Source organism: Nicotiana sylvestris, chromosome 2 (assembly GCF_000393655.2).
Source record: "Nicotiana sylvestris chromosome 2, ASM39365v2, whole genome shotgun sequence".
In the NCBI taxonomy this organism is placed as follows: domain Eukaryota; kingdom Viridiplantae; phylum Streptophyta; class Magnoliopsida; order Solanales; family Solanaceae; genus Nicotiana; species Nicotiana sylvestris.
In genome coordinates this window covers 59,534,172-59,595,119 of record NC_091058.1, presented here as the reverse complement: position 1 = coordinate 59,595,119, position 60,948 = coordinate 59,534,172, and the positions used below count along the sequence as shown (strand labels likewise).

Sequence of the window (60,948 nt, the reverse complement as noted above, 5' to 3'; positions counted from 1 at the left end):
ATTTGAAATTAATAAACATAAAATTCAAATGAAATACTAACTAATCTAATGTTCTATCAATAAAATATATAGTTATTTAAAATGTGATAGTTGTTGGTGGTGATGGCTAACTGGTGAATGCCAACTAGAGGCGGTGGTTGGTGGTAGTTTTGGTTGATGATGGTGGTTCATACTAATAGCTAGTAGTGATTGGTAGTGGTGGCAATTATGATTGAGGATGGTGGTGGTGAGTGGTGATAGTTAATAATGGCGGGTGATAGTAGTAGTTATGACTGAGGAAGGTGGTGGGTGGGTGGATGGTGGGAGGTTATAATGATGGGTAGTGTCGGTTGTGGTTATTGATGGTGATGGGATGGTCATTTGTGGTAGTTGAGGTGGATGAGTGTTGATTGTGGGTGAGAATAATGGTGGTCGGAATGGTGGGGATAGTGGGTGGTGATGGTTGATAATAGTGGCGGCTATGATCGAGGATGATGGTGGCATAGTGGTGGTGGAGGTGGTGGTGGTAGGGGTGGTGATGGTGGTTGAGTATGGTGGTGGTGGTGGCAGTTGATAATGGTAGGCGGTGGCAGCAGTTAATAATGAATATGTGATAACATCTTAATGAAATTAAGTCTCTGTTATAGATCTTAATCATACAGACGTATTCAGACCCATTAAGTGGTTGTGAAGTAAAAAAAACAAACACACTTAATGATTAAGATCTGAATAATTAAGATTCAGACTTTAAAAACAAACGCACTTAATATCTGAGATCTGAATGATTAAGATTCAGACCTCCATTAAGTGCAAACAAATGAGGCCTAAGTCCTCTATTAAATACTAACGTATAGCTCTAATTTGAACTCCTTTCCAACCAATATTGAAATCCCTGAGATTTCCATAGTAACAAACTGTCCACTTGGTTCAATACTTTTCTTCATTCTTGTGTTTCCTTGCTTGTCTGATCCCATGCAGCCAACAAGCTCATAGCCCTTCAATCCTCTCACATTTTTCAATCCCAGTGTCACCTTTTCAAGGACCAATCCTTGATCGAGCGCGTATCCTCCATTCACAACCTCTGATTTAATCACAATTTTATTGCCAGTGATGTTGCTGTTAAACCTGACTATTGTCCACCTTCCTCCGTCTCTTCCCATCTGCACCTCATCATCGTCGTCCACAAATAGTTCTCCGGTGCTGTTTCCGCTGCTGCTCAGCACGACAAGGAGCTTGAATGCAGTCCTCCTAGCACCTTGTGTTGTCATTGCTTCCCCTTGCATGGCCAATATGTTCCCTTCACGAACGTGTACATTTATATGATCTGGTGGTGCATCAAGTGTCATATATTTTCCTTGATTCAAACTCGCGAAACGAGAGTAATTGAAGAGGTCAAACCAGTTTCCAGCAAGGAAATATGCATCAACTGAGGTGCTCCTTGCTTAAGTACAGGTGAGATCATGATACCTTTACCAAGAAGAAACTGCGTGCTGATATCATATGTGTTGGTGTCTTGAGGGAAAGAGAAGAAAAGTGATCGTGCAATGGGAGTCCCTTTTGTATGTGCCTCATACATCAGCATGTAAAAGTATGGAAGTAACTGATATCGGAGCCCAAGGACTTTCTTGGATGCTTCAGCAACTGACTCCCAAATATAGAGCTCCTGGCGGGTAGTGTCATTAGCAGAGTGGTCTCTTGCAAATGGATAAAATGCTCCAAGCTGCACAAAACTAATCTTTCTCAATCTACTTGGAATTAAAGGCAAAAGGGGCACAGAATGTTATGATCATGTTCTGCTTCTAAGGCATCAAATACTACTTTTATATACTCAAAATTCTAAAGTAAACTATTTGAGAATGGATTTTCTTTGGTTCATTAAAGTTTATCATGCAATGCAATAGCAGTTCAACCAAATTAGCGAAATCTTTTTATACAATTCCAAGATTTTACCATGTTGCCAATCTCATGCTCTTAACCCCCCCCCCCTCTCCCATTGATCTAAAATCCTAGCTTGCGAGAGAGGCAAAGTTTGCAGACAAAGTTCCAAACATGAATGTACCTGAATCCAGCGGTGACAAAGCTCTTCAGTAGTGTTCACTGAAAAACCACATATATCTGCTCCAACCATTGGAATTCCAAATAGTCCAAAACTAAAGACAGTAGGAATGGAGTATGCTAAATCATTCCAGGTTGCAGCATTATCTCCAGTCCAGTGGGACGTATATCTGCCAGAGCCAAGAAAAGTTGATCTTGCAAGAATGAATGGTCTTTTACCAGTGGCATTAACCAAAGCATTATAAGTAGCTCTGGATTCTAGTAATCCATAAAGGTTATGGACATTATACTCCATAGTATTTCTAAAATGTGTGGAAGTGGCTGGAACTGTTCTATAATTGATGGACAAGTGATCGCCAGAGTTGTTTATCTTATAGGGAGGGTCATCATTGGTTGCTGATGGTGTAGGAGGGGAAGTTATGAAATTAGATAGTTCATTCATGTCAAGCCACAGACCATCAAAAGGTACGAGATTGTGGAACTTCTCAATTTCTTTTCTCCAAAATATTCCACTAGCTGGATTTAGAAAATCAGGATAGTAAACATTCCCTGGCCAAACAACCCCTTGATCGGGCATATTACCGCATTTTATGAAGACATCTTCTTCCATGCCTCTCCTATAGGTGTCATATGTATTATTGATACTAATACCTGCAGTAGAAAGAAAGAAAAATAAAATAACACGACTTATTTCGTGATGATGAGGAGTCTTACTCTAATCTAATTTAGCTAGATAAATAAGAGAATTAATATAATAAAGCAATAGGAAACTGTTAGACTTGATGACAGCGAGAAGTTACCTGGATCTAATATAAGTACGTATTTCTGACCACTATGATGGAGCTTCCTGAGAAAAAATTTCATCCGATCCAATGGGAAGTTAACTGGATCAAGCGTGAAGTCCTTAAAACCATCCATGTAATCAATATCACTCCACATAACCTCCAGGGGGATCCCAGCCTTTGCATAACTATCCACTACCAGTTCAACATCATCAATGTTCTTGTAACCCCACCGGCATTGGTGAAAACCTATATCCACATACAAAAAACTACTCTGAAACACGTGAGAGCATTTGCAAGTGTAATAGCTGTTTCCTAAAGAACGAAGCTTGAAGCTGAGTATCTAACAGAAAGAGATTGTAAGTGAGCAAATGTTTATTAGCGGGTCACAAACTTTAACTTCGATCAGTATAGGAATGATAGAGTTTGAGGAATATTCTTAAATTTCTTCTTGATGCCCTTTTCACATGCGAACGTTCAGCACAATTTTCAGAGCAAGGTCATCTTTTAGAATGAGACAATTTATAGTGAACAATATCACTTTAACTAAATTTGTAACTTATGTTCATATTTCTCTTTCACAAGAAAATGATCCTTTGTCATCCTCGCTAAGAGCTAGTGGCAGGTTACCTAGACTGAGTAATGCAATCTACATAAATTAAGCTCACAGGCCATAGTTGAAGCTTTATTTAATGTCTTTTTCCACATGTGTGTCTTAGGTTCATCTCAAGGTAGGATGTAAGTAGTAAGTACTGACCAGGGTATATTCACTCATTTCTTAATGCTGGTTTAAAATCAAATTAAGATATTTACTTTTAACATATATAAAATCAGATTGAATATTTTTTACACTACTGGATCATTTTAAAGCCAGTTTTTATAGTAAATGTGGATTGTTAATCTAGAAAATATGGTTACTAACATATTACAACGGGTTAAACTAGTCTGAAAGTGTAAAATATCTTTACACTGTCATCATAAAAGAAAATGACTGAGCAGAAAAAGAAAAAAGAAAAGAAAGTTATAGGCGAGTTGTTACCAAAAGACCAATATGGTATAGCAGCAGGGCGACCAATAAGCTGCGTATACTGATCCACCACCATTTCCGGCGAAGGTCCGGCAAAGAAATACAAATCAATCAACCCTCCGATCATTTTATAGCTGATCCTATCACCCGTATACACAACATCCATGCCATTGCTATTCAGAAGTAAAACCCCATGACTAACTCCAGCGTCCGATTCATTCGCCGACGACTGGACGTCCATGTAAAAAGGATGGGACCCATAGAGATTAAGGTCAATGTTGGAACTCCCGATGTCAGCATTCCACAGAGTCAAAGTCTGGTTGTGCGTGAGCTTAAACGAGCTTTTTGTGTGTTCTCCGAGGCCGTAAAGGTTGGCTCTAGTGGGTGGTAATGAGGAGGAGATTTGTATGTACTGGTCTTTGAATATGAGGAATGTACTGGTGGGGTTTTGGGACTACGGCGATGTGTCAAAGAGAGTATCGCCGGTGGAGCGCCGGCGGACAGTGAAGCTGAAAGGGGTGGTGTTGTGGAGGGTGAATTCTAGGTCCGAGTTTTGATTTGAGAGGGTGGATGAGGATTGGCTTTCTGACAAGAAATGAGTGGTTGACGGCGGAGACGGCGGTGGTGGACGTTGGAGGATTTCTTCCGGCACTTCCCACCGTTGGTGGTTAACGTCCGTTATTCGTATTCGGAGACGGTCGTTTGTTTCCAAACTGTAATAGATGGAGAAAAGAGAAAACAAATTAATAATTCGATGTATCTATTACAATAATTATTAATACATGCAGTAAGTAAGATATAAAGGCAATAAGAAATACTACTAATTTATAAGTAACTTGAAAAATTATATCTGGTTTAAAAAAGTTAAAATAACATAAATCTTTTTAGAGGAAGATAATGTATCTTTACAATTTAACATAAGCTCAATTTTGTTTTATATTATTCTATTTTGTTTTTTTTCTAAATAGACAAAAAAATTCATTTTCAGTTTACTTGATTATTCCTTCAAGTTTATGCAATAATATGACTAATTCATCAATATAAGTTTTTTTTTTTGACACACAAAGGGGTAACTAAGCAAATTATGGTTTGACATCCATAAAATTTGGAGTTATCAGAGATTGAGTATATAATAATTATTTTTTTGGTCCTTTTTTTGGTTTTCCACCCGGTGTCCGGTACTCGTATTGGAGCCCGACTATATTCGGATTCGCATCGCGTAGGGCCCCATTCGGGGGAAGCGCTCCCTACCAAGGATTTTTTATACCTAGGGCTCGAACCCGAGACTCTGATTAAGAGTAGAACAGTCGCATCCACTGCATCACATCTTTGGTGGTGAGTATATATAATTATTAAAACTGCACTTAGAGTTGAAATAAAATACTTTAGTTGTATCATCTAGTAACTTATAAGACTGAATTGAGTAATATTTATATCATTGATGTTAACTTTGAATTCAAGTACATTTATTAATGATGACATGATAAGTTAATCATGTATGTGGAACAACTGAAACTTAAAAACAGTAAATTAAATAATTATTTTTGTAAAATTCCACTTAGTAATTTTAATGTTAAGGGAAGAATGATCCCAAGAAGATTCGGCTCCTCAATTCCTATTTCTTTTTCTTTTTTTTCCTTTCACTCTTTTTTTTGTGGGTTTAATCCCACTCTTTTTTTAACACACTCACTGTCACAGTGTTTGTCTTGCTAGTGAACAATACTCATAATAACAAGAATTTGCCTTCTAATTTAAGTAGTCATTTTCCTTTCTCGGAAAAAAGAGAAGATAAACATTAATGTTCTTAAATCTTAACCAAAAGTAGAAAAATCACCTGGCGATGAGGATAAGATTCTGAATATCAGGCCCAAAAACTGAAGAGTTGTTGATGAGTTGAAGATGAGCAAAAAGTGAATTTCCAGAGGAATCTAAGGCCGCAGATGTGATTGAGTAACCATAGCCAACTTGTTGTTGAGCTTCTTGCTCTTTAATGGATGTTGCAGAATGGGGCGAAAAGATTGATAACTGTAGCAAAAGGAAGACTAAAAAGAAGGTGTTTCCGAGTAAAGATGGAAATTGTGTTGGTTTCATTTTCTCAACCGAGGAAGAAGAGTACAATCTCTTCTGCCTTTGGGAAAGTGGTCATGTTATGTTTGGTTTGGTGGAAAAAACTAAACGTCACTTTCCAGTTTTGACAGATTTTAATTCGATATTTTGGTTTTCAATTTTTAAAAAATGTTAGCTAAGAAATATATAGAAAGAAATAATGAAGATCAATGTCTAATACTAACTAATAAAATATTAAAAATAAAAAATATTAGTGATCTTTCTTCGCAGTGAAATTGTCACGATCCGGATTTTCCACAATCGGAAGTCGTGATGGCGCCTACTCGTGAAAGCTAGGCAAATCCCGTATTATAGAATCACTAACTCTTTTATTGTCACGACCCGGATTTCTCACCCTCGGGAGTCGTGATGACGCCTACTAATGTGAGTTAGGCAAGTCAATCCTTTAACTACTTACTTCTTTATCCAACTATTTCTTTTTAACAAATACTAGTATTAGTACTCGTGCGATGCGCAGACACAAATATCAAATTATAATTTGAGTTATTGAAATTACCTTAAAATTTAAAATTTCGAGATAACATGTTTCTTTTTATTTTATATCTGTAACAATCCAACTCCTTGATTTAGTACTTGTATTTTATTTTGTGGTCAATATTAAATAATACTAAACATATCACGTTTGTGATATGTCTTGTTTGAGCATATTGTTTAACAAAATTCTTACTACCACTTTGCGTTTCACCGCAAATTCGAATAAGTCTTATCCTTCTACATTTTTACCTAAAACAACTCATTCTTTAATCTTTGCTTCTAGTTATTGCAGTATCTATTACTTAGTAATGTTATATTCATGTAATCTTTTATTAGCTTACCAATTGACTTGATATCTTGCTTATTGCCCTTTTGATAAACATATATAAATATAATTTTTTTATTCCTAAAAGTTAATTTATTTTTATACTTTTATCCTCTTACTTGGAACTCTTTTTTCATTTAAAACTTTCAATAATATTTTTGAGTATTATTTAATTATTTAATTTTCTTATACTTAATTAATTCAAAGTATAAATATTCTCACACTATCTCTATTTCCCTTTTTATACATCATCTTCCCTGCTATGAATTTTTAATTAGTTTTTTACATTAATATTTTACTAATAAACAAAATATATAATATCATGTTTCATTTCTAGACTTTAAATTAGTTTAAAATATTAATAGATAAGTTTTTTCTTGTTATATTTTAAATATATTAAATTTTCTTATAATTGTTTTTTGTATCACGTGTAATTAAATTTTCTTTCTCTTTAAACGTTAGGATACAAATTAGACTTTAATTTTCATTCATAATATTATGAGATATTTATTTTGTATTTCCTTAGTTTTAATTTGTTATCCAATTTTTAGTTTCTTATCTAGTAAAATTTTAATTTTGTAGTCCTATCCATAGGTTGAGCGTTTTCACCATAATTTTAATCTAAATCTTAAGTTAAAATCGTCTTTCCCTTCTATTTCTAATACTAAATATTTTTAAATTTTTTATTATTGCTATTAAGTTACCTAATATGTACAGTAGTATTTTATTTTCTTATGTGGCTTTTATTAACATGCCTCTTTATTTAATATCATAATCTATTTATATCTTTTAACATTACTAGTCTTAGAGTACGCGCTTTGTGTGTGTACCCCGTCTTAATGAATAAAAACTTTTAAAAATTCCATGAACATCATATTAAAATTGTGTTTCAATTATAAAATAAAGGTTAATTTTGTTGTTGTTATTGTTGTAAATTTATGAAATGATGAGTATTTATCCTATTTAACTATCTTAATAAAGGAAGAAACTCTATCCCATATAAGCCCTAAATCATCATTAACCTTAAAATATATTCCAGTTTTATAATTTTACTACTTCAAATTTACAATTGAACTTACTTGTTAGTTACAGTAAGAGCACGTAACCCTTGCATATTTTAGAGATTTCTTTTTTACAATACATATATTCTAAAGTTCATTCTAACATGACAGAAACATAGTCATCTAACTTACACAAAACATTTATTTCCTCATGAGCAAAATGCAAAATATTCGATTACTTTAATCAATAAAAAATAATATATAAGACTTATTTTCAATATATTAGAAAAGATAAATTATTATTGCAAAAGTAGAATAATTAACTAACTAAATTATGATTAATCTATAATTTTTTTTACTTTTAGTCGGAGCTTTCTTTCTTTGTCCAAATGCATAATTATGCATCCCAGATGTTAGCCTTATGCATCAGAAAATTATTTTTCTATAAAAATAAAAATATATGACTGTATTTAGATTTCTTGATAGATTATATTAAAAGAGTTCGAATATAAAATTTATGTTAAGATCAAAATTAAAATTTATTTTTTTCATCAATTAATACAATGTATCATTTTAGTGTCAAGAATATATGATTATATTTAGATTACTTGATAGATTATATTAAAAGAGTTCGAATATGAAATTTATGTTAAGATCAAAATTAAAATTTATTCTTTTCATCAATTTATACAATGTATCATTTTAGTTTTCTTGTTTTGGTTCTCATTTAAATAGGAACCTTTTAAACTTAAGTTCGATTTAATTCAAAAATATATTTTAATTGCTTATATTTCCTAAAAGCATTTTGAGAGAAATTTTAAAAGAATACTTTGATTGTTAACTTCTATTCTATTATGATTTCTTATGTAGTTGAATTTAATTTTTATTCCCGTTAAATACATATAAATGATTTTCTACCGGTTATAATCTCGGTTTCTTTTTTATTTTATTTTGTTTCATGTATAAAATGGAACATGCTTTACATTACTTGGAATTGTGAGATAACTACAATAATAATAACTTATGAATCAAACTTGAACTAAAGAAAATATAAATTGAAGGAAATTAATTTTTTATTCTCCATAACAACTTTGTGTTGTCATCTTAAATTGTTGGGAAAGATAACGTGAACTTCTCATAAATACAAATGGAGTTAAAAGAGAAAATTTTGTTAAACAACAAAAATTCGCCTAACCTAAAAGGAGTATAAAGTAATCGAGACTACCCTATTGTGAATTGAAAGCTTATTTAGTACTCCTAAATCTTAATGGAAAGTGTAGGAATTCTAGAATTGGAAGAAACCGTCCCAAATAATAGGAAAAATATTAAATAATTATTTCTAAATATTAGGAAAATTAACCAAAGTACAATATTTTCTTTTTAAAGGGTAAAAAAGTCGAACCACATTTCGCTAAGGGTCTTCGTGCTTTTAATATAGTATAGATTATATAAATTGATGTATGATTTTTTAATATTGAAAAAAATATTTACTTTATTTAAAATTACTCAAGATTATTAAATAGTTTGAATTCATTAATAATATTTTTAAGCATTATATATTTACTTTATTTTTTAAAACTAATTCTTAGTATAAATAACCTCGCATTATCTCTAATTTATTAATATTTTGATATTTTTTAATTTTTTTAATCTATTAAACTTTAGTTATATGGCCTTATCCACATCATGACCTTTCTTATCATACTTAAAAAAACTTTTTTATATCAAATTTGAATAAGTTTTATCCTTTTTTGTTCTTATGATAGAATTTTTAATCTTTATGATAGAATTTTTGATTTTTTCTCTGTTTGTTTCTTATTTTGCTATTATATATTCAATACTTAATATTATTAACATTGTCATGTGCTTTTTATTAGTTTACTTGAATTTAATATCCACTTTTATCACATTCATTTTAATATAAGATAAATAATAAATAAAAATTATTTCAATAGTAACTTTGACTCTATTGTTCATATTCTTAAATATGATTTTTCTTATCATATTAAAAAAAAGTCCCATCTCAAATTCAAATATATCTTATTCTTCTATTTTCTCCATTGTACCACATTTTCAAAAATCATCTTATACTTTCAAACTTAACCTAGCATTACTCAATTCAAATATTAATCGTAAAAACTCTAATTGTTGCAGCAATATTTTCACTATTATTTTAAAAAATATTTATTTGTCCGAATTGTAAACATTAATATAACCTCATTATATGTGTATATATATATTACTATTTAATTATTTTTCCTATCATAACTGAATTATACACAAAATTTAATTAAAGATACCTATAGTAATGTATATTCTTCACAAATAAGGTCAGATACAAAGCCTGTACTAAATAAAAAATTATTATTTTAACTTAAAATTAATGTGTAAGATACAAAATAAAAATTTAATTAATTCTTTCTCAAAAAAGGATACCTACCATAATTGAATTATACACAAAATTTTAATAAAAAATACCTACAGTATTGCACCCAAATAAGGTCAGATACAAAGCTTGTACTAAATAAAGAATTATTATTCAACTTAAAATTAATGTGTAAGATACAAAATAAAAATTTAATTGATTCTTTCTCAAAAAAGGATACCTACCATAACTGAATTATACATAATTTTTTAATTAAAGATATATATAGTAATGTATTGTACCAAAATAAGGTCAGTTACAAAGCTTGATCAATTAATTAAAATTCGTACCTACCATAATTATACAAAAAAAATTTAACTAAATTATACTACTAATAGAGATTTGTATCATAATTAAAAGATAATTCTTATTGAACTACTACTTCCATTAATTATGTTTCCATTTATAATTCAAATTTTTAATGTTGTCTTAAAATTACCAAGTGGCATTTTTTTAGCTTGCCACTTGGCTTAACCTCACGCTTCACTACTCTCCTTTTAATATAATATAGATATAGATATCTTTACAAAAATATTCACCATCTTTTCATTCAGATTAAAAAATTAAATTTATATTAAGTATTAGTATTAATATTATCCTAAATTGCCAAGTGATTTTATAGTAGTTTGTCACTTGGCTTAACCACAATGCAAATTTCATTCGTTATTATTTAAAATACTTTCTTTTCTCAAAAATCAAATAAGGCTTATCCTTCCAAATATTTCTACATTTGAAATTATATATATATATATATATATATATATATATATATATATATATATATGTGTGTATATATTTAATTTTTTAATTCTATTTATAATATTAATGTTTAAATTTATCGTATTTTTTTATAATACCTATATTTTTATCTTTATAATTAATTAAGATAGAGGCGTTGTTTTTATATTTCAATACAATTTTTTTTGAATCTTATTAATTAAGATACGATAGAAAATATCTTTACAAAAATATTCACTTTCTTTTCATTCAGGTTTGTAAAATATATTTTAATTTAATTAAGTATTAGTATTAATATTATCCTAAATTGCCAAGTGGCTTTATAATAATTTGTCACTTGGCTTAATCACAATGCAAATTTTATTCATTTATATATATAATACACACACACATATATATATATATATATATATATATATATATATATAATATGCACACACATATTCTCTTGGAATTTGGTTTATAAATATTTTGATTTTTCGAGAAGTTAACAATATTGCAAAAATTCAATATCAAATTAGGAAAAAGTACGTAGGCTTCCAAAAAAATTATTTTGATTTTACCCTTTTAAATATATAGTTCTTGCAAATAACCCTTTTAAATGCCTAAAATTTAAGCGGCAAAGTAGTTTTAAATAGGATTTACAATATCCCATAACTTTAGGCATTTATTAGTCCAATTAAAAATGAAGATTTTTCAAGTCTTGAATGTGATACAAAATTAATAAATTATATTTTCTTCTTATCCTTTTAACTTTATCCTAAGTCTTTCCTAAATTCTTATTTATTTTATCTTACTTTGCTATGTGTCTTATTCTTAAGACGCCACTTTATTTTATATTTTAATTCACTCTAAAGTATAAATAGTCATATGTTATTTCCATTTACGTCTTTTTATATTTTTTATTTTGTTTCTATTATAGCTTTTTAATTAAATTTTCACCTCCATATTTCTAGTTAATATATAAGAAAATCTATGAGTGGATCAATATATAGATATAAAATATAAATATAAATATAGATATAGATACTAATATACATATAAATATAAATATAGATATATAGATTAGATTTGTCTAAGATCTATTTAGATTATATATAAGATTAATTCAACTACTTCCATTAATTATGTTTCCATTTATAATTTTTAATTATTAATGTTGTCTTTAAATTGTCAAGTGGCTTCTTTTTAGCTTGCCACTTGGTTTAACCACAATGCATACTACCCTTCTTTTAATATAATATAGATAAAGCGATAACGTGATAACTGCGGAAATCCAAATTTAAGTGGAAGACAACAATAAAATATATGAAATCTGTATCTATTACAAATACTTAAGCCTTAACCACCCAAAACCTAATGTCACAGTGTCATAAACGGTCTAAGATTTGCTACATACAAAGTCTGAAGAAATAACAGTACACTTTTTATGAATAAAAGGGAAATGAAACAGGAAATAGGGATAGAGGGAGACGCCAGGGCCTGCGGACGCCTGCAGGGCTACCTTGAGTCACCTGATGAACAAGAATCAACAATCTCACTGCGGTCCGAAGTCTACAATACCGGGGCCTGCACAAAGGAGTGCAGAGTGTAGTATCAGCACAACCGACTCCATGTGCTGGTAAGTGCCTAGCCTAACCTCGGCGAAGTAGTGACGAGGCTAGGACCAGACTACCAAATAAACCTGTGTAGTTATATAATATACAACGGAAAGTAAAGCATGAATAATCAAGTAAAGATGGGAGGGGGAAACATGCTGCGGGGGTATACCAGTATTAATAGTAATTCCAGAGTAACAGTATAAGGGCAGCTTAGGATTCACATCGAACAGAAGAAACTAGTATCCAAAATAAACACACTTGTATCAATAATTGTTGTGGCGCGCAACCCGATCCCAATATATATCAACATTATTGCGGCATACAACCCGATCCAATCATTTATCATTGTTGCGGCGTGCAACCCGATCCACATATATCATTATTGCGGCGTGCAACCCGACCCACATATAATATTGTTACGGCGTGCAACCCAATCCACATATAATATTGTTGCGGCGTGCAACCCGATCCACATATAATATTGTTGCGGCGTGCAACTCGATCCACATATAATATTGTTGCGGTGTGCAACCCTATCCACATATAATATCAACAACGAACATAACAAGAGTCCCGATAAGGGATCAATAAGGTCTACACTATCCCGGCAAGGGATTCGACAACATAAGTAATTACTTGTTACAACGTATAACTACCTCAGCTATAACCAAACTTGTTACAACACCTAACTACATCAGCTATAACCATAATCCTTACTCAATACAAAGAATCATTAACCTAAGCATCTGGAATATCAATTTAGAACATAATGCAAGGGAACCACAACTCAACAACAACCTGGCAAGGGGGCAACATAATGATCTCTTCTCTTTCTCACGTTTACTTTACAATTTACTTCACAACTCGAGCCAATGCTCTAGAGTTTCAATTATCACTTATACTTTCACAATTCGTTATACAACCGGAGCCAGCGCTCCTCAATGTTCATAGGTCACAATTCTTTCCAAAACTTTACACAACAATTCGAAATCTTCACCAAGGCATGAATAATACAACGAAGTCATGAAAATCACAATATAAGACCCACGGTCATGCTCGACACCAACGTATAGATACTCGTCACCATGCCTATACATCGTGCTCAACAAGAAACAAATAGCAAATAGGACACACTCCTAATTCCTCAAGCCAAGGTTAGACCAAACACTTACCTCGAACTTCCACGACCAACTCAAACCTCAAACACCACCTTTACTTTTGAATTCGGCTCCAAATCAATTGTATCTAGACATAATCAACTTAATAACATCAATAAATGCTAAACAATCCAATTTCAATGCTTAATTATAGCTTTTCCATCATTCTTCCCAAAATGTCAAAAGTCGACCCCGGGCCTACTTGGTCAAAACACGAGGTTCGGACCAAAACCCGATCACCCATTCACCTACGAGCCCGAATATATAATTTATTTTGAAATCCGACCCCAAAACGAGGTCAAATTCCCAAATAATCAAAAAGCCTTAACTCTACCCAAACCCCTAATTTCTACCCTTAATCACATGATTTAGGCCTAGAAATCTAATGGGTATTAATGGAAATTGAAGAAAATGAGTCTAAGATTACATACCTATGAGTTGGTGGTGAAATCCCCTATAAAAAATCACCCAGTTTGGAGTTGAAGAGAAGAAGTTATGAAATTTTGGCTAAATCCCGTTTTTGGTTCTGTTTTAAAATCACTGGGCAGACCTTCATCGCATTCGCGATGGGTCTGCCGCGTTTGCGAAGAGCAACCTTCCTCAGGCTTATGCGATCGCGAGTCCTCTTACACGTTCGCGAAGGGTTGGCCCCCCCTGACCTTCGCGTTTGCGGGCCTATGAACGCGTTCGCGTAGAGGAACACTCACTTCCCAAACCAGCCCCCATTTACGCTACGCGTTCGCGGGACGTGGGTCGCGTTCGCGTAGAGCAACCCCCAGTTCTCCGCATTCGCAATCCTTTTCTCGCGTTCGCATTGAACAAAATCCACCCCTGCCCATTTTCCCTTTCGCGATCGTGTGAAGGGCTTCGCGATCGCGAAACACATAAGGTTTGTGCACTGAAACAACTGTTTCTACAATTTTTTCACAAGTCCTAAACCTTCCGTAACCCATCCGAAACTCACCCGAGCCCTTGGGGCTCCAAACCAAACATACGTACTAACTCAATAACATCATACGAACTTATCCGTGCGATCCAATTGCCAAAATAACATCATAAACATCGAATTAAACCTCAAAATCAATAAATTATTTCAAAACTTCTTAAAACTTCAAATTTTGCATTTAAGGTCCGAATCACGTCAAATGACATTCGTTTCTTACCAAACTTCACAGTATCGTCTTAAATCACATATAAGACCTGTAATGGGCACCGAAACCAAAATACGGGCCCGATACCAACATGTTCTAGTAAAAATTCATTTCCAATTTCTTTAAACAATTTCAGAAAATAATTTTCTTTAAAAAATTCATTTCTCGGGCTTGGGACCTCGGAATTCGATTCCGGGCATACGCCTATGTCCCATATTTTCCTACGGACCCTCTGGGACCATCAAATCGTGGGTCTTGGTCCATTTATCCAAAACGTTGATCGAAGTCAAATTAATTCATTTTATCGTCAAAACTTATCATTTTTCACAGATTTTCAGATATAAGCTTTTTGGCCACGCGCTCGGACTGCGCACGCAAATAGAGATAATGCTAAAAGAGGTTTTTAAAGCCTCGAAATATAGAATTTTATTTTTAAAACAAGTGATGACCACATTCTCCACCTCTTAAACAAATGTTCGTCCTCGAACGGACAGAAGAAGGAAGTACCTGAGTCGGGGAAAAGATGGGGATAACGGCTCCGCATATTGGACTCGGACTCCCAGGTCGATGCCTTATCAGGTTGATCTCTCCACTAGACTTGAAAAGAAGGGAAACTCTTTGATCTCAACTGACGAACCTGCCGGTCTAGAATAGCTACCGGCTCCTCCTCATAAGTCAAGTCCTTGTCCAACTGGTCAGTGCTGAAATCTAACACGTGGGATGGATCGCCGTGATACTTCCGAAGCATGGACACATGAAACACTGGATGCAGGACTGATAAGCTCGGCGGCAATGCAAGTCTATAAGCCACCTCTTCTACTCGATCAAGAATCTCAAACGGACCAATGAACCTAGGGCTAAGCTTGCCCTTCTTCCCAAATCTTATCACGCCCTTCATAGGCGATGCTTGAAGCAATACCCGCTCACCGACCATGAAAGCCAAATCTCGAACCTTATGGTCTGCATAACCTTTTTGCCTGGACTGAGCTGTACGAAGCCTATCCTGAATAATTCTGACCTTGTCTAAAGGCATCCTGAACCAGATCCGTACCTAATAACCGAGCCTATCCCGACTCAAACCATCCAACCGGAGAACGACATCGCTTACCATATAAAGCCTCATAAGGAGCCATCTGGATGCTCGACTGGTAGCTGTTGTTGTAGGCAAACTTTGTTAAAGGCAAAACTGATCCCACGAGCCTCCAAAGTCAATGACACAAGCTCGGAGCATATCCTCCAAAATTTGAATAGTCCGCTCGGATTACCCGTCCGTCTGAGGATGAAACGCTATGCTCAACTCAACCCGTATTCCCAATCCTCGCTGAACTACTCTCCTGAAATGGGAGGTAAACTGCGTACCTCGATCCGAAATGATAGACTCGGGCACACCATGAAGACGAACAACCTCTCGGATATAGATCTCAGCTAACCTCTCAGAAGAATAGGAGACCGCCACAGGAATGAAATGCACTGACTTTGTCAGCCTATCAACAATAACCCACACTGCATTGAACTTCCTCTGAGTCTTTGGGAGTCCAACAACGAAGTCTATAGTGATACGCTCCCACTTCCACTCAGGAATTTCAATCTTCTAGAACAAACCACCAGGCCTCTGATGCTCATACTTAACCTGCCGACAATTCAGACACCGAGCCACATATGCAACTATATCATTCTTCATTCTCCGCCACCAATAATGCTACCGCAAATCCTGATACATTTTCGCGGCGCCCGAATGAATAGATTACCGGGAGCTGTGGGCCTCCTCTAAAATCAACTCTCGAAGACCATCCACATTAGGCACACAAACTTGACCCTACAATCTCAGAACTCCATCATCACCTAAGGTAACCTGCTTGGAACTTCTGTGCTGCATCGTGTCTCTAAGGACACACAAATGGGGATCATCATACTGCTTCTCATAGATACGCTTCAATAACGAATAACGAGCGACTGTGCAAGCTAACATGCGGCTGGGCTCAGAAACATCCAACCTCATGAACTGATTGGCCAAAGCTTGAACATCCAAAGCAAGCGGTCTCTCACTGACCGGAATATAAGCAAGACTGCCCATACTAACTGACTTCTTTCTCAAAGCATCGGCCACCACATTGGCCTTTCCCGGATGATATAAGATGGTGATATCATAGTCTTTAAACAACTCCAACCACCTCCTCTGCCTCAAATTCAACTCCTTTTGCTTGAACAAATACTGAAGACTCTTGTGATCCGTGAACACCTCACATGCCACGCCATAAAGATAATACCTCCAAGTCTTCAATACGTGAACAATGGCTGCCAACTCCAAATCATGAACCGGATAGTTCTTATCATGAATCTTCAACTGTCGCGAAGCATAGGCACTGACCTTGCCATCCTGCATCAATACTGCACCAAGCCCAATACGAGACGCATCATAATAAACTGTATAAGGCCCTAAACCTGTGGGAAAAACCAACACCGGTGTTGTAGTCAGAGCTGTCTTGAGCTTCTAAAAGCTCGCCTTACACTCGTACGACCATCTGAAATGGGCACCCTTCTAGGTCAACTTGGTCATCGGGGATGCGATAGATGAGAACCCCTCCACGAACCGACGATAGTAGCCTGCAAATCCCAAGAAACTCCGAATCTCTATAGCTGATGCTGGTCTAGGCTAGTTCTTGACTGCCTCAATCTTCTTCGGATCAACCTGAATACCCTCCGCCGATACTACATGACCTAGAAATGCAACTGAACTCAACCAGAACTCACACTTCAAAAATTTAGCATACAACTGGCTATCCCTCAAAGTCTGAAGAACCACTCTAAGATGCTGATCGTGCTCCTCCCAACTGCGGGAATATATCAAAATATCATCAATGAAGACTATCACGAACGAATCCAAGTAAGGCCTGAGCACTCGGTTCATCAGATCCATAAAAGCTGCTGGGACATTCGTCAACCCGAATGACATTACTAAGAACTCATAATGCCTGTACCGAGTGCAAAAGGTTGTCTTAGGGACATCAGATGCCCTAATCCTCAACTGATGGTAGCCAGATCTGTTGATACCTAGTTTTTCTCTATAAATTTTTTGTATGCAAAATACTTTCAAAATAGCATATATATGTATGTATAAGTATGTTCAAATGTTTTATCATTTTTTTCTAATTTTTAAAAGATTCTTTTTAACCAATTTGTTCCCCTATTTTATTCATATAAACCCAATAATAATTTCCAAAGTTATCATTTTGGTAATTTATTTATTGGATTCTCACATAAAATATAGCTAAGATATTTTTGCATATTTTTATAAATTTATTTAGTATTTTAAAGCTAAATTGCATATAATTGCAATATTAGTCTCTTTTAGATTTAATTGTGTTTATATCTATAAAAATTAAGTCCAACATTTTTAATTTGATAATTTTGTACTATAAATCATTTTAGAACCTTTAATTTATTTACAGAAATTATTTTATTATTTTGTTTTATAAATCAAATGGGAAAAATTGGCTATTTAAATGTTAGCCCCATTTTATTTCAATTATAGCCTGATTTTGAACACCAATTGAACCCAATTTGAAGCCCAATTACCCCGACCCAATTACAATCTGAACCGACCTAAACCCTATCCCGTTAAACCTCCCCACTTACCCATTCAATCCAGGCCGTTGATCAAAATGATCAACGACCACCAGACCCCTTACCGTAATTAATCCCAAACGACCCCCTAAACCCTACCATTTTCCACCATACGCCGCCTCTGAATCCCCCTCCTCTCTCACATCCTATCTACAACACCCTCAAACACTAGCCTATGCCACCCTAATCCGCCCTAATTCATGGCCTTCCAAGGTCATCAGAGACCTGTATCGACCTCCCATGGCTTCTACATGTTTGTTTCTGTGGTCTCATGACCAGATCCTGAAGGGGCTTGGTCCAGTATTTGCTCGATGACTGTTCTCCGGCCAACCCTGGCCATTCGAGTCAAGCCTTTGACTCTCATGCTTAGATCGATGACTTTCGAGGCCTTTCTCATCACTTGGGTTTCTTCTGAAACCCTAATCTCTAAGGTTCTTCCGATTTCTTTCAGATCTGCTTCAGATCTATATTTGCTTTGAACTTATAAGCACTTTTCTTGAAGTTTCTTTTAAAACTTTGCTTTCAGAACTCCTTATCTTTTCTGATTAGGGTTCTTGTTAAGTTATTTCAAAACTTTTCTTTGATTTTTGACATGTTTTGCTCTGTTTGCTCATATCGTTCTTCTACCTGAGTTAGCTTGTTAAAAACCCTAATTTCTTTTGACTTTTTATTAGACTAATGCTTGTTTGCTTGAGGTTTTGTCTAATTTGTTTGTTTATCCTCTTTTAAAACTTCACTATTGTTGAAAACCCTATGGCTTTGGGCCTGAGACTGTTCATTTAAGTACATGACTCGATTTGAAGTTCTCTTATTCCTTTGTGTGATTCTTCTGATTCTGGGTTTCTATTATCTCTAAAACTCGATTATGCTCGAAACCCTAATTTTTTCAAAAAGGGTTTTCCTCACCTGCTACTATGAGATCTTCACATGATTTTGATATTTTATGTTTTCTTCACTACTGATTCAATATGACTTGACCTACTGGACTATCATGCTTCGAATGTTGCCATCTACTGAATTTTGTGCTTCTATTGCATGCTATTTCCTTTTTCCAATAGGCCTAACCTCGCATGTATAGTGTTTGTGAACTCTATTTATATGCTGAGTTTCCTTCTTTGATTGATCTTCAAACTTGTGACTGATTTCAAACTTTTCTTTTGTGAAATTTTGATTTCACTCGCCTGTTAAGGTTCATTGATTTCTTTTCCTGTTTTGCCTTACTGAATCCTTTCCGAAATTAGAATATTTCTATACCTAGACTCGATTGCTTACTTAATGTTTTACTACTCCTTTTACGGCAACTGTCAGCCTGCTTGCTGTCGCACCTCCTTTTTACCGCGCCCGCGGGACGCGTGGGGAGTTTTCTCCAATTGAAGGACAGTCGAAACGGGATTTATTTAATTATTTCAGAGTCGCCACCTGGGAATTTTAAGGCGTCCCAAGTCACCAATTTTAATCCCTGAATCGAGGAGAATATGACTCTGTTTATTATTCTGCGAACCAGAAATCCTGAGTAAGGAATTCTGTTAATCCGGAAGAAGGTGTTAGGCATTTCCGAATTCCGTGGTTCTAGCACGGTCGCTTAACTGTTTTTATTATTGGCTTAATTATCTTGATTTTATTAAATACATTTTTGTTACGTGATTTTTCTACCGCTTTTACTTATTGTGATTAAGGACCCTTCTTTGAATCGAGTTACACGATAAATATCTGATAGAATGATGGGGACAAGGGTGTGATTTTCTTTAGTGGTGAGGATTTGCACAACTTTTGCGGTGCGAATATCAATTGTTCGCTCTTTATTTGGGAAGACCATGACTCCTAGAAAAGCCACCATGAAAGCAAATCGACGGTGCATCTGCCAAGTGTCTTTGTTTTGCTTATTAGTAAGGCCTTTCTCATGAATTTCGAACCCATCTGACTTTCCAAACCTGGAATACAAAAAATTGAAGGAACAACATCCATTGATGACATTGCTTTTCCTGATTTGACTGCTGATGTTCAGAAGACCGAAGAATCGATGTATTGAAGGAGCCTTTGTGAATATCAAGCTTTGATTTCTTAAACTTCCGTCAAAACCAACATAGCCAGCTATCTCCTCTAATGTAGGAGTAAGCTCGAAGTCAGAGAAACGAAAAACATTGTGAACAGGATCCCAGAAAGTTACTAACGCCGCAATCAGATCATCACGGGGTTTAACTTTCATAATGTCCGTGAGATTTCCCAAATGCTTGACGACCCATTTTTGACCGTCTTCGCCTAAATCATACCACCACATTTGAAGCTGACATAGAAATTCTTCCGTACTTGTGGATGAGGGGCTTTGTGTGGTGCTCATTTTGTATCTGAAATTTAATTTTGATAAAGTCAAAATTCATTTTGAAAATTTATACTAAAAAAATCATTTTCGAATTTTTTATTTATTTATTAAATACCTTTATTTCAAAATTTAAAACTATATTTTTTTTCGAAATTTTTAAAACAACCCATTTTATTCCTTTCTTCTTACCATGATTTTATTTAAGCTGGTCAACAAGCATGTTCGAGGCAAATGAATGCACAAGTAACAAGTAGGATGCATCATGATGGTCTTTTTATTTTGGGTTCACCTGTCCTAGACAGACCCAACCCCTGTGTTGAGTCTCCAAGGCCAAATGCATATGATGCAAATATTCGTTCCTACTAGGGATCCGGTACATGGCTGAGTTATTCTAAGTGTAAAACCTTAGGTTGATTGTTCTAAACCTGGCTTACCCAAACGGACAGTTTGAGCCGAAGCGGGGGCAACGTACCGGGAGCACGAAAGTCTGCCCGGCCTAGTTACTTGTCCCAACTCCGTCTTATTTGGTATGACTTTAACAGAAAGGTGGGTCACGCGCACGTGTACACCATAAATTCAGAAGACTCAGAAAGAAAGGGGTTTCATAGCAGTTGTATATATTCACAATTCAAATAATATTAAAGCAGTAAAAAAAAACATTTAGCATGTTAAGCATATAAACAGTTGAAAATCATATAGTAAATAAAGCCAATTATTGCAGTTATTTTAAGCTCGAATTCTTTAAACCCCGGCAAAGGTCTGGGTTTATCTTTGCAAGGAATTATACAACCAGTATCTCTCCCCGAGAACTGGGGAACATTCGGTTTGGGGTTCATACCCACTGCCAATGACGTGATAAGGGCTAGGAAGCTGAAACACCAAGCATGGGTTCTTCCAAAACCAGTCCCACATCTGTCAAAGTCTTTTGTCAAGACCGGTGCTAAAAATCGCCCGATAACAACAATTCCTAAATCCCGGGTCAATCCTGAGAAGGAATTAATTGAAAGGTTCGAGAAATTGTTTAGTGATGTGAATATGTTGGAAAGCGGAGAAGGGTGTAGCAACGCAGAAGTTCAATTCGTTGGGCCAGAAACAAAGCTCAATAATTGGAAAGCCACTCCTCTCCCAATTCGAAAGGAGTCTTGGTAGTTTATTTTGATTTTCTTTCAGTTTGTTTGGGTTACTTCAGGGTTGTAATCCCAAAGCTTATCTTACAGTTTGTTTGAAGTGTGCAAACCTTGTTATCTTTCATCATCCAATAAAAAGCAGTTTCCTTTTTATTATCATTCCTAATAGCTTTCTTTTCTTTTTCTTCTTTCCTGTACAGTTCCTTTTACGCTGGCTCTAGTGATATGGCATGCATGAGGAATCCTCAGCCCAGTCTTAAAAATCAATCTGGTTCCGAAATATTAATTCAAGAAATATATTGTGATTATGAATCAGAATATGATGAAGATGAGGTTTTTGAAGAGATTAGTAAAGAGTTAATTCACTTTGAGGAAAAAATCAAACCTAACTTGAGTGATACCGAGGACATCAATATAGGGGACACGAGTAATATCCGAGAAACTAAAATAAGTGTCCATCTGGAACCAAAGATCCGAGAGGAGTTAATTAAAGCACTCATAGAATTCAAAGATGTTTTTGCATGGTCGTATGACGACATGCCGGGCCTGAGCACTGATTTAGTGGTTCACAAATTGCCCACCGATCCAACGGTGCCTCCTGTCAAGCAGAGGCTGAGAAAATTCAAGCCTGACATGAGTGTGAGAATTAAGGAAGAAATCACCAAACAATTGGAAGCAAAGGTCATTCGAGTCACTCGATATCCTGTTTGGTTGGCTAATATCGTTCCTGTACCAAAGAAAGACGGCAAAATTAGAGTATGCGTCGACTATCGCAATCTCAACAAAGCAAGTCCAAAGGATAATTTCCCATTACCCAATATCCATATTTTAATCGACAATTGTGCCAAGCATGATATAGGGTCTTTTGTGGATTGTTATGCCGGGTATCATCAAATTCTAATGGATGAAGAAGATGCAGAAAAGACGGCATTCATCACACCATGGGGAACTTATTGCTACCGGGTAATGCCATTCGGTTTAAAGAACGCCGGAGCAACCTATATGAGAGCAATGACCACAGTGTTTCATGATATGATACACAAGGAGATTGAGGTATACGTGGACGATGTGATCATAAAATCAAAGCATCAGGCCAACCACGTTGGGGATTTGAGGAAGTTCTTCTTAAGACTTCACAGGTACAACCTCAAGCTTAACCCTGCCAAGTGTGCATTTGGAGTTCCATCTGGAAAATTGCTGGGATTCATAGTCAGTCGACGAGGTATCGAGCTAGACCCATCAAAAATCAAAGCCATCCAAGAATTGCCACCTCCCAGGAACAAAACTGAAGTAATGAGTTTGTTGGGAAGGTTGAATTATATCAGCAGGTTTATTGCTCAGCTCACAACAACTTGTGAGCCAATTTTCAAATTGTTGAAAAAGGATGCTGCGGTCAAATGGACCGATGAGTGTCAAGAAGCGTTCGATAAGATAAAAGGGTACTTGTCGAACCCACCCGTGTTGGTCCCGCCAGAGCCAGGAAGACCTTTGATTCTTTACTTAACGGTTTTGGAAAATTCATTTGGTTGTGTATTGGGGCAACATGACCTCACTGGCAGAAAAGAACAGGCCATCTATTACCTTAGCAAGAAGTTCACAGCTTATGAGGTTAAGTATACTCATCTGGAAAAGACATGTTGCGCCCTAACATGGGTAGCTCAAAAATTGAAACACTATTTGTCATCCTACACTACTTACCTCATTTCTCGGTTGGATCCATTGAAATACATTTTTCAAAAGCCTATGCCAACGGGAAGACTGGCAAAGTGGCAGATATTACTCACAGAATTCGACATCATCTATGTGACTCGAACTGCAATGAAGGCTCAAGCACTGGCCGATCATTTAGCCGAAAACCCGGTCGATGAGGAATATGAGCCGTTGAAAACTTATTTTCCTGATGAAGAAACAATGCATATCGACGAGGTGAAGCAAATTGAAAAGCCTGGCTGGAAACTTTTCTTTGATGGAGCCGCCAACATGAAAGGAGTCGGAATAGGAGCTGTAATCATTTCTGAAACAGGGCATCACTATCCTGTTACGGCTCAATTGCGATTTTATTGCACCAATAATATGGCTGAATATGAAGCTTGTATTTTGGGGTTAAGGCTAGCCGCAGACATGGGTATCCGAGAAATCTTAGTCATGGGAGATTCGGATCTTTTGGTACATCAAATTCAAGGAGAATGGGAAACCCGAGACTTGAAGCTCATACCATACCGACAATGTCTACATGATCTTTGTCAGCGGTTTCAATCAGTGGAATTCCAACATATTCCAAGAATCCATAATGAGGTTGCTGATGCATTGGCTACCCTGGCATCAATGTTGCACCATCCGGACAAAGCTTATGTAGATCCGATACATATTCAAGTCCACGAATCAGCACGCTTATTGCAATATGGTTGAAGAAGAATTTGATGGAGAACCATGGTTCCACGACATCAAGGAGTATATCAGGATGGGGATATATCCTGCACAAGCCACAGGAGATCAAAAGAGGACCATTAGGCGATTGGCAAATGGATTCTTCTTAAGCGGAGGAGTTTTGTATAAAAGAACACCAGATCTTGGATTATTAAGATGCATAGATGCCAGACAAGCTGCAGCTGTCATGTCTGAAGTACATTCAGGAGTTTGCGGACCCCACATGAGTGGATATGTATTGGCAAAGAAAATCCTCCGAGCCGGTTACTATTGGCTTACCATGGAGCGAGATTGTATCAGTTTTGTGCGCAAGTGTCATCAATGCCAAATACACGGAGATTTGATTCATTCTCCACCATCCGAGTTGCACACAATGTCGGCACCATGGCCCTTCGTTGCCTGGGGCATGGATGTGATTGGACCAATTGAGCCGGCAGCATCCAATGGGCACAGGTTCATTCTGGTAGCTATTGATTATTTTACCAAATGGGTTGAGGCCAAGACATTCAAATCAGTGACCAAGAAAGCTGTGGTCGATTTTGTCCACTCAAATATCATATGTCGATTCGGAATCCCGAAGGTGATCATCACAGATAACGGTGCTAATCTTAACAGCAACTTAATGAAGGAAGTATGTCAACAGTTTAAGATTACACATCGTAACTCTACCCCATATCGGCCCAAGGCGAATGGAGCAGTAGAAGCAGCCAACAAAAACATAAAGAAGATACTTCGGAAAATGATAGAAGGTTCAAAACAATGGCATGAAAAATTACCATTTGCATTATTGGGATACCGCACTACTGTTCGCACTTCAGTAGGAGCAACTCCTTATTTGTTGGTATATGGCACTGAAGCAGTAATTCCTGCAGAAGTTGAGATTCCTTCCCTTCGGATCATCGCCGAAGCAAAGATTGATGATGATGAATGGGTCAAAACCCGTCTAGAACAGTTAAACTTGATTGATGAAAAACGATTGACCGCAGTATGCCATGGTCAATTATATCAAAGAAGAATAGAAAGAGCATACAACAAAAAGGTGCGTCCCCGGAAGTTTGAAGTAGGTCAGCATGTGCTGAAACGTATTCTTCCACATCAGGTCGAGGCAAAAGGCAAATTTGCCCCTAATTGGCAAGGACCATTCATTGTGACCAGAGTATTATCGAATGGTGCACTATGTTTAAAAGATATTGAAGGCAAATGCATAGATATGGCGATCAATTCTGACGCGGTAAAGAGATATTATGCATAAAATTTTTGAATGTTTGTATTTAGCATTATTTCGAAGATTGGAAATGACAAAGGCCATTTATTCTGCTATCCAAACACTATACCCTTTGTTTCCCCCCTTTGAGCCATACTTGTTTCTTTCCTACCCCCTTTTGGAAGCAATAAAAATAAAAAAATAAAAAAATTTCACTATCATTTAGTGAACTACGTTTGACCTGATTCCTCAAAGAAGGATACGTAGGCGCCTCACGGCTCGGTCATAGGGTGCACAATATACATAATGTGCACAAAAAGTTATGTCAAGCAACCCCAATCAAAAACTGGGGCAGAGAAACTGTATTGCAAATAAGAGAAAGATTCCAAGAGTTGTAATTTTTAACCCATACCAAGAACTGTTTAGCTTTTAATACCTTTTCCATTTCTAACCCCATACCAAAAGACCTTTCGATCAATCTTAGAAAAATGCTGAGACAAGCAAATGAAGATGGTTCATAATACTCTGGTACAAACAAGAAAAGAAAGTAAAAATGAGAGAGTCTTATAGGTGAAAACCCACACGGGCACCATAAGGCGACGGAAGTTGAGAGAAAAGTAAAATGAGAGAGTCTTATTGGTGAAAACCTTCGTAGGCACCATAAGGCGAAAAGGAAGTGAGAAATGAACAAATGAGGAAGGTTTATCAGTGAAAACTCTTTGAGATATTGCAAGTCCAACAGGTCTGTGAAATGAAAAATGAAGTTGGATTACGGAAATTTTGGGGAAAAACCAAAATGAGACAATTGAAAGGAGATTGATTAAAAGACTGGGTTGATTAATCCGAAATGCATACCCTGATCATTGGTGCCGGTAACTCCAATCAGATAAGTTTTTATTCTTTCTCCAACAGTCATCCAAAACTTGGAATTTTATTTTCATTCTATAATTGTCGAAATCAGCGTATTTCGTCACTAATAATCTTACTTTTCTTAAAGCTTCGAGATAAGTTTTATTCCAAACAAATAAGAAGGAATGTCAAGGTATACTACCAAGATTCAAGGTTACGAAATACAACCACGAAAGGTGGGAGATAAAAGATATGGGTGTAAGAAAGGTGAAATCAAAAGTGGATCAACAAAGTCAGAAGGGACATATGATTAAAGTTGAAAGGTTTTGAAGGAAAACATACAGAGGGGAATCCTATAGTCAAGAATCAATTACAAGGATAAAACAGTCTTTTCAACCATTCCAAGGCAATAAAGAGAGATGAGGAGAAGCCTCACCATCGGTAAGAATGCCCCATTTAACCACCCTGCTTTAAACTGACGAAGTTTTCTTTGATTTAAAACAGGGGCAAATACAATATTTGTGTCAGGAAATACCTGGTAGAGGATTAAAGAAGTCAGGCGTCCACCTAGAGAATGAGGATGAGAAAAAGAAGTCAGGCGTCCACCTGAAGAATGAGGATAAAGAATTAAAGAAGTCAGGCGTCCACCTAGAGAATGAGGATGAGAAGAAGAAGTCAGGCGTCCACCTGGAGAATGAGGATGAGAATTAAAGAAGTCAGGCGTCCATCTGGAGAATGAGGATGAGAAAAAGAAGTCAAGCGTCCACCTGGAGAATGAGGATGAGAATTGAAGAAGTCAGACGTCCACCTGGAGAATGAGGATGAGAATTGAAGAAGACAGGCGTCCACCTGGAGAATGAGGATGAGAATTAAAGAAGTCAGGCGTCCACCTGGAGAATGAGGATGAATAATCAAAGAAGTCAGGCGTCCACCTGGAGAATGAGGATGAAAAGATAAAGAAGTCAGGCGTCCACCTGGAGAATGAGGATGAGAAAAAGAAGTCAGGCGTCCACCTGGAGAATGAGGATGAGAATTAAAGAAGTCAGGCGTCCACCTGGAGAATGAGGATGAGAATTGAAGAAGTCAGGCGTCCACCTGGAGAATGAGGATGAGAATTAAAGAAGTCAGGCGTCCACCTGGAGAATGAGGATGAATAATCAAAGAAGTCAGGCGTCCACCTGGAGAATGAGGATGAAGAAAAGAAGAAGTCAGGCGTCCACCTGGATAATGAGGATGAGAAAAGAAGAAGTCAGGCGTCCACCTGGAGAATGAGGATGAGAATTAAAGAAGTCAGGCGTCCACCTGGAGAATGAGGATGAGAAAAGAAGAAGTCAGGCGTCCACCTGGAGAATGAGGATGAGAATTAAAGAAGTCAGGCGTCCACCTGGAGAATGAGGATGAGAAAAGAAGAAGTCAGGCGTCCACCTGGAGAATGAGGATGAGAATTAAAGAAGTCAGGCGTCCACCTGGAGAATGAGGATGAGAAAAGAAGAAGTCAGGCGTCCACCTGGAGAATGAGGATGAAGAAAAGAAGAAGTCAGGCGTCCACCTGGAGAATGAGGATGAGAAAAGAAGAAGTCAGGCGTCCACCTGGAGAATGAGGATGAGAATTAAAGAAGTCAGGCGTCCACCTGGAGAATGAGGATAAAGAATCAAAGAAGTCAGGCGTCCACCTGGAGAATGAGGATGAGAATTAAAGAAGTTAGGCATCCACCTGGAGAATGAGGATGAAGAATTAAAGAAGTCAGGCGTCCACCTGGAGAATGAGGATTAAAGAAGTCAGGCGTCCACCTGGAGAATGAGGATGAGAAAAAGAAGAAGTCAGGCGTCCACCTGGAGAATGAGGATAAGAATTGAAGAAGTCAGGCGTCCACCTGGAGAATGAGGATAATAATTGAAGAAGTCAGGCGTCCACCTGGAGAATGAGGACAAAGAATTGAAGAAGTCAGGCGTCCACCTGGAAAATGAGGATAAAAATTAAAGAAATCAGGCGTCCACCTGGAGAATGAGGATGAGAATTTAAGAAGTCAGGCGTCCACTTGGAGAACGAGGACGAAGAAGTTAAAAAGAAAGTCAGGCGTCCACCTGGAGAATGAGGATGAAGAAGTTAAAAAGAAGTCAGGCATCCACCTTGAGGATGAAGAAAGAAAAGAAGCAGTCAGGCACCCACCTGGAGAACGAAGGAATGCAATTGAAGTGTTGAAGTCAAAAGACCGTTCATATAAGAAAAGAGCACATTTAGAATCAATAAAACAGAGGAGTCCAACAGAATCCCCAGCAAGAAACAACAAGAGTTCCAAAAGAAAATACGGGACAATGAAAAGGAATACGGAATAAGCCAAATGCCCAAGAGTCACCAAGATATCAAGACAACAAGAAACGCAAGGGCATGATCTAGATAAGATTTTTATAATTCCTGTACCATAATCTAGTTTAGTTTTTTTTTATTACCTTTGAAGTAAGGTGTAATAAGGAGGTCATCAAGCAGTAAAAACAACACGAAGCAACAGTAACATCACAGTCCCACGGTAGTCCCAGCTACCAAAAGCTTCCCGAACTACATTGACCTGATTCCTTTATAGCCAAGGATATGTAGGAAACCTTTGAAGCAGAGGTTCGGTCAAATCTTTCAAAAAATGCTTCCCACGGAGTATTTGAATGGGCAAAAAATCGCTCGTATTCACTCACTTTATCTTTGCACGAAAACTCTTCGAGTTTCCGCACAAAGAGGGGCAGCTGTGAGCACATGATTTTTGCCTTTACGAAAACTACTCCAAAATAAATCAAAAATCAAATAAATTTCTTTTACTGTGTAATTCTTGAATTTGCGTGGTGTTAAATATTTGTGTTATGTCCATAAATGTTTACTTTGTCATAATAAAATGAAAAATAAAATAAAATACATGTTGCATGCATATAGGATTTAATTATGCATTTAAAAGATAATTTAAATAAAATCACAAAAAAATATGCAATAGTTCTATTTTCCACTGTGTGATTGATGTTTTGTCTATGTGTTAAATAATTGTTATAGAGTAATTAATATATTTTTGTGAAGTTAAAATTGTTTTATAATTAAACTTAGAAATTTAAATTAGAAAAAAATGAAAAAAATGTATATATATACAAAATCGGACCTGGATTAAAATCCAGGCCCAAAACCAAAATTACCCCCCCTTAGCCCAATCCAGGCAGCCCAAGTCTGGTCCAAACCAGACGAGCCGAAACGACAGCGTTTGGTCGTAGCTTTTCGGGGACCATTGGATCAAATCCAACCAACGGTCGAGATCTCACCCCCTTTACCCGTAACCCGTAACCCGACCCAATGCCCCGATTCAGCCCGACCCCAGCAGTAAACCAAACGACACCGTTTGGCTAAATGAACTAATCCTGGACATCTATTCTCTTTGATCCAACGGTCAAGATTAACCCACCATTCCCCTATATAAACTCATAATCCTTACCCCGGCCCCCCTAACTAACACCCCCCCTCCTCTCCTATTCATCGTCTTCCCAAACAGACCCCTAACCCTAGCCGCCCCTATTCCCCACCGCCTGAAACCCGGCGGCATCAACGCCGCCGGTCACCACCTTAACAACCTAGAACCCCCTGAACATCCTCTATCCAGTTATGCTAGCCACTTGGATCGAATCTGCTTGAAGGTTCTCGAATCTTCATTTGAAGATTTGAGCCGAGTTTAAATCTAAACCTAACAGCCCCAAATCGACACCATAGCTTCCCCTAGCCACCCTGAGTATGGATCTATTGTTTGTTTGGCTCGAATCAGTTCCGAGCTTCTCGAATCTTCTTTTGAAGATTCGGACCAAACAAGAACAAACTCAGATCCGTTTTAAGCTGACACCAAATGACCCCTAGGCTACCCTCACCCTTGTATCATATTTGGTTCTCCTCGAATCTGACCAGAAATGGTTAAATCCCAAATCGAACTTTCAAGAACCCTAAAAATACCAAACTTTTGGATTCTGTTCAGATTGAGTAAAGATTGAGGTTTAATCGACCTTAGTCGAAGTATTTTCAGTGGAAAATACTTCGACTAAGGTCTGTTTGATTTCAAACAAAATCCGAAGCCGAGTTGAGTTCGAGTCTGATTAAAATTCAGAGGTACTTTTCTATTTCTGTTTGTATATTCTGTATGTATTTTTGTTTGTTTTAATAACTTGTTAATTTCTCATATTTTGTTTTGATTAATTCTGTCATCTTTGTCTCATGCCCGTCTTATGATCAAAATATGAAATTATTTCTGTTGGTTGTGATTGTTTACAATGTGTGTAATCGACTCGATTAAGTTCGTCGATTAGTTATATTACGAATTTTCATTTCTGAAAATGCTGACTGAAACAGTCTGCTTCTATTGTTTTAGACTAATTATTGACAAATGTTGTAAATAGTCAACTGATTAATACTCGTCAATTAAATCATGTTTGTTTGTGAATCAGTGAATTCAAATGTATGCTGTATATGTTGTTTTCTGAACAGGGCATTGTCAGTATATTGACAATGCTCCTGTGTATGTTTGATCTTAGTTCAATTTGAAGTTCAGTTTGAATTATTATGCTGAACTCAGTGTAATATTGTCAAGTTTGAATTCAAGTTTACAAATGTTGATTAGATGTAATTGTGATAGAAGGTTTACATTCTTAGGATTCAGTCCAAACTTAAGAGAATTGGTTATAGCTGTTTTAAATCAGGTTGATAATTAAGTTTGAACAGATTTTTAAATCTGTTTTGTAAATTCTGTTATGATTTTGCATTTAAGGCAGTAATAATAGTGATCACAGTAGGATTTCTGGGACATTTTTGAGACAGAACAGTAAGGATAACATGATAGCATAATGGGCTGAAAGTGAAAAGTTAGTGGCTATTATTTAAAGTGATAATGGGAAACAAAGGGTAATGGGACTGCTTAAAATCAGGTTAGGATCATATAAAGTATTAAAAAGTAGTTTGTAATGGAACTTTCTATTTTTTAAAAGAAGAAAGGGGTCCGGGCAGCACTTAAAAGGGAGGAACAGACCTGTATAAGAGGGTGGGAATTGGGACTGATTGAGATAAGTTTTCAGACAGAGAGATAGAGCTTAAGACAGACTTTAACAGAGATAAAGAGAGGAAGAAAAAACCTGAAGAAAAAAAGAGTTTTCAGAAAGAGATTGAATCAGTTTTTTTTCCAGAGAGATATTTGAAAGAAGAGTGTTCAGACAGAAAAGAAAGGAAAGAAAGAAAATCAGTAGTTCAAAAGAAAAATCTGATTTAGCATATTTCAAAAGATTGAAAAGTCAGATTTGAGTGTGAAAAATCAAGCAGGAAATCAAAAAATGAAAGTCTGAAGAAGGAAAAAAGAAACAGAAAAGAAACAAAAGAGAACAGTCACACACACATACACAGATACAGCAGCAGAAGCAGAAAAATCAGAAAAATGGGAATTTGAAATTGAAAAGAAACTGAAATCTGAAATATTGTTCTTTTGTTGAATCTGTTCAACTTTATTTGGTTCCACTGTTCAGTTAAAATCTGAGGTGTCTTTTAAAAATAACTGTACTGTGCATCTGGTTTCCTCGGGTCGTATTATTCAAATCTGTGGAAATGCTGCTATTCTGCTGATTTGATTACTGCTGCAACTGCTGAAATTTACTTCTTCTACCTTCATTTCCAGGTACTTATCTTCTAAATTCTACGTTGGAAAGAAATTCAGCATGACAAATCGATGAAGATTGAAATGCAATTCTATTTTTCTAAGTTTGTTATTATAAATTTCAGTTCTCATTTCATTTTGTTTCATATAGAAGTATGCTTGACATGTTAATTATCAGTTGATCATTTTCTTTTGAAATTCATACAATTATTGTAATAACTTTACCTATTCTAGAATTTCATTAAGGTATAATTATGATTGAATTGGTAAGATAGGGAACATGCATGTCATAGTCATAGTCATACCTGACTACAGATTCAACAAAAGAACAATATTTCAGATTTCAGTTTCTTTTCAATTTCAAATTCCCATTTTTCTGATTTTTCTACTTCTGCTGCTGTATCTGTGTATGTGTGTGTGACTGTTCTCTTTTGTTTCTTTTCTGTTTCTTTTTTCCTTCTTCAGACTTTCATTTTTTGATTTCCTGCTTGATTTTTCACACTCAAATCTGACTTTTCAATCTTTTGAAATCTGCTAAATCAGATTTTTCTTTTGAACTACTGATTTTCTTTCTTTCCTTTCTTTTCTGTCTGAACACTCTTCTTTCAAATATCTCTCTGAAAAAAAAAACTGATTCAATCTCTTTCTGAAAACTCTTTTTTTCTTCAGGTTTTTTCTTCCTCTCTTTATCTCTGTTAAAGTCTGTCTTAAGCTCTATCTCTCTGTCTGAAAACTTATCTCAATCAGTCCCAATTCCCACCCTCTTATACAGGTCTGTTCCTCCCTTTTAAGTGCTGCCCGAACCCCTTTTTTCTTTTAAAAAATAGAAAGTTCCATTACAAACTACTTTTTAATACTTTATATGATCCTAACCTGATTTTAAGCAGCCCCATTACCCTTTGTTTCCCATTATCACTTTAAATAATAGCCACTAACTTTTCACTTTCAGCCCATTATGCTATCATGTTATCCTTACTGTTCTGTCTCAAAAATGTCCCAGAAATCCTACTGTGATCACTATTATTACTGCCTTAAATGCAAAATCATAACAGAATTTACAAAACAGATTTAAAAATCTGTTCAAACTTAATTATCAACCTGATTTAAAACAGCTATAACCAATTCTCTTAAGTTTGGACTGAATCCTAAGAATGTAAACCTTCTATCACAATTACATCTAATCAACATTTGTAAACTTGAATTCAAACTTGACAATATTACACTGAGTTCAGCATAATAATTCAAACTGAACTTCAAATTGAACTAAGATCAAACATACACAGGAGCATTGTCAATATACTGACAATGCCCTGTTCAGAAAACAACATATACAACATACATTTGAATTCACTGATTCACAAACAAACATGATTTAATTGACGAGTATTAATCAGTTGACTATTTACAACATTTGTCAATAATTAGTCTAAAACAATAGAAGCAAACTGTTTCAGTCAGCATTTTCAGAAATGAAAATTCGTAATATAACTAATCGACGAACTTAATCGAGTCGATTACACACATTGTAAACAATCACAACCAACAGAAATAATTTCATATTTTGATCATAAGACGGGCATGAGACAAAGATGACAGAATTAATCAAAACAAAATATGAAAAATTAACAAGTTATTAAAACAAACGAAAATACATACAGAATATATAAACAGAAATAGAAAAGTACCTCTGAATTTTAATCAGACTCGAACTCAACTCGGCTTCGGATTTTGTTTGAAATCAAATAGAACTTAGTCGAAGTATTTTCCACTGAAAATACTTCGACTAAGGTCGATTAAACCTCAATCTTTACTCAATCTGAACAGAATCCAAAAGTTTGGTATTTTTAGGGTTCTTGAAAGTTCGATTTGGGATTTAACCATTTCTGGTCAGATTCGAGGAGAACCAAATATGATACAAGGGTGAGGGTAGCCTAGGGGTCATTTGGTGTCAGCTTAAAACGGATCTGAGTTTGTTCTTGTTTGGTCCGAATCTTCAAAAGAAGATTCGAGAAGCTCGGAACTGATTCGAGCCAAACAAACAATAGATCCATACTCAGGGTGGCTAGGGGAAGCTATGGTGTCGATTTGGGGCTGTTAGGTTTAGATTTAAACTCGGCTCGAATCTTCAAATGAAGATTCGAGAACCTTCAAGCAGATTCGAGCCAAGTGGCTAGCATAACTGGATAGAGGATGTTCAGGGGGTTCTAGGTTGTTAAGGTGGTGACCGGCGGCGTTGATGCCGCCGGGTTTCAGGCGGTGGGGAATAGGGGCGGCTAGGGTTAGGGGTCTGTTTGGGAAGACGATGAAAAGGAGAGGAGGGGGGGTGTTAGTTAGGGGGGCCGGGGTAAGGATTATGAGTTTATATAGGGGAATGGTGGGTTAATCTTGACCGTTGGATCAAAGAGAATAGATGGCCAGGATTAGTTCATTTAGCCAAACGGTGTTGTTTGGTTTACTGCTGGGGTCGGGCTGAATCGGGGCATTAGGTCGGGTTACGGGTTACGGGTAAATGGGGTGAGATCTTGACCGTTGGTTGGATTTGATCCAACGGTTCCCGAAAAGCTACGACCAAACGCTGTCGTTTCGGCTCGTCTGGTTTGGACCAGACTTGGGCTGTCTGGATTGGGCTAGGGGGGGGGGTAATTTTTGTTTTGGGCCTGGATTTTAATCCAGGTCCGATTTTGTATATATATACATTTTTTTTTCATTTTTTTCTAATTTAAATTTCTAAGTTTAATTATAAAACAATTTTAACTTCACAAAAATATATTAATTACTCTATAACAATTATTTAACACATAGACAAAACATCAATCACACAGTGGAAAATAGAACTATTGCATATTTTTTTGTGATTTTATTTAAATTATCTTTTAAATGCATAATTAAATCCTATATGCATGCAACATGTATTTTATTTTATTTTTCATTTTATTATGACAAAGTAAACATTTATGGACATAACACAAATATTTAACACCACGCAAATTCAAGAATTACACAGTAAAAGAAATTTATTTGATTTTTGATTTATTTTGGAGTAGTTTTCGTAAAGGCAAAAATCACGTGCTCACACTTGCAAATTGATTTCTTTCCTTATTTTGAACTTGTCACTACCCGTTAAGCAAGTGATCCCTTAATTAATGGCAATCACTTGTATAATTGATTCTGAATTGTGATTGTTTTCATGTTTACAGCTTATTACTTCTCTCTTACTCGTTTTCAGAAAGCTATAAATACCTTGCACTTTTTTCTTTCAAACACACGAACACAAGGCATAAAACACTTGGGTTCAGACACACACTACCACTAAAATCTCTCTCTTTCTCTCTTGCTACTTGTATTGCTGCCTTACCTAGCCGTTTGAAAGCCAAGGCTAGGTTGTGGGAAGTTTGCTTATTTTTTCTGCATTTGCATCTTTACTGGTATGTTCTAATTTAGCTTCTGCATCAACAACAACATGCTTCTCTACTATTTCTTGCATTCTTGTTTGTCTCTTGTTTGTATTTAACCAAGTTCCATTATTAAGCATGTTGTAATCTACCCTTTCCTGATTCTGAGTTAATGTTTTTGCCATTACTTATCATGACTTGTGAATCCTAAATCCCCACCCCAATGTGTTTAATACTTGTGGTCGGTTTGGGGCATGACAACATTGGACATTGCTGTGCATGACCCAAACCTGATTCCCTTGGGATCATAACCTCCATGTATCATCCAGATGTTGTGTGTTCTGATTGTTTTATAAGCAGGTTAGCACCTTCTATTACTGTACATGCCCAAAACGGATCCATGCCTAAGTGTAGGGGCTCCTTGCAATGGATTCCCAACCCTTGACCCCCCCTTTGTATGAAGTTACTAACTCTATGTGTTATTGATTACTGTCTCCCTATCACCCTTTACCCTTTCCTTTGTCCCTTTAGTTTTGAAACTCTGTTCCTGTACTTTCACTATCTTCTTAGAACTTAAGTTCTGCCCCCCTTGTGTTAGCCTTGCCTTGGGACCCATGAACTCCCTTTGAACTTGGACACATAAGGGTTGACACTTCCACACTGCACTCATTTCTATTCTGGTTATGTAACTTGGGTGTGAGCACTACCCGGGGTCCTATTGAGATTCTTAGGGAACTTTGACACACTCAAGTCTGAAAAAGACTTTGAATCAATGACATTTGAGGTGGTTTATTCCATAACTCAGAGAGGAATTCAAGAGTCAGACTTCCTCTGGTTGTAACTTTTCTTTGAACTTCTGATGTATTTCATTATTTCTGGTCTGTAATAATAAACACTTGGGGCTGGCTAGTAAAAAGGGTTGTGAAATCATGTATGCTCAAAGGTAGAAAGCATGCCTATAGGAATTTTTTTTCTTCGTGTTCAATTCTGCATTTTAGTCATTATGTCTATAGGGTTTATCTTAATTTCTTCATGATCAATTGTACATCTAGATAACCTGCCTATAGGACTTATTTAAAATTCTGCATGCCACTTAGATATCATGCTTTAGGTTCTAAATGGCTATAAGTAAGTATCATGTTCATGATGCTGAAATCATTCAATGTTAGATATCATGTCTATAAGGATTAAAATCAACAACATTAGATACCATCGCCTACAGAATCTGGAGTTAGTCTAATTTAAATCAGTCTATTCTGAACCGGTTTTAAATAACCTAATTCCCTTATTTAACGAGGTTTAGCAAGCATGCCTATAGGATTTCAAATAATTCGTTTTGAGTTATTACTATCTCACCACATTTTGAATCAATTAGATATCATGTCTATAAGAACTCATCTAACACTTAGGCAAGCCTTAGAGTAATAACCATAAAATTGAATCCACTTTTGTTAATTGCTACAACTAGTAGGCAGGTCTGACCTGGACTTCTTATCTGAGTTATGTAATAAACTGATTTGCCTCAATGATCAAACTCCCTTCGTCTTTAGTATTTTAATCAAACCTAAAAATATGTGCAAGTCATGTTATTTATGTGTTTTCGTTTGAGGAGGTGTACATGGGCCTTTATCTATTTATATGCTTCCTCCAACATGCAATATATGTGTTTTGTATGTCGCTTTAGATTTTTACCATTTGAAACCAAAATCAGCCCAATATCCCTCCCCTTTAGGAAATAGTAGTCCTAAGCTCCTCCGGGACTGATAGGAATGGGATAAGTAATAACATGCAATAGTGATCGAGATCTATCCGCACTTTAATACCTTAACGGGGTGGGAAGGGTAGATATGGATATGATGACCGGTGCGTTAATAGCACATGTATCCCCTCTTTTGAGGAGTGTCATACCGGACATCGCATTGATGTGATCCATATTAAATATAAACCTAGGATCCCCTTTCCCTTTATTTGCAAACTCTTTTTTTAAAAAACTCTTCTTTTAATTGTTCTTTCTTTTATATGTTTAAATTTCAATCCCCTAATATTTGAGTCCATACTTGTCTATTTGCTAAATTCACAATAAACTGTCTGGCCGGGAACCACACTTATGGATCCTGAGGGGTGCCTAACACCTTCCCATTAGGATAATTTCAAGCTCTTACCCTATCTCTGGTTATTCAATCGAACTTAGAGTTGAACCCTATTGGTGTCCTAATGCACCTTAAATCATTAAGTGGCGACTCTTCAAATGCAAAACCCAGTTCCCAAAGGGAATGAGTTGTCCCAACCAAATGTCATAAACCTAATTTCGCGAGAAAAAGGGGGCACGACAGCATGGCGACTCTGCTGGGGATATTTAGCTTTTACCATTTCAGACTGTTATTGTGAATTTATACCTCTTTATGCACAATTACTTGTTTAATTCCTTTAAGCATTCAATTTCCTTTTCAATTGCAAAACTGACTTGTCTTTTTGTTTCTTTCCTTTATTATTGCTTTAAATTATGAAACTGCTGTATTTACTGCTTTCTTAACTTGCAAATACGTGCCAACATGCTTTTAGTTATTGCATAATCATGCTCAACATCATACCCCACTCGAGCCAAACAAATACCATAGCAACGCTTATAATGAGTGGTTGCGCTCTTCCTATATTATTACCCCCTAAATTCGGAAAAAGCATATTTGCGGTAAAACCAGTCGATCAACGGTGTAGTCGACAGTTCCGTGCCTTTCCCCCTTGAGTTGTCCGCTCAAGCATACCAGTCTAAAACCCCATAGAAACCTTACTCTGTTTAAACTATGCATGCATTATGGTCAAACCTAGCCGAGTCAGTTATGTTGTCCGCATAATGACTCTTTAAAATAGCCTTGACCAAAGTCCACTGGGTTTCCTTAACCCAAATGGACGTCACCACGTTCTGTGCATTTATTTGAAGAACTAAATGCTTCATGCTAATTGTTGATATTAAATAGTCGAGTCCGGTGGGGGTATGGTCTTAACCCTTTTGTTTTGCAGAAAATGAAGAACGAAGTCCCCAGCTTCGGTATGGTTAGCACACCCTCACTCTTGCTAGACTAGTGGAAGAGTCTTGCATTGAATGACCAAATCAATGAGTGGAAGGAGAGGGCTGCCAAAGCTAGCAAACAATTGGAATATCTGGAATACAGTCTGCTGGAGTTGGAAGGAAAAGCGAGGAAGAAAGTCAGCGACTGCCAAAATACTAAGGGAAATGAAGGAGAACACCTGGCAAAGACATTTTTACTGGTGAACCTACGAGAACTGGAGGGTTTCATTAACGAGAGCATTCAACCTGAGGAAGGTCCTTCCGAGACCAAATAGATAGGAGTTTATCTTTTCGCTTTATAAATTGTAATAAGGCCAATGGCCATTAGTGATTTTCATTCCCTGTTTACTTAGTGTCAATTTGGGATTCGTCTATCTTTATCACTAAAATGAGGCATTTAGTATTCTAAGTTCTCTAAATTAATTTGTCGCTAGGCCTACCTCGGCCAAAAAGAGGTTCCCAAAGTAGGACACGTTTTACATTCTGCACTGTGTGTTTAAATATTGCAACACTTATTATAATCCTTACTAACTTGTTACCTTTTTGTTTTTACTTTTTGTTTATTCCCCTCCCCAAAGGTTAGTTCGTGCACTTTGGCAATATCATCCTATTCCACGAGATCCAAGGGCCCTCCACCCACTCCTCCTCTTAGTCCCATAAAAAATAAGAACAAAGAGAAGATGGAAGATTTGGACAACGTCAGAAAAGAGAACTCAACTAAATGGGTATAGGTCACTCATGGTCACGGTACTTAGATTCCTAAGGAAAAAGCATCCCAACTCGAACAAAAGCTGCTCAAATTCCAAGAAGAGCTTGATCAGGTTCGGAACTTGGCAAATCTGTCATTTTCCCTCACCACTCTAGATATCAATTTCCCAAAAGCTCAGAACCCTACACCTCCATAGAATATCCCAAAATAACAAAACCATCCCGCTCCTCACCACCACTGCAACACCTGCCATACCTTAAACAACACCCCGCTGCTCATCCCAGAACTCCAAAACTCCACAAATGACCACATTCACACCCACCATAACACCCCTATCTATGTGGATACCGTGTCACACTCCACCTAACCCATCTCAAGCACACCCGAGTCTGATGATAAGGACTTGTTCATCAGGAACCTGGCCGAAGAACTTAAGAAATTGACTAGCCGGATTCAAGGCGTCGAAGGAAGCAAGAGAATTGAAGGGCTGAACTATGAAGATCTTTGCATACAGCCCAACGTGGAACTACCCGAGGGGTACAAACCTCCGAAGTTCGAAATGTTTGATGGTACAGGGGATCCAAGTCCATTTGAGAACGTACTATGACAAGCTGGTTGGAGTAGGGAAAGACAAAATAATCCGCATGAAGCTTTTCATGAGGAGCTTGAAAGGAGATGTTTTATCCTGGTACATTAGCCAAGATCCAAAGAAATGGTCGAGCTGGGTAGGCATGGTGTCCGACTTTATAGACAGGTTCAGGTTTAATACAGAGAATTCTCCGGGCTTGTTCTATATTCAGAATCTAAAGAAGAAGCCCACAGAAACATTTCGCGAGTATGCTACTCGTTGGAGGTCGAAGTTGCTAAGGTCAGACCTGCCTTAGAGGAGGAACAAATGAATAAATTCTTTGTCCGAGCTCAGGACCCACAATATTATGAACAACTAATGATGATAGAGAGCCACAAATTTTCTGACATTATCAAGCTTGGTAAAAGGATTGAAGAAGGCATCAAAAGCAGTATGGTTACAAACTTCGAGGCCTTGCAAGCTACAAATAAGGCCTTACACTCCGGTGGTGTGTCCTAGAAAAGGGACGTGGGGGCCATAATGGTTGCACAGAGAACCAAATCTCCTATCAAATACCAAACTTACCTAATACCTCCACTCACATATCAACCAACTTCGAACTACCAAGCACCATCACCCGCATACCAAGCTCCACCACCCACTTATCAATCACCTCCACCTCCCACATATCACCCTACTTCACCCAGATATTCCCATCGCGCACATGTCTACCAAACCTACAACGCTTAACCAACCCACTGTTAATCACCTCCTGCATACCAAAAATTCCCTAGACCTTGACCAAATTTCGACCGCAGACCTCCGAAACAATATACAACCATTGCTGAACCTATTGACCAGTTGTACGGGAGACTCAAAGCTGCTGGTTATGTTACCCCCATCCCTGCTGCAACTCCTGAGAACCCTTCTCACTGGGTTAACCCAAACATATCCTGTGCATACCATTCCGACATGAAGGGAAACACCATCGACGAATGTCATTCTCTTAAAGACAAGATCCGGACTTTAATTGATAACAAGATTATTGTGGCAAAGGAACCTACTCCAAATGTTCGCAATAACCCTCTGCCAGACAATAAGGGTGGAGGTATCCACATGATCGAAATAGAGGATGATTGGGATCTTGAGGGATCAATCGGGTTAATCACAGAGGGTGATGACCCAAAGAAGCCGATAGTTACTCTTAATCCCGTCATAGTCCAGATTCAACCATCCGGGGACGCTGAGGTAAATATGTTTGTGCCACTTGAGTTTGAAGCAACATTATCTGCAAAAATTCCAATGCCAATTGAGGTCAAATTCGTGACTCCAGCAAATGCACCCACACCATTTGAAGTTGCTATTTTACCACCCAAGGTACATGCTCCGTTCGGAGTGAGGATAGCTACGCCGATCCCAGTGGGAATGTCGATCATGACCCCATTCCATACAAAGGTTGTACCCTAGGATTATACAGCCGAGGTAAGGAGGAAAGTCAATGTTAGGTTCGAAGAGACTATTGCAGCACAGGGTATGACAAGAACTGGTAGAGTTTATACCCCGGAACATCTAACTGAATCGAGCAAGCATGCCTCCAATCGGTCACCCATTATTGAGACAGGTCCAGAAGACCTTTGGAGAAAGATACAGGCCAAGGAGTACTCGGTCATCGACCAGTTGAACAAAACACCGGTGCAAATCTCCATTCTTGCTTTGTTACAAAATTCCAAGGCACACAAGAATGCTCTGTTAAGGGTACTAAGTGAGGCATACGTGCCAAGCAACATCGCTGGTAGAGAAATACCTAACATGGTAGGACAGGTATTGGAAAGTCATAAGATCACATTTCATGAGGACGAGCTACCACCTGAAGGTTTGGGGCACAACAAAGCACTGCACATCACCGTGCAATGCAAGGACTATTTTATCACCAGAATCCTAATCGATGGAGGTTCCGGTCTCAGCATTTGTCCACTAGTAACAGTCCAGAAATTGGGTAAAGGATTGCATGAGATAAAGGACGAAGCAATCAATATGAAAGCCTTCGACGGCTCCCAGAGGTGGGAGATCAGTCTATGTTTGCAAATGGGACCAACCTGGTTCGATGTTGATTTCCAGGTGATAGATGTGCCAGCATCTTACAATCTACTATTGGGACGACCATGGAACCATACCGCTGGGGACGTAGCATCGACACTACATCAAGTAGTAAAATTCGAATGGAATCATCAAGAGGTGATCATTCACGGCGACGATAACAACCCTATATACAGTTGCCAGACCATTCCGTGAATCGAAGAAAGAAAAAAACTAGGTGGAGAGGCTTACCATCACATTGAATGGGTAAATGCTGTGGACAAAGACAAATGGTGGGATAACAAGATTGAGAGTATACTGAATTAGAGTGGGTACGAACCTGGAAAGGGGCTCGGCAAGAACCTCAAAGGAATCACTAAGCCCATAAAACTCAAGAAACATGGCACCACTTTCGGTCTGGGATATGAGTATAGCTGGGAAGAATTCAACAACTGGTCACCACCATGGCACGGTCCTTACTATATGCCGGGGTAGCCAATACCACATTTGGGGCAGACTTTCCAACCGGTCGATATTATTTATGGGTCAGATGAGAAGGAAGCACTGGCAGCAGTGAAGAACTTGTTCTTAGGAGACAATGACATGGACTGCTGTGTTGTTCTCGAGGAGGAAGGGGAGGAAGGCCCTTCTATACAAGCTGTAAGCAGAGATGCACGTCTCAATAACTGGACCATCAGGACAATCAGAGCCTGACGAGCCACAGGGTAGTAAGGCTAAAACAAGCACTAACTTTATTTACTAAAAGATTTTATTTTTCTCATATTTTTCAATTCCCGCAAATAAGATTTACATTGTTCAAAACGATTATGAAATTTATTAAAACATTTTGATTTTCCCTATGAATCAACACTCATTATTACTTCTCTCTCATTAATTACTTATACAACATTACTATTACTTATCTTGATGAACCAATGACTATGACATGCAATGAGACTATGCAACAAACGGACATAAATTCAGAGGAAGATGACATACCAGAAGAGATTGTTAAATAAGTTCAGAATTTTGAAAATAGACCGAAGTCCAATCTGTACAAGACTGAGATTGTTAACCTAGGAGATTCGGAAAACGTCAAAGAAACACGAATCGACGTCCACTTATCGCTGCCAGAAAAGAAGGAATACACAGAATTTCTAAGAGAATATGAGGACATACTCGCCTGGTCGTATGATGACATGACTGGTCTGAATACATCTATTGTGGCTCACAAACTGCTAACCGATCCATCATGTCCTCCGGTAAAGCAAAAGCTCAGAAAGTTCAAGCCTGAAATGAGTCTGATAATCAAGGAAGAAGTCACTAAGCATGTCAAAGCTAAGGTTTTCAAGGTAGTAGAATACCGAACATGGTTAGCCAACATTGTACTGGTGCCAAAGAAGGATGGGAAGGTTAGAGTCTGTGTCGACTATCGGGATCCCAACCGAGCCAGTCCAAAAGACGACTTCCCTTTGCCAAACATACACATCCTGATCGATAATTGCGCCAAGCATGAGTTGCAATCATTTGTAGATTATTTCGCTGGTTATCATCAGATCTGGATGGATGAAGAAGATCTTGAGAAAATGACTTTTATTACGTCGTGGGGAATGTATTGTTACAAGATGATGCCATTTGGGTTGAAGAATGCAGGGGCCACCTACATGAGGGCCATGAACACCATTTTCCACGATATGATACACAAGGAGATTGAGGTATATGTAGATAATGTCATCATCAAGTCCAAGAAAGACACCGATCACATGGAAGATTTGAGGAAGTTCTTCAATAGACTACGAAGGTACAACCTAAAACTAAATCCCCCAAAGTGTGCATTTGGGGTTCCTGTTGGAAAATTATTTGGGTTTATTGTGAGTCGCCGAGGAATAGAACTGGATCCATCAAAAGTCAAAGCTATTCAAGAATTGCCACCACCAAAGAACAAGAAGGATGTGATGAGTTTCTTGGGAAGGCTTAACTACATCAGCCGGTTCATAGCACAATCTACAATTATCTATGAACCGATCTTTAAAATGTTGAAGAAGGACGCCGCTACCAAATGGACTGATGACTGCCAAAAAGCTTTTGACAGAATCAAGGAATACCTGTCAACACCACCAGTCTTAGTCCTGCCTGAGCCAAGTAGACCCTTATTACTCTACCTTGCAGTATTGGATGAAGCTTTCAGTTGTGTTCTGGGGCAGCATGATGAAACAGGGAGGAAGGAGCAGGCCATTTATTACCTCAGTAAGAAATTCACCCCGTACGAGGCCTAGTATTCTGTATTAGAGTGCACTTGTTGTACTTTGACTTGGGTAGCTCAGAAGCTAAGGCATTAGTTCTGTGCCTATACTACATATCTCATATCAAGGATGGATCCTTTGAAGTACATCTTTTAGAAGCCCATTCCCACTGACAAGCTAGCCAAGTGGCAAATCCTGTTGAGTGAGTTCGACATTGTTTACGTAACTCAGAAAGCGATCAAGGGACAGGCATTGGCAGATCACCTTGCTGAAAATACCGTGGATGGAGAATATAATCCCTGAAAAGATATTTTCCTGATGAAGAGGTATCATTCATAGGAGAAGACATTGCAGAATTCTATGATGGTTAGAGAATTTTTTTGATGGAGCGACAAATTTCAAAGGAATTGGCATAGGAGTAGTCCTAGTATCTAAAATCGGTAAGCATTATCCGGTGTCTGCCAAACTTAGGTTCTCGTGCACCACCAACATGGCTGAATATAAAGCTTGCATCTTAGGGCTTAAAATGGACATCAATATGAACATTTAAGAGTTGCTAGTGATCGAAGATTCGGACTTGCTTATACATCAGGCACGAGAAGAATGGGCGACAAAGAACTCCAAGATACTCTCGTATCTGCATCATGTACAGGAATTGAAGAAAAGGTTCATGAAGACGGAGTTCCAACATGTTCCTAGGGTCCAGAATGAGTTCGCCGATGCATTAGCTACCCTGTCATCCATGATACAACATCCAGACAAAAATTTCATTGATCCCATTCCAGTGAAAATCCATGATCAGCCGGCTTACTGTGCCCATGTTGAAGAAGAAGCAGATGGAAAGCCTTGGTTTCATGATATCAAGGAGTATTTAGCAAAAGGCAAGTACCCAGAACTTGCAAATCCTACTCAGAAATGCACGCTTCGAAGGTTGTCCAATAATTTCTTTCACATCGGAGGAATCTTGTATATGAGAACTCCTGATTTAGGATTATTAAGGCGTGTCGACACTAAGGAAGCATCCAGACTACTAGAGGAAATTCACGCTGGGACCTGCGGTTCACATATGAACGGTTTTGTCTTAGCAAAGAAGATACTTCGAGCTGGTTACTTTTGGATGACTATGGAAACGGACTGCATCCAGTATATTCGGAAGTGCCACCGCTGTCAGATACATGTAGACATGATAAAGGTACCTCCAAACGAGCTTAACACAACAAGCTCACCATGGCCATTGGCTGCCTAAGGAATGGATGTTATTGGACCCATAGAGCCTGTCGCTTCCAACGGGCACAGGTTTATCCTAGTAGCAATCGATTATTTCACCAAATGGGTCGAAGCAACATCTTACAGAGTAGTAACTAAGAATGTTATGGCAGACTTTGTCCGCGACCGCATTGTTTGTCGATTCGGGATTCCCGAGTCGATCATTACTGATAATGGCTCCAACCTCAATAGTGACTTGATGAAATCTATGTGTGAAATTTTCAAGGTCAAACACAAGAATTCTCTCCCAACTGGCAGGGTCCATACATGGTTCACCGGATTTTGACAGGAGGAGACCTCATACTTGCAGAAATGGACGAAGAAGTCTGGCCAAAACCAATCAACTCAGATGCAGTCAAGCGCTACTAGGGGTGGGCATATATCGGGTAAAACCTATAACCCGAACCGTTAATTCTTTATTGGGTTATCGGTATTGGGTTATTGGGTTAACGGTTCGGTAACGGGTTAAATTTTTTTTATTGGGTTATCGGTTCGGGCTCGGTTTGCATTTTTATTATTGGGTAAAAACCGATAACCCAATAAGAATGATGTAATTTACTAATTTACCCTTAAGTATATACTAGGGTTATTTATTTTCCTAATTCCCTCTTCACTCTTCAGTCGTTTGTCTCTCAGTTCTCATTCTTGTTTCCGTCGCAGCCCCCAAGAGTCAAGACGCAAGACTCACCACCAGTTCTCCGCCAGACATTAGTAGATACTGCACAGAAGTGGGAGCGTGCTTTTGTTAAGAAACAACAAAAGTTGGCAGTTTACACGTTTTGGCAGTTTGATTTCTTTGTTTTATATATTGCAATTTTTTTAGTTGTTTTATCTTATCGGGTAAACCAATAACCGAACCGATAACGATATATAACCGATTAACCGATAACCGATAACCAATATCTTATTAGTTTGGTTATCGGGTTATGATATTTGTAAACCGATAACCAATAGGCAAAACCGATAATGTTCAAAACCGAACCGAACCGACCGATGCCCACCCCTAAGCGCTACTATATGTAATCCTTATGCTTCCCTTATATGATGTAATTGAACTATGCCAGACTAGATTCCCATTTAAGAGGGGATGCGTAGGCAGCCCTATGGGTTCGGTCATAATTCAATAAAATCTTCATTTCCCTCCGCAATTAGAAACTGGGGCAGAATTTTGATGAGGACCTCAAAATTCCGAAGTAACTTCAGCCAATCATCACAAGCAACGGTCAGAAACGTCAACCCATTAAACTGGGGCAGAATTTTGAGGAGGACCCTCAAAATTCCATAGCAAGAGAGGTTGCAACGTCTTGAACCACGTCGCAATCGCCGGTTCATCTAAAAGTTGTTTCTTAATTACATACTTATGTCATACTTTTTACGAAATCATGCATGTTTATTACCAAAATCGCCTTGTTTAGCAATGCTACCCCAATGATACATATAGTATCACCATATCAAAGCCAAACAGGTCAAGCCGAGCCAGTGGGGATACGAACTAACCTTCCCCCTTTACAAAACTCACAATTTTTCATTGGATGCAGACACTTGGATTATGAAAGCATTAGACATACTATACACTCATGAGACAAACATCGTTCAGGAATGCAACTCTCAGAACTGTCGCACTTACTCACATTTTCCATCCATACATAGTGGTGACGTTCCGTGTGTCACAATGTTCCCAGCTATCACAATATTGTAATCCACTATCAGCTAAGAAAGCTCTGTTATCGTTTGCTATTTTATTTCTTGCATAAGGCTACCATTCTGCCTTCCGAGACTAAACACTGTCTCCATCTGCATTGCATAAGGCTACCATTCTGCCTTCCGAGACTAAACACTGTCTCCATCTGCATTTTCTATTGCATAAGGATACCATTCTTCCTTCTGAGACTAAACACTGTTTCCATCTGCATTTTTTGCATTGCATAAGGCTACCATTCTGCCTTCCAAGACTAAACGCTGTCTCATGCTGCATTTTCTGCATTGCATAAGGCTACCATTCTGCCTTCCGAGACCAAACGCTGTCTCCATCTACAATGCATGGCTGAAAGATCGCCACCTTATTTACATTCATATGGCTGAAAGATCGCCATCTTATCTACATTTGCATGGATGAAAGATCGCCACCTACTGCATTGCATGACTGAAAGATCTCCACCTTATCTACATTTGCATGGCTGAAAGATCGCCACCTTATTTACATTCGCATGGCTAAAAGATCTCCACCTTATCTATATTTGCATGGCTGCATTGCATAGGCTGAAAGATCACCAAATACTGCATCTCATGGGCTGAAAGATCGCCAAATTATCCAAAGGTGTCATTTTTCGGAGGCACCATTTTCATAGACCGAGAACACCATGTCATGGCCTGAGGACCCCTTTTAATCTTTCGCATATCATTATTCAAAGGCATCATGGTTCGGAGGCATCATCCTCATAGCCCAAGAGCATCATTTCATGGCATGCAAATCCTTTATTATACGCTTCATGACCCAGGACATCATGGTCTAAGGACGTCATCCTAACCGTCCAAAGACAACCATCATGGTCCGACGAGAAATTGCATCATGTTTAAATTTACGCACAATATATGCTTGTATTGCTTATTTGCAGGTAAACCGGTGAGCAATGGCCATCTTGGCAGGAGCGATCCTGCTCCAGTTCCCGAAGCCATACCAAACCATAACCATTCCCCCGTCCTAGATATTGCGTCCGTTCTCAAAAGTCTCCATCGGCATACGCCGCCGACGGATCCTGAACTACATAAGGCCTGATTCTTGTAAAAACAGGGATATGTAGGCAGCCTAGAAGCTAGGGCGCGGCCTAAACCTCCTCGAACCATTTCGCTCGGTCAAAATTGGCCATCATATCTTTACCCGACAACTCTTTCATCCTTCCCGGGTAAAGAGGGGCTGTTGTTGATACCCAATTTTTCCCTATATATTTTTAATATGCAAAATACTTTCAAAATAGTATATATATGTATGTATAAGTATGTTCAGATGTTTTATCATTTTTTCTAATTTTTACAAGATTCTTTTTAACCAATTTATTCCCCTATTTTATTCATAAAAACCCAATAGTAATTCCCAAAGTTATCATTTTGGTGATTCATTTATTGGATTCTCATATAAAATATAGATAAGATATTTTTGCATATTTTTATAAATTGATTTAGTATTTTTAAAGCTAAATTGCATATAATTGCAATATTAGCCTCTTTTAGATTTAATTACGTTTATATCTATAAAAATTAAGTCCAACATTTTTTATTTGATAATTATGTACTATAAATCATTTTAGAACCTTTAATTTATTTACAGAAATTATTTTATTATTTTTTTATAAATCAAATAGGAAAAATGGACTATTTAAATGTTAGCCCCATTTTATTTCAATTATAGCCTGAATTTGAACCCCAATTGAACCCAATTTGAAGCCCAATTACCCCGACCCAATTACAATCTGAACCGACCCAAACCCTATCCCATTAAACCGCCCCACTACCCGTTCAATCCAAGCCGTTGATCAAAATGATCAACATCCACCAGACCCCCTAATCGTAATTAATCCTAAACGACCCCCCTAAACCCTACCATTTTCCACCATACGTCGCCTCTGAATCCCCCTCCTCTCTCAAATCCTCTATACAACACCCTCAAACCCTAGCCGCCACCACCCTAATCCGCCCTAATCCATGGCCTTCCAAGGTCATCGGAGACCTGTATCGACCTCCCATGGCTTCTACGTGTTCGTTTCTATGATCTCATGACCAGATCTTGAAAGGGATTGGTCCATTCTTTGCTCGATGACTATTCTCCAGTCATCTCTGACTTTTCTCCGGCCAACCCTGGCCATTCGAGTCAAGCCTTTGACTCTCCTGCTTAGATCGATGGCTTTCGAGGCCTTTCTCATCACTTGGGGTTCTTCTGAAACCCTAATCTCTAAGGTTCCTTCGATTTCTTTCAGATATGCTTCAGATCTATGTTTGCTTTGAATTTCTAAGCACTTTTCTCAAAGTATCTTTTAAAATTTTACTTTCAGAACTCCTTATCTTTTCCGATTAGGGTTGTTGTTAAGTTATTTCAAAACGTTTCTTTGATTTTTGACATGTTTTGCTAAGTTTGCTCATATCGTTCTTCTACCTGAGTTTGCATGTTAAAAGCCCTAATTTCTTTTGACTGTTTATTAGATGAATGCTTGTTTGCTTGAGGTTTTGTCTGATTTGTTTGTTTATCCTCTTTTAAAACTCTACTATTGTTGAAAACCCTATGGCTTTGGGCCTGAGACTGTTCGTTTAAGTACATGACTCAATTTGAAGTTCTCTTATTCCTTTGTGTGATTCTTCTGATTTTGGATTTCTATCATCTCTAAAACTCGATTATGCTCGAAACCCTAATTTTTTCAAAAAGGGTTTTTCTCACCTGCTACTGTGAGATCTTCACATTTTTTTGGTATTCTATGTTTTCTTCACTACTGATTCAATGTGACTTGACCTACTGGACTATCATGCTTCGAATGTTTCCATCTACTTAATTTTGTGCTACTATTGCATGCTATTTCCTTTTGCCAATAGGCTTGGCCTTGCATGTATAAAGTTTATACACTATATTTATATGTTGAGTTTCCTTCTTTGATTGATCTTCAAACTTGTGACTGATTTCAAACTTTTCTTTTGTGAAATTCTGATTTCACTTGCCTGTTAAGGTTAATTAATTTCTTTTCCTATTTTGCCTTACTGAATCCTTTCCGGAATTAGATATTTCTGTATCTAGACTCGATTGCTTACTTAATGTTGAACTTGTCACTGCTCGTTAAGCAAGTGAATCCTTTCCGGAACTTGTTTACAGCTTATTACTTCTCTCTTACTCATTTTTAGAAAGCTATAAATACCCTGCACTTCTTTTCTTTCAAACACATGAGCACAAGGCATAAAACACTTGGGTTCAGACACACACTCCACTAAAATCTCTCTCTTTCTCTGTTGCTACTTGTATTGCTGCCTTACCTAGCCGGCTGAAAGCCAAGGCTAGACTGTGGGAAGTTTGCTTATTTTTATGCATTTGCATCTTTACTGGTATGTTCTAATTTAGCTTTTGCATCAACAACAACATGCTTCTCTACTGTTTCTTGCATTCTTGTTTGTCTCCTATTTGTATTTAACCAAGTTTCATTATTAAGCATGCTATAATCTGCCCTTTCCTGATTCTGAGTTAATGTTTTTCCCATTACTTATCATGACTTGTGAATCCTAAATCCCCACCCCAATGTGTTTAATACTTATAGTTGGTTTGGGGCATGACAACATTGGACATTGATGTGCATGACCCAAACCTGATTCCCCTGGGATCATAACCTACATGTTTCCTCCAGATATTGTGTGTCCTGATTGTTTATAAGCATGGCAACACCTTCTATTACTGTACATGCCCAAAACTGATCCATGCCTAAGTGTATGGGCTCCTTGCAATGGATTCCCAACCCTTGACCCCCCTTTGTATGAAGTTATTAACTCTATGTATTATTGATTACTGTCTCCCTATCACCCCTTATCCTATCCTTTGTCCCTTTAGTTTTGAAATTCTGTTCCTGCACTTTCACTATCTTCTTAGAACTTAAGTTCTGCCCCCCCTTGTGTGAGCCTTGCCTTGGGACCTATGAGCTCCCTCTAAACTTGGACACATTAGGGCTGACACTTCCACACTGCACTCATTTCTATTCTGGTTATGTAACTTGGGTGTGAGCACTGCCCGGGGTCCTATTGAGACCCTTAGGGAACTTTGACACACTCAAGTCTGAGAAAGGCTTTGAATCAATGGCATTTGAGGTGGTTTATTCCATAACTCAGAGAGGAAGTCAAGAGTCAGGCTTCCTCTGGTTGTAACTTTTCTTTGAACTTTTCTGATGTGTTTCATTATTTCTGGTCTGTAATAATAAACACTTGGGGCTGGCTAATAAAAAGGGTTGGGAAATCATGTATGCTCAAGGGTAGAAAGCATTCCTATAGGACTTTGTTTTTCTACGTGTTCAATTCTGCGTTTTAGACACCATGTCTATAGGGTTTATCTTAATTTCTTCATGATCAATTGTACATCTAGATAACCTACCTATAGGACTTATTTAAAATTATGCATGCCACTTAGATATCATGCTTTAGGTTCTAAACGGCTATAAGTAAGTATCATGTTCATGATGTTGAAATCATTCAATGTTAGATATCATGCCTATAAGGATTAAAATCAGCAACATTAGATATCATCGCCTACAGTATCTGGAGTTAGTCTAATTTAAATCAGTCTATTCTGAACCAGTTTTAAATAACCTAATTCCCTTATTTAACGAGGTTCAGCAAGCATGTCTATAGGATTTCAAACAATTCGTTTTGAGTTATTACTGTCTCACCACATTCTGAATCAATTAGCTATAGGACCTCATCTAACACTTAGGCAAGCCTTAGAGTAATAACCATAAAATTGAATCTGCTTTTGTTAATTGCTACAACCAGCATGCAGGCCTGACTCAGACTTCTTATCTGAGTTATATAATAAACTGATTTGCCTCAATGATCAAACTCCCCTCGTCTTTAGTATTTTAATCAGACCTAAAAGTATGTGCAAGTCATGCTATTTATGTGTTTTCGTTTAAGGAGGTGTACATGGGCCTTTATCTGTTTATATGCTTCCCCCAACATACAATATATGTGTTTTGTATGTCACTTTAGATTTTTACCTTTTGAAACCAAAATCAACCTAATATCCCTCCTCTTTAGGAAATAGTAGTCCTAAGCTCCTCCGGGACTGATAGGAATGGGACGGGTAATAGCATGCAATAGTGTTCGAGACCAATCCACACTTTAATACCTTAACGGGATGGGAAGAGTAGATATGGATATGATGACCGGTGCGCTAATACCACGTGTATCCCCTCTTTTGAGGAGTGTCATACCGGGTATCACATTGATGTGATCCATATTAAATATAAACCTAAGACCCCCTTTCCCTTTATTTGCAAACTCTTTTTTTAAAAACTCTTCTTTTAATTGTTCTTTCTTTTATATGTTTAAATTTAAATCCCCTAATATTTGAGCCCATACTTGTCTATTTGCTAAATTCACAATAAACTGTCTGGTCGAGAACCACACTAGTGGATCCTGAAGGGTGCCTAACACCTTCCCCTTAGGATAATTTTAAGCCCTTACCCTATCTCTGGTTATTCAATCGAACTTAGAGTTGAACCCTATTGGTGACCTAATGCACCTTAACTCATTAGGTGACGACTCTTCAAATGCAAAACCCAGTTCCTAAAGGGAACGAGTTGTCCCAACCAAATGTCATAAACTCGATTTCGCAAGAAAAAGGGGGTGCGACAAGATCTCAAATCAATCTTCGAAAATACCTTGGCACTCTAAAGCTGATCAAACAAATCATCAATCCTCGGCAATGAATACTTATTCTTGATTGTAACCTTGTTCAACTGCCGGTAATCAATACACATTCTCATCGATCCGTCCTTTTTCTTAACAAACAACACCGTCACACCCCAAGGCGAAACACTAGGTCTAATGAAACCCTTCTCAAGCAAGTCTTGCAACTGCTCCTTCAACTCTTTCAACTCAGGTAGGGCCATACCATATGACAGGATAGAAATGGGCTGAGTGCCCGGAGCCAAATCAATGCAAAAGTCAATATCCTTGTCGGGTGGCATACCCGGCAGGTCTGAAGGGAATACATCAGGAAACTCACGAACAACGGGCACAGAATCAACAGAAGGAACCTCAACACTAGAATCACAAACATATGCTAAATAGGCCAAACACCCCTTCTCGACCAAACGCCGAGCCTTCACATAAGAAATAACACTATAGGTAGAATGACCAGAAGTCCCTCTCCACTCTAAACGAGGCAAACCCGACAAGGCTAAGGTTACAATCTTGACATGACAGTCCAAGATAGCGTGGTACGGTGATAACCAGTCCATCCCTAATATGACATCGAAATCAACCATGTCCAGAAGAAGTAAAAGTCTCAAGACCTCCAGTCACCACTATACATGAACAATAGACACGATCCACCACAATAGAATCACCCACCGATATAGAAACATAAATAGGGGCACTCAAAGAATTACTAGGCATGACCAGATACGACGCAAAATAAAATCGAAGCTTCTCTACTACAAACCAGAACAGTACCTGCACCTCTACCTCTAATACCTCTACCTCCACCTCTAATACCTCTACCTCCACCTCTAGCTAATTGAGCGGGCTAGACGAGTCCCTCAATGAACCTCCTCACTCTCTCTCTCAGTGATGGGGAGAAACTTCTCTAGAAATAGCTGCGTGAGCTATTCTCAAGTCAAAACTGATGACCTAACTGGTCTAGCCAAACAATAATCTCTCCAATAAGTCTTGGCGGATCCATACAAGCGAAAAGTAGCAAAATCGACCCCATTGGCCTCCACAATCCCCATGTTCCTGAGAACCTCATGATAGCTGTCTTGCTAATCTTGGGGATCCTCAGAAGATGCACCGCTGAAAGTAGTAGTGAAGAGCTTGGTGAAACCTATCCAACCTCCACAAAGCCTCCGGAAACGTAGCTAATCTATCACCGGTCTGTGCTTCTGTTCGGCTGAAGAAGCGGTATTTGACCTTGCCATTCGCGAAAGGACAAGAGTAGAGGTTTCAATTTAGCATTGAGAGATCAAAATTGCATGACAGGGAAGAATAGATGTGAAGTCTTTCCTAACTCTGTAGCCTTTGGGGAAAAATACAGACGTCTCCGTACCGATCCCTCAGACTCTACTAAGCTTGTCTGTGAACTGTGAGACCTATGTAACCTAGAGCTTTGATACCAACTTGTCACGACCCAGATTTTCCACCTTTGGTAGTCATGATGACACCTATTAATGTGAGCTAGGCAAGCCAATCCTTTAACTACTTACTTCTTTATCCAACTATTTATTTTTAACAAATATTGGGCGATAACGTGATAACATCGGAATCCAAATTTAAGCGGAAGACAACAATAAAATATATGAAATCTGTATCTATTACAAATACTTAAGCCTTAACCACCCAAAACCTGGTGTCATAGTATCACAAATGGTCTAAGATTTGCTACATACAAAGTCTGAAGAAATAACAGTACACTATTTCTGAATAAAGGGGAAATGAAACAGGAAATAGGGATAGAGGGAGACGCCAGGGCCTACGGACACCTGCAGGGCTACCTCGAGTCGCCCCATGAACAAGAATCAACAATCTCAATGCGGTCCGAAGTCTACAACACTAGGGCCTGCACAAATGACTGTAGAGTGTAGTATCAGCACAACCGACCCCATGTGCTGGTAAGTGCCTAGCCTAATCTCGACGAAGTAGTGACGAGGCTAGGACCAGACTACCAAATAAATCTGTGCAGTTATATAATATACAGCGAAAAGTAAAGCAGGAATAAGCAAGTAAAAATGGGAGGGGGAAACATGCTGCGGGGTATACCAGTATTAACAGTAATTCCAGAGTAACAATATAAGGGCAACTTAGGATTCACAACGAACAAAAAGTAATATTCAAAATAAACACACTTGTATCAATAATTGTTGCATCGCGTAACCCGATCCCAATATATAACAACATTGTTGCGGCGTACAACCCGATCCAGATCATTTGTCATTGTTGCGGCGTGCAACCCGATCTACATATATCATTGTTGCGGTATGCAACCCAACCCACATATAATATTGTTGCAGTGTGCAACCTGATCCACATATAATATTGTTGCGGCGTGCAACCCGATCCACATATAATATTGTTGTGGCATGCAACCTGATCCACATATAATATTGTTGCGGCATGCAACCCGATCCACGTATAATATTGTTGCGGCGTGCAACCCGATCCATATATAATATCGTCGCGGCGTGCAACCTGATCCACATTTAATATTGTTGCGGCATGCAACCCGATCCACATATAATATCAACAACAATCATAACAAGAGTCCCGACAAGGGATCAATAAGGTTTACACTATCCCGACAAGGGATTCAATAGCATAAGCAATTACGTCCCGGCAAGGGAGAAATAGCTATAACCAAACTTGTCACAATATCTAACTACCTCAGCTATAACCATAATCCTTAATCAACACAAAGAATCATCAACCTAAGCATCCGAAATATCAATTTAGAACACAATGCAAGGGAACCACAACTCAACAATAGCCCGGCAAGGGGGCAACATAATGATCTCTTCTCTTTCTCACTTTTAATTTACAATTCACTTCACAACTTGAGCCAATGCTCTAGAGTTTCAATTATCACTTATACTTTCACAATTCATTATACAACTGGAGCCAACGCTCCTCAATATTCATAGGTCACAATTCTTTCCACAACTTTACACAACAAATCGAAATCTTCACCAAGGCATGAATACTACGACGAAGTCATGAAAATCACAATATAAGACCCACGGTCATGCTCGACACCAACATATAGATACTCGTCACTATACCTATACGTCGTACTCAACAAGAAACAAATAGCTAATAGGACACACTCCTAATCCCACAAGCTAAAGTTAGACCAAACACTTACCTCGAACTTCCACGGCCAACTCAAGCCTCAAACACCACATTTCCTTTTAAATTCGGTTCCAAATCAATTGTATCTAGACATAATCAACTTAATAACATTAATAAACGCTAAACAATCCAATTTCAATGCTTAATTATAGCTTTTTCATCATTCTTCCCAAAATGTCAAAAATTGACCCCGGGCCCGCTTGGTCAAAATACGAGGTTCGGACCAAAACCCGATCACCCATTCACTCACGAGCCCGAATATATAATTTATTTTGAAATCTGACCCCAAAACGATGTCAAATTCCCAAATAATCAAAAAGCCCTAACTCTACCCAAATCCCTAATTTTTTTACCCTTAATCACATGATTTAGGCCTAGAAATCTAATGGGTGTTAATGGAAATTGAAGAAAATGAGTCCAAGATTATATACCTATGAATTGGTGGTGAAATCCCTTTTCAAAAATCGCCCAATTTGGAGTTGAAGAGAAGAAGTTATGAAATTTTGGCTAAATCTCGTTTTTGGTTTTGTTTTAAAATCACTGGGCAGACCTTCATCACGTTCGCGATGGGTCTGCCACGTTCGCAAAGAGCAACCTTCCTCAGGCTTATGCGATCGCGAGTCCTACGCGTTCGCGAAAGGTTGGCCCCCCTGACCTTCGCGTTTGTGGGCCTATGAACGCGTTCGTAGGCCTATGAACATATTCGCGTAGAGGAACATTCACTTCCCAAACCAGCCCCTATTTACGCTACGCGTTCGCGGGACGTGGGTCGCGTTCGCGTAGAGCAACCCCCTAGTGCTCCACGTTTGCGATCCTTTCCTCGCGTTTGCATTGAACATAATCCACCCCTGACCATTTTCCCTTCCGCGATCATATGAAGGGCTTCGCGATCATGAAGCACAGAAGGTCTGTGCACTGAAACAGCTGTTTCTGCAATTTTTTCACAAGTCATAAACCTTCCGAAACCCATCCGAAACGCACCCGAGCCATCGGGGCTCCGAACCAAACATACGTACTAACTCAATAACATCATATGGACTTATTCATGTGATCCAATCGCCAAAATAACATCATAAACATCGAATTAAACCTCAAAATCAATGAATTATTTCAAAACTTCTTAAAACTTCAAATTTTGCATTTAAGGTTCAAATCACATCAAATGACATCCGTTTCATACCAAACTTCACAAGATCGTCTTAAATCACATATAAGACCTGTATCGGGCATCGGAACCAAATGCGTGCCCAATACCAACATGTTCTAGTAAAAAATCATTTCCAATTCCTTTAAACAATTTCAGAAAATAATTTTCTTTAAAAAATTCATTTCTTGGGCTTGGGACCTCGGAATTCGATTTCGGGCATACGCCCAAGTCCCATATTTTCCTACGGACCCTTTGGGACCGTCAAATCACGTGCCCGATTCCATTTATCCAAAACGTTGATCGAAGTCAAATTAATTCATTTTATCATCAAAACTTATCATTTTTCATAGATTTTCACATATAAGCTTTCCAGCTACGCGCCCGGATTATGCACACAAATCGAGGTGATGCTAAAAGAGGTTTTTAAAGCCTCAAAATGCAGAATTTCATTTTTAAAACAAGTGATGACCTTTTGGGTCATCACATTTATTTAGCCCTTTTAACAATTTAAATTAACATGTGATCAACAGTGAAATATTAACGGTAAATAAATACATGCGGAAGACTTAATCTGATAACTTAGCCAAACCAGTATGACAATACCAACATACATCTCTACCCGGAATCCGGTGTTACAATATCACAGACTATCTACGAATACTACATTCAAATGTCTGGAAAGAAAAGTACAATCTGTCTCGGAAGTAAATGAAAACAGAATACATATAAAGATAGAAAAGAACGCCGGGCGAGCGGACGCCTACAGGATTACCTCGGGATCTCTAGCTGGACTGAAGGCAACCACCCAAAGCTACAGTCCAAAAGTTGTCGCTCCGGGATCTGCACATAGTACAGAGTGTAGTATCAGTACAACCGATCACATGTGCTGGTATGTACCTGGCCTAACCTCGGCGAAGTAGTGACGAGACTAGGACCAGACTACCAAATAAACCTATACAGTTATATAATATGCAACGGAAAATAAAATAGAAATAAACAAGTAAAGATAGGAGGGGGTACATTCTACGGGGAAATGTCAATACCAACAGTAAATTGAGAGAAAGGCATAAGGAAAATTTAGAATTTACAGCAAAACAATAAGGAACTCGCAACCAATCTATAAACACTTCATATTATCTATTGTTGCGGTGCGCAACCCGATCCAAAACATAATAACACTGTTGTGGCATGCAACCCGATCCAATTATATTATTGTTGCGGTGTGCAACCCGATCCAATTATATCTTTGTTGCAGTGTGCAACGCGATACAATTATATCATTGTTGCGGTATGCAACCCGATCCACATATCTAGTCCAATACCAAATCATAAATAGAGTCCCGACAAGGGATCAATAAAGAAACAACACTATCCCGGCAGGGGAATCGATAGTATAAGTAAATACATCCCAGCAAGGGAAAATCAGCTATAACCAAACTTGTTCCAACCTCTAACTACCTCAACTAGCACCAATACTCAATCATAAGTAATTTCCACGAGAATAATCATAATCCTTGATCAACACAGAGAATTAACAACTTAGGCATTCATAGTGATTATTAAGAACACACCAATTTCACTTTAAGACTCATGGTCATGCTCGACACCAACGTATAGATACTCGTCACCATGCCTATACGCCGTACTCAACAAGTAACATATAGCAAATATGAAACAACTCCTAATCCCTCAAGCTAAGGTTAGACCAAGAATTTACCTCGATGCCACGAACATAATTCAAGCCTCAACTATCGCTTTACCTCTTGAGTCCACCACCAACTCGCTCGTATCTAGCCACAAGTTACTTAATAATATTAATAAGTGCTAAATAAATAAATTCTAATGCATGGAAATAAGTTTTCTAAAGTTTTTCCCAAAAAAGCCAAAATTCGACCCGGGCCCGCTTGGTCCAAACCCAAAATTCGGACCAAAACCCTATTACCCAATCACCCCCGAGTCCGGATATATAATTGGTTTTGGAATCCGACCTCGATTTGAGGTCTAAATCCCTAAATTTTAATATTCTTAGGTTTTACCCAAAGTTCCCAATTCCACCATGAAAACCCTAGATTCTAAGATGAAATCTTGTAAAAAGAAGTTAAGGAGTAAAGAAAATGTGTTAGAAATCACTTACTAATGTTTTGGAGAAGAAAGGTTGTTTGAAAAATCACCTCTTATGTTTTTGGGGTTTTGAAACATGAAAAATAGCTGAAAATTCCGTTTAAATATACCCCTCTCAGACCCCCTGTGCGGACCGCACAAAAAGGAGTGCGGCCGCGGAGCTCACAAGGTTGACTGCAACGACTTGCTTTAGCATTTTGGCTATAACTTTCTCTAAAGATGTCCAAAGTATGATTTCTTTACCTTTATGGAAACTAGACACGACGGGCTACAACTTTAATTTTTGAATCATCTCAAAATTCCTTGTAGATCAAAAGATATAGGCTTCCGAAGTCGGACCAGTGAACTTGTGCGGACAACATAAAATCGAATGCGGCTGCAAAGCCCCCACCGACAACACAAATTCAATGCGGACCACACTAGCGGGTTCAGAGATTTGCACCTCTCTGAACCTGCAACATCCATATTTTAAGCCTAAGACATCCCGAAACCTACTTGAAACTCACCTGAGCCCTCGGGACTCCAAACCAAATGTGCATACTAACTCAAAAACATTATATGGACCTACTCGTGCGATCACATCATAAAAATAACATGTAAAACCATGGATTAAACTTCAAAAATCATCATTTTCATCAAGAACACTTAAAGTTCATAACTCTTCAACCGGAAGTCCAACTCACGTCAAATAGACTCCATTTTCACCAAATTTCACAGTTATTATTCAAATGCTATAACAAGTTTGTACCGGGCTCCGGAACCAAAATACGGGCCCGATACCAATGGTTTCAAACATTAATTCTTTTCTTCATTTCTTGGATAATTCAACAAAATAGTTTCTTTCAAAAATTGATTTCTAAGGCTTGGAATCTCGGAATTCATCTCCGGGCATACGCCCAAGTTCTATATTTTACTACGGACCTCCTGGGATCGTCGGAACACAAATCCGTGTCCGCTTGCTCAAAATGTTGACCAAAGTCAACCAAAAATCAATTTTTTAACTCTAGAAATTTCTATTTCTCATTTTTTTCACATAGAAGGATTTTCGGATATAGGTCCGGACCACGCACGCAAATCAAGGTGAGGTAAAAGGGAGGTTTTTAGGATTCGAAACACTGAATTTGTTTCTAAAATAAATGATGGCCTTTTGGGTCATTATAGAAATAAACTACTTATCAGTCAATTTAATTTTTGAAGTTGTACTTGTCAAAAAAACATATTTGCCGGTGTGCCAATCAATTATCAATCGTAGTGTATTTTTATCTTTATATAAAAATAACTCGTGCAACTATAGCATTTAAAATTTGATTTGTATTTTTTGTCTTCATCATTTGATCCATAATAATTCTTTGATTTTATTAATTTTGTTTATCACAAACTCTCTCTCTCTCTCTATATATATATATATATAAAATCATACAAAAAAATGTAACATGTACTATAGGTATAAGTATTTTATTATCTGTCAAGTCACACTATAGAAATATGGGAGAGGGTGGTAGAGAGGAGGGCGAGAAGGAGTGTGTCTATCTCAAAAAATCAGTTCGGATTTATGTCGGAGCAGTTGACAACTAAAACTATTCTTCTTATGGAGATTGATAAAATAATATAGGGAGCGGAAGAAGGGCTTACATATGGTGTTCATTGACCTAGAAAAGGCTTACGACAAAGTCCCAAGGGAGGTTCTATGAAGGTGTTTGGAGGCTAGAGGAGTTTCGGTAGCGTACATTAGGG

The 60,948-nt window shown here is 37.8% G+C and overlaps 1 protein-coding gene and 1 pseudogene across 1 annotated transcript; one reads left to right on the top strand and one right to left on the bottom strand.

The window, feature by feature from the left end:
• Nucleotides 1–600: 600 nt before the first annotated feature.
• LOC104220839 (alpha-glucosidase-like) lies at nt 601–6,005 on the bottom strand (annotated as a pseudogene).
• Nucleotides 6,006–40,752: 34,747 nt separating this feature from the next.
• LOC138884963 (uncharacterized) lies at nt 40,753–42,072 on the top strand. Its single transcript, XM_070165841.1, has 2 exons — nt 40,753–41,157; nt 41,248–42,072. The coding sequence occupies exons 1-2, from the start codon at nt 40,753–40,755 to the stop codon at nt 42,070–42,072; spliced, it is 1,230 nt and encodes a 409-aa protein (XP_070021942.1).
• The last annotated feature ends 18,876 nt before the right edge of the window (nt 42,073–60,948 follow it).

Excerpts from the sequence above, each read along its gene's own strand:
- LOC138884963 (XM_070165841.1), top strand. The coding sequence starts at position 40,753 with ATGAAGGGAAACACCATCGACGAATGTCATTCTCTTAAAGACAAGATC. Across the intron at positions 41,158-41,247 it reads TTGCTATTTTACCACCCAAG|GATTATACAGCCGAGGTAAG; the intron begins GTACATGCTCCG and ends GTTGTACCCTAG.